General features: G+C 40.3%; 6 protein-coding genes across 10 annotated transcripts in view; 2 read left to right on the top strand and 4 right to left on the bottom strand.

The window, feature by feature from the left end:
* Window positions 1–647, bottom strand: part of mpc2b (mitochondrial pyruvate carrier 2b) — a 5,354-nt gene extending 4,707 nt beyond the window's left edge. Inside the window, exon 1 of the mRNA XM_030786068.1 lies at window positions 326–647. Within this exon, the coding sequence (XP_030641928.1) occupies window positions 326–425 (100 nt within the window). The 5' untranslated portion in view covers window positions 426–647. The remainder of the gene's footprint in view (window positions 1–325) is intronic.
* Window positions 648–10,517: 9,870 nt separating this feature from the next.
* On the top strand, window positions 10,518–25,126 carry dcaf6 (ddb1 and cul4 associated factor 6). The gene is made up of 17 exons (XM_030786606.1): window positions 10,518–10,631; window positions 11,518–11,653; window positions 12,458–12,669; window positions 15,098–15,191; window positions 15,755–15,883; window positions 16,144–16,479; window positions 17,222–17,395; window positions 19,114–19,173; window positions 20,376–20,631; window positions 21,028–21,134; window positions 21,498–21,825; window positions 22,071–22,112; window positions 22,670–22,808; window positions 23,090–23,246; window positions 23,794–23,882; window positions 24,517–24,622; window positions 25,004–25,126. Exons 1-17 carry the CDS (start codon window positions 10,521–10,523, stop codon window positions 25,060–25,062), a joined length of 2,535 nt encoding a protein of 844 aa, XP_030642466.1. The 5' UTR covers window positions 10,518–10,520; the 3' UTR covers window positions 25,063–25,126.
* A 2,089-nt stretch (window positions 25,127–27,215) lies between these two features.
* Window positions 27,216–31,494, bottom strand: gpr161b (G protein-coupled receptor 161b). Its single transcript, XM_030786607.1, has 6 exons — window positions 31,465–31,494; window positions 30,157–30,568; window positions 28,930–29,648; window positions 28,566–28,673; window positions 27,972–28,106; window positions 27,216–27,530 (listed from the first exon to the last, which is right to left on the bottom strand). The coding sequence occupies exons 2-6, from the start codon at window positions 30,519–30,521 to the stop codon at window positions 27,280–27,282; spliced, it is 1,578 nt and encodes a 525-aa protein (XP_030642467.1). The 5' UTR covers window positions 30,522–30,568; window positions 31,465–31,494; the 3' UTR covers window positions 27,216–27,279.
* Window positions 31,495–31,934: 440 nt separating this feature from the next.
* f5 (coagulation factor V) lies at window positions 31,935–43,234 on the bottom strand. 3 transcript variants are annotated; one of them, XM_030785870.1, is made up of 25 exons: window positions 43,019–43,234; window positions 42,303–42,385; window positions 41,998–42,120; window positions 41,211–41,423; window positions 40,850–41,008; window positions 40,471–40,692; window positions 40,152–40,317; window positions 39,874–40,054; window positions 39,493–39,589; window positions 39,072–39,277; window positions 38,817–38,967; window positions 38,361–38,573; window positions 35,884–38,020; window positions 35,504–35,672; window positions 35,153–35,389; window positions 34,848–35,064; window positions 34,330–34,509; window positions 34,108–34,224; window positions 33,941–34,012; window positions 33,738–33,823; window positions 33,497–33,652; window positions 33,274–33,418; window positions 32,980–33,131; window positions 32,682–32,864; window positions 31,935–32,572 (listed from the first exon to the last, which is right to left on the bottom strand). In XM_030785870.1, the coding sequence occupies exons 1-25, from the start codon at window positions 43,159–43,161 to the stop codon at window positions 32,429–32,431; spliced, it is 5,952 nt and encodes a 1,983-aa protein (XP_030641730.1). In that variant the 5' UTR covers window positions 43,162–43,234; the 3' UTR covers window positions 31,935–32,428. The 3 variants fall into 3 exon arrangements, with proteins under 3 accessions (XP_030641730.1, XP_030641729.1, XP_030641731.1); XM_030785869.1 differs by having other exon boundaries at window positions 33,274–33,652; XM_030785871.1 differs by lacking the exons at window positions 41,998–42,120; window positions 42,303–42,385; window positions 43,019–43,234 and having other exon boundaries at window positions 33,274–33,652; window positions 41,326–41,424.
* Window positions 43,235–44,412: 1,178 nt separating this feature from the next.
* Window positions 44,413–50,729, top strand: slc35a5 (solute carrier family 35 member A5). 3 transcript variants are annotated; one of them, XM_030786139.1, is made up of 7 exons: window positions 44,413–44,468; window positions 47,124–47,328; window positions 47,573–47,671; window positions 48,008–48,141; window positions 48,361–48,428; window positions 48,518–49,301; window positions 50,112–50,729. In XM_030786139.1, the coding sequence occupies exons 2-7, from the start codon at window positions 47,178–47,180 to the stop codon at window positions 50,178–50,180; spliced, it is 1,305 nt and encodes a 434-aa protein (XP_030641999.1). In that variant the 5' UTR covers window positions 44,413–44,468; window positions 47,124–47,177; the 3' UTR covers window positions 50,181–50,729. The 3 variants fall into 3 exon arrangements, with proteins under 3 accessions (XP_030641999.1, XP_030641998.1, XP_030641997.1); XM_030786138.1 differs by lacking the exon at window positions 44,413–44,468 and having other exon boundaries at window positions 47,049–47,328; window positions 47,573–47,668; XM_030786137.1 differs by lacking the exon at window positions 44,413–44,468 and having other exon boundaries at window positions 47,049–47,328.
* A 1,051-nt stretch (window positions 50,730–51,780) lies between these two features.
* On the bottom strand, window positions 51,781–61,596 carry ccdc80 (coiled-coil domain containing 80). Its single transcript, XM_030787138.1, has 7 exons — window positions 59,863–61,596; window positions 59,562–59,718; window positions 56,800–56,936; window positions 55,556–55,707; window positions 54,992–55,095; window positions 53,249–53,332; window positions 51,781–52,100 (listed from the first exon to the last, which is right to left on the bottom strand). Exons 1-7 carry the CDS (start codon window positions 61,594–61,596, stop codon window positions 51,781–51,783), a joined length of 2,688 nt encoding a protein of 895 aa, XP_030642998.1.
* Window positions 61,597–69,661: the final 8,065 nt, after the last annotated feature.

Here is a 69,661-nt window from a genome sequence, read left to right as displayed (position 1 = left end):
CTCAGTCAGAATTTCTAATATTCAATAAATATAAACAATACTACACTACCTTACAACAGGGATCCGATTATTTGCGAGACTAAATGTAAATAAATGTTAAATGTTAGAGGGAAAGCTATAGAAATAAACTGCACGAACGAAAGGCAAATGCATTTGTCGTAACTTTAACCATTTCCTAAAGATTTTGCTTAGATACGAAAAACATTACTAACGTTTTATCCAACCAGGCCCGTAAAGAGCTTGGTAGCTCCAGCAATGAGGCCGCGGCTACACAAGCGTCAGGGTCAAGTTAACTGTCACGCTAATATAACAGGTAATAAGTTACCTGCAGGATGGTTGTAGACAGGTCTCAGCTTCGCTGGAAGCATATGTTCGATCCTATCGAGGATCCTGTGGTAAGAAGCTCTCAGTCCCACCAATGCCATAACTCAGGTACAGGCCTAGCTATCTTGCTAAGCTAAAACGCTTATCCAAAAATCTAAGACGATAAAAAGGTTCCGAGGGCTACACCAGGTGGGTTCTCGGATGTGAGTGCCCACAGTCTAAAAGACAGAGACCTCTGAACGATCATAAAATGTTTCTTAATAATATCCACAGCCTTGTCCTACTCTCGACCTTCTCATTCAAGATTGTTGTCAAGTACATTGTACGCGACAGCACAACCTATGGAACAATCAATTCTAAATTCGTCGCAACGTTATTGTCGTCATGGCACCGCCCATCTAGCCGTGTGCGTTATTGGTTAATTTGATCAGTCTGTTTAATTTGATTGGGTGAAATATTCTTAGAGTTTTCTTAGGCGGGACAAACGTCAAAATGTTTTGTTACTGCTGGTGAAACGCTGCAAGCTGCACCGGAAACCTCATGATGGTCAAATAAAGTAAAAACATCAGTTCATGGCTCTCAAGTTCTGATCAATGAAGCTATAACAAGAAGAACGCTGCACCATCCAAAGTTACAGTCCAGGAACTCTGTCTTCAACTTACATCAAACCTCTAAAATTAAAATGTCCAAATTCTCTTTTGCTAATGCAATGTGGCTCTCATATTGACCACTATTCAGAGCTGCATTTTGCTCTAATGAGAATAGGAATACTAGTAGTAGTATGTCGGATCTGATCACGTTGCAGGCCTATAATAATTAAAAGTCTAAAATGAATGAATGAATAAAATAAATAAATAAATAAACAAAACCTCCAAACCCAGTGCTCAGCTGCTGGGGGCACAGAAGTCCTGCAGTTTTCCATTGCTGAATACAAGGGCTTTGTGATAAATGATCTCCTACACATTTGCTTCCTTTTCCAGTTCACTTCAGAGTGCAGGAGAAAATTGCAACGCTTTCTTGAAATTGTATGAGACAAAGATGTCACAAGGTGCCAAAGAACAGACTGATGTAGAACAAATGAGTAGTGATTGATTACACTGCATTCAAAACAAAACAAGCACTTCTATTAGTTTAATACAGTACTGACAAAATTACAGCAAATATCCTCTTCCATACAACACATTACCAGCCCCCTCTTGGAAAGTCAGTTTCAGTATAAATCAACTAAATTGGTATCACATCATAAACAAGAAAAAACAGTGTGGATGTTATATACCTATTCCAACACTTGATGACAGAAGATCACAGAGGCCCTCAGTTTCAACAAAAAAACCAAACAATCAAAAAAACAAAACAAAACAAAACAAAAAAACAAAACAAACAAGAAAGCAGGCAAGAAAACAGGATTAGAACAGTTTGATAAATAAATAAATAAATAATCTCATTTTATTTCAGCATGTTCTCATACTTAGGGCAGAAAAAGCAGACTTTAAAAGATGTTGGAAAAAAATACCGCCGTCTCCTCATCAGGAGAATTTTGCCAAAATATAAATAAAGAGACAAAACAAAAGAAAATTTATGTAGATTTCACTTGGGACAAACGAACATTTTGTCAGCTTTGCAACTGGTTTTGGATTTATCTAACATGATTTAGATTAAAGGTACATTTCAAAGCTTAGTACAAATAATGCAATACTTTTACGCATGGTTCATTGATAACATTAGATTATTATGAACAAATAATTGTAGTCTAATGTTTGTATTATTCATAACTGAGAGTGCTCTAGCCTTGCTTCAGCCAAACGAGATGCTGATTCAGCGTTATTCATCAAAAGCAACCTACTGGAGAACTTGCTTTGTATATACAAGTTCTGTGACGCCAGCGTGCGCTGCGTCCCTTTGCGCCGATTTGATCGTCTCCATGGTCTTGGGTTCCTTCCACTTCATTGGTTAAAGAGCAATGGATTTGACACACAGGAGAGAGGGGAAGCTAAAGAGCTAGCTAGCATAACAACAAAATCTCGATTTATTTAGTAGAAGGATGCGGCAATGACGAAAGTTAGCTGATCAGTTGCGGCAGATTTTTCGTTATAATTTGGTTCTACACTTGCTGTGTATGTAGGCTAACTTAACTGCGATTACACACCGAAAGCAAAATAACATTCAAAGAGGGCAAAATCGTTGCTATTTAGTGTTATTGTTGGCTGTTCCCTCAATGCTAGTTTTAGAAAGGAGGAGGTTCAAGCACAATGTCTTGCTCTGGTAACCTGATTTGGGATGTAAGAAAACGATCCATCGGATACAGTGATCCAAACATTGTACGGATCAACTTCTTAGGTAAGGAGATAATGAAGAAAAGGCGAGGCGCTTACATCGTAAACACTGGTGTTTCTTAGAGCTGTGAGGGCTTTTTTCTTATGACGTAGGAAATGTACATTGTGTGACAGCTGTCAAATTTGTGCCTCCCCACTTAGCGTGAACAAACGAGAGAGAAACCTAAACAGTCTACTCGTTGCCAACTGGTTAGAGTTGCTACTTTGGTCTCATCCTCCGTCTTATTAAAGTAATATGCTGTTTTGTGATTTAATTTTAGCTCACAGATGGAAGACTTAAATGGCTAAACTCGTAACTGAATAGTTCAGTCATGCTAGGAGACATGTCTGTTTTGTTCCATGCAGTTTTTTGAACGCTTGTGAGTTTTCAGTGCTCCTGCGCTCAACTTCACGTTTCGTTTATCTATCATTTATCCCACCCGATAAGTCAGTGGCCACTTTCGCACGATAACAATGAAGTACTTACTAATGACTATTTATTTAGATGTTGATATAACTTCTGTATGTTAGTAACTAATGAGCTTGTTTCGTCCTTTACCATCTGAGGGTTAAGTCATAGATATAGGGTAACAGATATATCATTCACATGGGAGTAATACTGTGTGGAATTTTTTAATATTCCATTGCCTGGTTGACCATTGTGTATGTGTGTGCAAGTTTATTTGTAATATTAGCCTGTTCCTCTGGAGATTAAGGCTACTGTCAGTCCCATTAGAGGACTCACCACACATTTGATATTTGATTTGGTTTACTTCACTGCATGTAATATGTGTTATTTCCTGTCCTATGGAAGTCTTGTGGAAACAGGAGAATTCAGGCAGCGTACATAGCTGTTACCTGTGTGGACATGATAGTTGGAACAATTAACCGTGAGATGCCCTTTCAAGAACTGTATCTTTGTTAGGGTTTGAGATGGGAAAAAAACAATAATGTTATGAATTTCGTAAGACAAATGATGGGTTACTGGGTGTGTTCCTTAGCCCTGAAAGGTGTAACTGCAGATCGGAAAAGGCCGGGGGCTGAAGTGTTTAATAGAAGCACCATGGTGAGAGCTACAGCTTTTTATATAGTTATAATATATATTACAAATAGCACTAAGATCTCGCCGGCATGGCTTTGAATTCCTGTTGCTTTAACTGAACTGAAGCACTGCCAGGTTAAAGAGATAGATATGTTCTTTCTCCATTGATATGGGAAAAATAGTTGGGTATTTTCTTTGTTCTCCTAATCTTGTATTCAAATCCTGTTATGTCCGTCACTGTCATTTTGTCTCACTTTGAGTGATTTATCACCAACTCTGAGGCTCATGATCTCTACTTTAATGAGCTTTGTTTACAACATTGTTGTTAGATTCAGTTGACTCCTCTGTGTACGGTTTCCTCAACATCTTAGATTGGGGAGAGCAGATTTCAGAGAACCACAACTATGTAATAACTTTACCCTTTGACCATGTTATGGTACCTTGTCCTTGACTCTCTGCAGGTCTAACTCATGTTCTCTTTGGGTATTTTAGACAAGATTTCTTGTTGCATAGTTGATGAGGGCTTTTATATGTAGGCTAAATTGTATTTGTGTTAATTTGATAGTCAAGAAGAAGCATGGTAGGATATTGTCCTGGAGCATGCTGAATTTAGCCAGGCTCAACTGTGTGTTGTCAGGTCTGTTATTGCTAATGGACTGGGAATATGTACACGCAAGTGTCTGTAATCAGACCAGGGGAAACAGAGACTATATTTAGCCCAGGCTTAGGTTGGTGCAAAGGGGAAGATGAGACGTCCGTTGTATCTGAATCCCAACAGAGGTTAAAACCAAAAGGAATAGCCTAAAATTTAGCTTTGATCCAAAATGCCTTTAATCAAATTGCTCAGAGTTTCACCTTGACTTCATTTCTGGTGACTTTAGCTTTGTGAAGGAGTCTCTACATGTCCCCCAGATATTTAAGTATGACTCAGGTTTAGTTTTTGTGATAGAGGGAAGCATTTTCCATCACTAATCGGAAAATCAATTGCACTTGTCCTTAATTTCCTTAAATGCTGAATGCTGCTCACATGTTATAGATGTGCTTTAAAATGGAGTTTGAAGCTGGAGGGATTTTGAGCTTTTATACATTTACAGGCTGTGACAGAACAACTTTAAAATCTTAAAGATTGACTGAAACTTAAAAGATCAATAATTTTTTCTTTCACCGGCTAGCTCTGTCTTTAAATGTGTCACCAAACCTAAAAGTGATGCTGTAGCCTTGAGCCCTATAGTGTATAGCCTACCAAACCACTTTTTTTGAAAGGAAAAATACCTGAAGTCTTCTTTCATTTTCTACAGAATCACAGTAGAATGGAAGCTGGGTCCTGTAATTCTGTCTAACTGAATTATCAGACATAACATTGATAATTCATTGAAGCTCACAGTAGATGTTGCTGTGTTGAAGAAATAAACCTATTTGGATCCTTTCAGGATTTTGAGCCTGTAATATGGTTAAGGTAGATTGTATCAGTCTCTATTGTGAAGGGGTGTGAGAGACAGTGCAGTGATGTGATACTATAGTGCTGTCATTGTCAGTGCATAAATCATATTCGCAAGACTTTCTGCATTCGTTTTTACCACACCAAACAACAAGGAGAGGCAGAGGTACAAAAGTGCACAGCGTCCCATCATCTGTTACAGGAGAATGGTCCAGGACCTTTTATTTATGAGTTGTTTTTTTTTTTTTTTTTTACTGCGTTTTCCTGAAACTGTTTTCCTCCCACAATTTTAAAACCAGCAAGGTTTGTCTGTGGCAAGACTTAGGCTAATATTGTAATGGGTCCTGAATGTGACAGAGTCATATCCATGAACAAATGCATGTCTGTGTACAAAATAAGACCCTTAAAAAGCGCACTATTTAAGCTCTAGGGGGATACTGTAAAAGCTGTTGTCTCATTAATATGTTTACAATAGAGCTTTGCAATGAACAAGAGAATGCAATGAACAAGAACTGAACATATTGAGATGAGACACCATGAAGGACCCTTTTAAGCCCACCAGCAGGCGTTTGCATGTCTCATCTCGGCTGTATTTGCCTACCTAATATCGTTTCATGTCATACAAAATGAGATGCCGTTTCAGGAAGAGGGAGAAATGGAAACTTTTGGTCAGTATTGGACTCTCTAGTTCCCTTTTCCAAAGAGTGTGACGCATTGTGAAAGAAGCAAACCATTGTGTAAATGTAGAGACAAGACATGCCCTTTAAGGTGTAAGATATGTCTGAATATTAGTCAAGTCTCTTTGACCTCGAATTTCACGTTTTTCTTTTTTTTTCTCTTTAGGGAGAAGAGAATTTGTCCAGCGTCTGAAGCTTGAAGCCATACTGAATGTGCACGATGGCTGTGTGAGTACTAGGGGAGAGATTTAAAAAAAAAAAAGAAGAGAGAGAGCATTTTTTGTCAATTTTTCCAGAGATGTTCCTCTGGAACTTGGCTGGTAGTGTCAGGCTGCTATTTGCGCCTTTCTGTTTGAAGTATTTATGGCGTCGCGTCCAGAGATGACCCTGTCTCCTGTGTCTTTATCTGTCAGATAGTGAAAACCACAGCTTGACTGAGGACAGATAGCCACTGGGCCTGTGACTCAGGGTACGCTCAGCAACTCTGTTTCATTCCTGAGGAAACCCGATGAGTTCCTATTCTCTGTCATTGTGGCAGTGACTAATACATAGAAATACATTGAAATGTGGCTTAATTGTCAGATGAAATAGCTTTAGTTGAAATGTGTTCTATGAAACATTTCCAAAACTTTCATGTTATTCAAATGTGTGAAATGCTCTTAAAAGATAGCTCATTAAATATTTCTTGTCTCATCGGGGAAAGCTGATCATGACCTGTTTTTTGTTTAAGTGTGACATTTATTTAAGCGGAGTGGTCACACAGAGAGTTGTCTGTGTTTTTTAAATGAGCCTTTGAGAAAGAAAAAAAGCTGTGAGGCACAATAAATAGATAAACAATAAATAAACGCAGGCAAGCTAGACAGTGACATGCAATAGAACAGAAAGCCCCAGGATGATTTATGGAGGTTTACAAAAGAAATTGCCTGTGGAAAAAATGACAAAAAAATAGGCCAGATACTTGGTCAAAGCCTTACAAGATGGAATGTTAAAAACAAATGTATCCTTCTCACAGCCATCAGAACATGTGCATTCATGGTCTAAATATTCACTGATTGAATTTTAACAGTGTGGAGCAGAGATTAATTGTCCTAGTTTTAAGTCCCTCTGTGAACTATTCCAAGAGAATTAAGAATTACACTTGCTTGCCATATTTTGATTTAACATTATGTTCCTCAGTTAAAATAAATCATTGATTGTCGGCCCACCTTTTACTCCTGGTAAGATAAGATAAGACAAGAAATGATAAGATAAGAAATACTTCATTAATCTTGAGGGAAATTTGAGTGTCACAACAGCACCTTCCAGTGCAAATCAAACACAGCAATAGAATAGAATAAATAAAATAAAATAAAATAGAAAGGTTGCATCTGTCTGTCTGCATGTTGCAATAATTATATACATTGTGCAGTTCTACACTGTGCAGAAATGATATAAGTGGCATACAATAAAAATGAGAATAGTAAAATAGATAAAGTTATTGTCCATTATGCAGTAATTATATACATAGTATATAATGAAATATGATACAACAATAAAACAAGAGTAAAATTAGTACTATTTTACAGTGTGCAGTGTGGAAGGAGGTGAAGAAATGCGGATATGAGTTAAGAGGTGGTTTTGCACAGTAAAACAGTGTAACTGCCTTCCTCTAATGGCACATGTTTCTTCCACCTGATACAGTTTGCAGTAGTGCTTGGCATTTTCAAATAGTTGTGTAGTAACTTGGAGAAAAGCCCAATAAAGGCAGTTGTAACCGCTTCCAGTTGCTGGTATTAAATTCAACTACATAGCCTTTCCATCAGTCCATATGGTAAGCTACAAATGCTACTTGAACAACATATACCTTACACAACAGTGAAGATGTTACTCATTAATTGGGTTGAAATATTTACACACAATTCTATGTTGCACCAATGCTGCCTTGTGCAGTCTCCACTGCTGGTGCTGTAGCTGTGTGGCATGGAAAACATAGCCACTAATAAAAATACCATGTGTTATACAAAAACAATAACTACGACAGCAAAAAAAATGGTATTTTGAGTGCACGGTTTAAGTCAGTGATTCTCAACTCCAGCCCTGGGGGCCTACTGTCCTGCACATCTTTGTTTTAACTCAGGACTGACACACCTGATTCCACTCATCAATTAGGCATCAAGCCATTGATTAGCTCAATTAGCTGTCATAATGAAGAGTTAAAATGAAGACATGCAGGACAGTGGGCCCCCAGGACTGGAGTTGAGAATCACTGCTTTAATTCATCGTCTCTACAATGTCCATCTCTACGATGCAGTGATGTGTTAACAAGCCTTTATTGGAAAAAAGAGCAGCCTGACGTGAGACACGGAGACACGGAGAGTGTGTGCAGAATGTGACTGTCATCGAAGAAGAGTGATAACGCAGAAAAATGCAAAAACCAGGTCGAGTTGGATGCCCTGTACTTTCGGGTATTCAGCCAGATTTTACGTAGCAAAATGATATCTGCATTTTCTCCAGAAGCTTCCCTGCAACAGAGGTAGAGCGCTAACAGAAGGCAGCACATTATGTGGTCTGACTGGACCAGGTTACTCACTGCACGCACAATATGCCACCACTATTTGCCTGATATTACAAGAGGGAGGCATGCTTCACCTGACCTGGGTCAGAGAAGAACAACCACAGCCTCCAGTCACACCTCTATTTTTGGTTAGGTCAGTCAATTTTAACAATGGATTTAACGCAAGATTAAGCTTGGATAGGGGCAGATGTGATTCTTAACATAACTACGCTGATCCCCCGATGACTGCAGTTCCATAAATAGTGTATAATCGTCATTTATTTTGGATTTATCAGACCTGACAAACATCACAGTCTCTCTTGTCAGCGCTGCTCTGGTCTGGTGTTGCAGAGTGGTATGAAGGGTGAAAAAGTGCATGCCATTTTCCCACTAGGAAAGATAAAGGGCTCTTTTATCTTTGAGAGGAAGATAGTGTTTCATTTTCCGAACTGTCCTGTGGACTGCCTCCAGTTAAAGACGTTAACATTATCATTTTAGCATTCAGCAGTGTGTTGTGCATTATAACCCTGCTGTAAATATAGGTGTTGGTGAACCAAAATGAAGACGGTTCTCTGAAAAACACAGTACTACGCAGTGATAAAGAGAGCTGCGCATGTCTGCAGTAATGAAGGACAAAAAGACAAAGAGGGAGCAGTTACAACTTAATATAACATATTTTATTTTTGTATTGTTGGAGTCTTAGGAACCTTGAAGAGCTCTATCTTGCATATCCGTGTAGAGTTGGTCCCCAGCCAGCATATCCTGCAGCTCAGCACTGGCCTAAAACAGTAAAGGTCTTAGGATTTTCATGCCTGTTGTGTATTCTTAATGTCTATCTCTGACAGTGTTTGTTTTAAAGAACCGATGTGTGTTTAGGCTGCAGCTTGCGGTACGACAGGGGAGATAAGATATCCTTCCAACGCAAAAAGTGTCCTTTCAATGCAAAACCTACTGTCATATCAGCTGTGTCTTTGTTATGTCTGCTAACAGGTTAACACCATATCCTGGAATGACACTGGGGAATATATCTTATCAGGTTCCGATGATACCAACTTAGTCATCACAAATCCTTACAACAGAAAAGTAAGTGAAATGCCTGAAGTGTGTAAGACTCTACATATCTCACCATATAAACTCTTTTTAATGTATGAAGTTGAATAAGATTTGAATTTGAAACGTGTCAGACTTGTAGAAAGAGTGAAATGCAAAAAGTTGGTAAAAAGGCACTGAAATGACAGCATTAGGACAGAGTTGTTAGTCGTGTTAAGAATTTGGCAGTAGTTCAGATCAAATATCAAGGACACATGTCATTTGAGTTTAATGCCATGTGCTCACTTGGCGTTGAGTATGTCTAAAGGCTCTGTTTCATATGGCTATAAGACTGCAGTGAGCATCCCTCATAATATCCATTCCAGGCCTCTTTCCTGTTTTGGATGATGTTCTTTGGTGCTCAAACGCCAGTTGTTCTCGGAAAGCACATGCATTTGCTTTAGTGCTCCTAATGAAAGACCATTACAATATACCAAATGGTACTAATCAGGTCGTAAAATGAATGATAAGAGTAGAATAGATGATAAAATATAGAAGACAATAAAAAATGTTCTGGGTTGATTGTAGGATCTTCAATATCATAGCTGTCTTTTCTTTACTAGGTGAAGACAACGATTCGGTCAGGACACCGGGCAAACATTTTTAGCGCCAAGTTTATGCCCCACACCAATGATCAGCAGATTGTATCTTGCTCAGGAGATGGTATCATCTACTATACACACACAGATAAAAGCCCAGAAATCAACAGACAATGCCAGTTCACCTGCCACTATGGGACAGCGTATGAGGTAAGGAACCCGATTTAATTGTTATACTTTGATTGAATTTGGTATTGTAATTTCAGTAATGCCAATTTAGTAGGAGAAGAGTTCAGGTGGGAAGATATGTATTTTCAAGTGTGGTTAGTGTTTTCTTGGCGTGGAGAATTAAGAAAAGGCACGAGGAAGCTTTTTGTTTCTGATTACATGGTTCATTAAAGTCATCAAGTCAAGATAGAGTTCCCTCAGGAGGTCAACAATGTTGTGCTACTCAAATGCACTTTGGACTGGAGCCAAAACCCTAAACAAAGGGCTCATTTTTCTCCCTCCCTCTCTCTCTCTCTCTCTCTCTCTCTCTCATTTCTCTTTCTCTGCATGTGCAGATTATGACTGTACCAAATGACCCTTACACGTTCCTGTCCTGTGGAGAGGATGGTACAGTGCGGTGGTTTGATCTGCGTATGAAGACCAGCTGCACAAAAGAGGATTGTAAAGATGTAAGGGGCCAGTCTCAAACTAGCATGCAGGAGATACACTCACAGGAGTGTGTGTGTGTGTTTGTGTGTTTGTGTGTTTGTGTGCATTTCTGTATTTGTGTTTGTTTGAGTGTGATTGTAGGGTGGTGTGGTATCAAGAAAACTTAAGTGAAAAAGCACAACAGCACTGAAATGCACATCTAACATTTGTACTCCAAATTCCATTCAACATCAGATCAAAGTCAGCTTCCTCATTGTTCATTCACTCCTTTTATGTAAGATTTGTTGTTCATTTCCCATATTTTTTTTTCCCAAAAAGCAGAAATAACAACTCCCGGGTATGACTGTCTCATTTACCCTCTCCAAAATGATGTCTGGGGTCAAATTATTCATTATCACTGTGTAATGATGCTCCATGCCTCTGTTTTGTTCTTGCACCTTCTTTTCCTGATTTTCTCATTTACTGGCTAAGATCAGACACAGAAATTCGTGACCTCCTGTCAAAATATGCTATTTGTTCAGGATATGTTTTTATGCTGATCAGGTCTCCCTAAAATCGGTTGAGATTGTAGCCAGTGCTGCCTGGGTTCCGGAATTGTTTGTACAGATTTTATTTTTTTGCTTTTGCTTACGTCAGCCTAGTAGCTGTTATGTTCTGTTTCACAACACTCTGTGCTTATGTAAGATCAATGAGATTTGCTTGAGGGAGTGTTTGCCCTTTTGACAGTGGTCTTGGATGTTGATTCCAAAACTGTCAAGGTTTTACTCATTATTATTTTGTAATCATGTCTTAGTTTTCATGTCTCTCTCTCTTTTGTTCTTGTCATATCTCTCATCTCTCATTATGATCACATTGCCTTGTTATCGTTCTAACAAGCTTATCGTCTCTCCTGTTGTCTGCAATCAGGACATTTTGATTAATTGTCGAAGGGCTGCTACCTCGATATCCATCAGCCCCCTGGTACCATACTACCTTGCTGTTGGATGCTCTGACAGCTCAGTGAGAATCTACGACAGACGAATGCTTGGCACCAGAGCTACGGGTGAGAGAACACGTTATTCTCATGTCGCTAATGAATTCTCCCAGCTCACATAAAAAAGGAAGGGTCACCATGTTCAGCATTGGTTAAGATCCTGTTTAGCACATTTCAGGATCACTCTTGCATGACATGATATGATGACATGTACCAACACACATGTCTCAATGTCGAGTAACATTCTTGTTTAAATGCACAACATGCACAAATGATGATTTCCTTGACTTATGGCTGTTTTGTCACACGATTATAGTCTTTATAGTCCTCAGTGTTGGGTCAGTGTTGGGTCAGAGGCTGAGTGGTGTGTGTGTGGGTGTGTGTGTGTGTGTGTGTGTGTGAGAGGAGAGAAGGTTCTGGCATGGCTGAGCTGAGCGAAGTAATGGAGAGTGAGATATAGGTTTACGCACTCTTTGGATTCTGTGGCATCTGATGCATTACACAGGGCTTGTCCATCGTAAAACACGGCTTGGCCATTGCCCAAGTGCCTTGGTTTTTTGTGCGTAGAAAATTTCTTAACAGCTCTCATTTTATTGCTTATATCTTCCATTTGGAAAGCTAACCAAAGTTCCTCCAACCACTTCCTCCTCCTCAATCATATTCCATCAGTATAATTCCATAGCTCACAAAGTCTTGAACAGAAAAAAGAGGCAACTTCATCCGTGAAAATGTATACATCTCTGTCCTCATGTGGGGTCATTTAAACAGTTATTTTATCTGTTATGTGGTCTCTCTGCTTGTTACTATTAATTAGTGTTGTATTTTGTCTTGATTTATGAATAATGAAGTATACTGATCTCTGTGTTGCTATAGGTAACTATATGGGGAGAGGAACTACAGGGATGTGTGTAAGATTTGTCCCCCCCCACCTGTCCAATAAGTCCTGTCGGGTGACGTCACTGTGCTACAGCGGAGATGGGCAGGAGGTGCTGGTCAGTTACTCCTCTGACTACATCTACCTGTTTGACCCCAAAGATGACCAGGCACGGGAGCTCAAAGGCCCATCAGAGGAGAGGAGAGAGGAGGTGAGGGGAGCGTTTTGAACTGTGGTACCAGTTTTTTTATCAATAGATTTTATTCTTTTTAAAATCGTTTTTTGCATAAATTTTCATTACAGTCATGTAATATAAATTATTATGATAAAATTTTAAGTGAAGAGAGTAAGGAGTTCCATAAAGTGAAGTTTTTTTTTTTTTCCTTTCTTTTACGGGAAAGGAATGTATACGGCCTAATGGCTCTCTGAATGCCAGCCATTTATCTGTACCTGCTACATTGCCATGCTGGGCTGTGGTGCTCATGAGGTCTGATAGTTAGGTCTGATAGTCTCACAATGGCTGTGGGCAGGTCTCAGTATTACCATTACGATAACGCGGTGCTGCAGTGACTTTGCACTGCTCCCGCTTCCAGGGGACTCTTGGACAAAATGACTTTTCTGTTCTCTGGTCTCCTGCTGGCCATAATGCCTGCGGTAATCGTTTGTACTCGTGCCTCGGTGCTGTCTTCACATTTCTGTCAGGACATTTTTTTTTTTTTCCCACAGCCAAATTTTTATGCCCCATACTAGGACAGCTTAATATTTCAATGAAAATATACCCCACCAGGGAGAGATGAATAAGTGTTAGGGTTAGGGTTAAGGAGAGAGGAGGTAAGACAGATAAAGAGCAGGGTCACAAATGGAGAAGAGCTGGACTGATTTTTTTTGTTTTGAGCTATGTTTAATTAAGTCTGCCCACTCTTGATGAGCTCACAGCCATAAACTGCTGAAGGACACTTCATTGCTCATCCATCCCTAAGGTGACCTACATACACTTTAGGGCCACTAATGGAACGATGCCTGTACTACTTGTTTTCATATTTTAGGTCCTATGTCTGATGATCTGAGCTGATCCTTAACTGATACTAAACTTGCGAGACCTTTAAACAGTTGTCTGTGTGAAAAGATTCTTTTAATGTTTACTTATCGTTCCCAGGAAGAGGGACAGGACTAACTCCCTGGACAGGGGGCCTCCTTTGAGCGTGGTCGTATTTTGGAAAGGGTTAGGTTTGACGTGGATGTATGACAGGTGAAGTGAAAGGTGCTGGATCACTGCTCCGGTTCCCCTTGGCTTGTGACACAGTGTGATCATCTGTGTCTGCATCCCCCCATGTTCGCATTCCTTTCCAAATAGAGCTGCAGATACTAGTCATGTTCTGCCAGAGGGGACAGAAATAACCTGGGACACAGGGCAGAGTGACAGCCGAAGCAGAGAGACTCTCTTTCCTCCTTTTTTCCTTGTCTGTCTTTCTTTCTTTCTTTCTTTCTTTCTTTCTTTCTTTCTTTCTTTTTCATTTTTACTGTTGCCCCCATTCTTCTCTTGTGTATTACCAGGATGTTTGAAGTAACAACCTTAACTTTGTTGATTTGTTAAAGCATCTGTCCACATTATGATTCTTCAAACAGGATCTGTCAGTGTTGGGCCAAACCCTTCTGAGAAATGGAGCTATTTGTGAAATGTGTTTGAGATGATGCCATCATATTTTGCTTCCATGTAAACCCCACGTTTCATCTGGTTGTCAGAATTAATTTAGGCTTCAACAGCAGTAATTGCAGTCATCCAAGTCAGTTAACTAAAAAGTGTTTTTGGTCGTGTCTCAGACCTTTTCCAAGGTTTTGTAAACGTTCAGTGGCAGTTTTATCTTGTCGTCAGGAAGACTCCACAATATGGTTGCTGGTGTGAAAATTCACTAATGAGATCCTGGTCTTGATCTGAGATGAAAGCCACAGTCCTCACTTCAGGTCTCTCTTTTGTCCTCCACTGCCTGTTTGAACCTCCCAATCAACCGGTTCTCACAGCAAGACTATGTTGTATCTGCTGCAAAAATATGGTGTCTGAGATTTACAGCTAAAGTCCAAACCAGTGATCTCAGTAATAGATGTTTTATGCTGCGCTTGAGAGCATTGTTCGCCTTACTCATAGAGGTTTGTTTTACGCTGCAGTAGTACCACAGACAGGGAATGTTCTGGAAAAAAAATTCAAGGCCAAGTATGTGTGACAGATATTTATTTCCACACTTTAAGTGTACCATGTTGTGTTTGCCAGAAGAAAGCTAATGGATGCCTGTGTGAGTGACAAAGCTGTAAGGGCTCAGTTTGCCACTCCCCAGATGAGTCCAAAACATCTTCATCCCTTATTGACTCCTACATCAGTGAAGGGAACTTTGCTTCCTGTTTCAGGCACACTGATGAAGGAATGTTTAATGTTTTGGATCCAGACTGATTTGGATTGCGATTTGGAACCTGACTCTTTCAGTGTAATACGGTAGATAAGATAACGATGTGGAGATGTGATAAGGGCGATCAAAATCAAAATTGGGTGGAAGTGAAACCCAATGCAGTCTAAGAGTGGTGTATTTTTAAGAGCCCGGTGTTTGGGTTGACAGTAACTGACAGGCTGTTGATGTGCATTCCCACAGCTCAGGCAACCCCCGGTGAAACGCTTGCGCCTCAGAGGGGACTGGTCAGACACTGGGCCTCGCGCACGTCCCGAGAGCGAGAGAGAACGAGATGGTAAGATGAGAGATGACGCACCGCGCCGACCCGTTCACCCTCGTCCGCACGCCGCGCTACAAACATGAACATTTACAACAGGCTCTGTACATAAACACATGCAAACTCTGATCTGTGTGTTGGAATATGGGCACAATTCTCACACCTTTCTTGTAACTAAACTGTCCCTTATCAGTGTCGACGTCTTGTGTATCGCTCTCTCCTGCTGATAAGTTGCTGTAAGACCTTGTCCCTGAGTTGCTCTTATTTAAACACACACACCATGTCACTAACTGTCACCCCGTAAGAAGCTGGTCTTCCTCGGGGCTAATCTCCTCTGTCTCTTGAATAAGGAGCTCTTTAATGTCTTTACCCCCGTAATCTCTTGTGCCGTGTTCCTCTGACCCTCATTAAGACCTTTTCAGTCTCTCAACTTTTCCATGTAATCTAGTGCTAATGAAGCCATCAGTGGTAGAACAAAGTTATCTTTAGATGCAGAATGTGTCAGTTTCAGATTTGTGTTGCCTCACTGTGTCTGATTTGATTTAGTGGAGTTTTTTTTTCTCTCTCTCTGTCTTTCATAGGAGAGCAGAGTCCTAATGTGTCCTTAATGCAGAGGATGTCAGACATGCTCTCTCGCTGGTTTGAGGAGGCCAGCGAGGCCCAGAGCAGCAGGGGGCGGCCCCAAACACGACCCAGAGGTATACAACTTCGTTTTTTAGTTTATATGAAGTGTACATGTTTGACTGAACTCAGCAAGTCATACATGACCAAAACAATGTGTATTATAATCAGTTTTTTCATGCTATATTGCTCTAGCTTCAAGGCTAAATGTATAACGCGTAAGCTATTCCAGCCCATACAGATATGTATGGTTTTTAAGAATCCTGAACTTTTCATAAATTGGATTTTATTGCAGTTATGTGAGTTCAGGCATACTTTATTATCAGTCTGACTAGTTTTTTATCCACAGGAGCTGCAGGGTCTTCTACTGCTGCCTCGGAGACCCCACCTCAGGAGCCTTCAGGGGCTGAAGGGCCTATGGAAGTGGAGATCCCTGCCCCCGTCTCTGCCTCTACCTCTGCCTCTGCTTCTGATTCTGCAGAACCTCTTCCCAAATCGACCTCCTCCTCTTCTTCAGGCTCTTCTTCCACTTTGACAGCCCCTCCTCCCTCTAGCTCCTCCTCCATGGAGAGCGCTCCCTCCTCTTCGCTTGTCTCCTCCCCCGACTCTGAGCAGAAGACCCAGGCTGAAGCTAGCCCCACCCCTACAAGTACCCCTACTCCATCTTCAGAACCTGCCCTTTCCGGTAGGTCCACTCTACCATCACCGACATGCCATGTTGATACAGACAGAGATAACATTACATGCACAAATACTGCAGACATCTCAGTCTAAACCCCCTCCATATTTCATTTCCCCAGAGGTGTAGATTCATCTCACTTTGGTCATCTGGTCATAAATCATAAAGAAGTCAGCAGTGGGAACAACCCAGAGCTTGCCGTGTTATTGAACCTGCCTCTTGTTGACTCTATGGCTTTGCTTCTTGTCCACTCAGTGGGCCCACACATAGGCTGATGTGGGTGTGTCCACCTCTGTACAGTGTTGATACAAGAATTTGAGGAGAAAAAAAGATTCTTGAGGACCTTTTGACGGTCTGGACAGCATCTGTCAGTGGCAGGTCAGGACAAGAGCAAGATACTGACAGGGGATGCTGAGTTTTAAGAAAATAGTCTCTTAGGATCTTTCAACAGCAATATGCATTAGATCATGGCAAATATTTGCTTGTGTTCGCAGTCTTAAAGAGGCTTTTTGTCTGTTCGCGTGTTTGTGTTTGAGAGGCAATGTCCAGCATAAAGGAGAACTGTGTGTGGGACTATGTGATAGTATGAGAGGACAGGTTCCCATACCTTGTACATGATAGCAAAAACTTGTCTCTTTTCCTTTGTTCTTTGCTTTTTTTGTTAAACTTCCTCCATTCCATGATCTCCCTCTCTCCTCTCTTCTCTCCTTTCCCCTTCTCGCCTCTGATCTCTTTGCCTCCCTGGTAGAGTATGGTCCACGCAGGCTGCCGGTAAGCTTAGTGTGCAGGCGTCTGCAGCGCCTCCTCCTGCTGGCGGACCCACCTGGACAGGGCCAGCGTACAGCCTCTGCAGCCCCCAGAGTTGCCCCTGCCCCCGAGAACCCACCCCAGGGGCTCAGTGCAGAGACCTCCCCCCCTGCAGGTTACCGTCCCCTCTGCCTTATCCGGAAACCTTCCTCCACCCCGTTCACCCGAACTTGACTGCCTGTTCCCTTCTTGTGGCACTTTGGTTTTTGATGTGCTGAACCTCCCAGCTACAAAGTTTGGAAGACCTGCTCATGCAACTCTATTGTACATGAGTAGAGACATGAAGAAACACGTATATTTTTTGATATTCTAACCTGCAAGATTCAATGAGAGCACCATGTCACATACATCGACATCTTTGAACTCCAAATATGATGTTTAAACCACATAATCCCACAGTTATTAGTTTAAGTAATGATAAAAAAAAACCCCACATCCAACCAGTTTTGTCAGATTATCAACTTGTGTACCAGGGAGGAGATAAATCTGGCAAATGCACAACAAGAGTTTCGGTGCTGCCGTTGTAATTAACAATGAGAACATTCTGACATCATTATCTTTTGATTCATTTCATGAACTGCTTCACATATTGGAACAGCTTCAGATAAGATCTTGGTCTTACAGTTTCCCGTCTCTCTCTTTAGTAATGCGCCTTGTGCTACAGCCTAATCTCTACCTAACCTCTAGCTGACCAGTGCGCCCATTAACCCTTTGGAATGACATCATCAGCTTTGATGTGCTTTGCACTCTGTCGACCGATTGAGTTTGTTTGACATTTGCATTCTAAATGACTAGCAGTAATCTCCCACATAGTGCATCTCTGAATCAGCTTACGCCAGTAGACCTATCTACTGTATGTAGTGCATAGATTTTTTTTCAAGCTCAGAGTGAGCAACTAATTATATCACAGAACACATGGGAATCCATGAACCACAGATTCAAAGATCTCAGTCTCAACAGCTATATGAATCCTCCAAGTATCTCGGATGGCCTTTTCGCCTTTCTGTTTCTTTGTCTTTTTTATTTAAATTAGATTGGAAAACAGATTGGAAGGCTGAATGTTCTGTGTTCTGATCTCTTTTTGGCATTTTGGCCATGACCTTGTCTCTCTTTCACTGGAGGAAGCTTCCTCAAGGCTGTGTCTATTTCAAATACTAATTAGTGTTTGATCTTCCCTCAGTGCCTTTTAAGCAGTGGTTAAATCATTCAGGTTTGTTAACTTTGCTCATTTATATATCTTGGAACATGATTAAAGTTTCACAGTGTAAATGTTGTAGGTGGTTTTGGTGTGAGTTTCGACTGTTATCTTGTGCTTTGGAACATACTCTTGGTTGTTTTGTGTGGTAAACACTGATAAGATGAGATAAGAAATACTTTATTAATCCCAAAGGAACTTCGAGTGTCACAACAGCACCGTCCAGCATAAATCAAACACGACAACAGAATAAAATGAAATAAAATAGAATAGTTAATAGAATAGTGAATAGGGTGTGTTGCAAAAGACTCTGGATAGTCAGATCTGATGTCATTGTGCATCTGTTGGCAGTTTTATAGAGGACAAGGAAGTGTGTGTCTGTGCTTTCATGTCTGATAACCTGTGAGACAGACATTGTTCTGTCTCACTGATCTTGCCTGCAGTGTGGTCTGTTTGTCGCGTGCGTGGTTTAATTTCCTCAACCCACTGTTGCCCTCTGCTGCCTGTTCTGTTGTGATGAGGTTTTATTTATTTATTTATTTATTTATTTATTTATTTATGTTTTCCCCTTTTAAAATTTCATTTATGTAATTATTTTTTTGTCCTTTGTTGTTCAGTACGTCTTGTTTGTGTTCCAGATTCCCCCTCGTCTGTGGTCAACAAACAGCTCGGATCCATGACTCTGGATGAGCAGCTGGGTGCGTCACCTTTTTTCTTTTCTGCTCTACCCCTTCTTCATCTTTCTCTCTGTTCTCTCCTTTCCTTCCTCTTTCATCTCCTCCGTTACTGTTGTATCTCTTTGAGGGTCAACCCCTTTTATGCATCTCCTCTTATTCTTTTGATTTGGTTGTATCTGTTGCTCTTTGTCTCTTTCTATCCTCTTTGCAGGAAGAGTGAATTATTTGCTTTTTTTTTTCATTTGCTGTAATGGAAATGAATGTAGTACATGCGTTCTGCCCTGTGTCATTAGCTAAACATTTGACAAGTTTGAGGAAAGAAATAGGTTTTAATACGTCAATTATTCTCTTAGCATTAAGTTACAGAGTCCACATGTTGCTTAATTATTTCTGAAAGTTCATCTGATTCTTTTTCTCTCTGTGAATAAAGAGATTTGAGCTTTTCTCTTAAATCACGTTTTCCTCACTTTTTGGCTCTCACTCTGAATCAGATAGAAAAAAAAAAGTTTTAGGGTGACATTTATTTATTTTTGTAAAGTTGTGTTCCCAGGAGCCTTCTTCAGCCTGTAAGAATGAGGCGTTGTCTTAAAATGTCATGCCACCCTCTTAATAGTTAACTTGTCAGCACATGTTGTGATACATCTTTTGTGTGACTTTAATCCCCTCCCTTTTTTGTTGTTTACCGAATGTTTGTAATGTTAAGAGCTCTGTCATGCACTCATGTGTCCTCACACAAACACAAGCCCACATTCCACTGCTGCTCAAGCATTCCTGCAGCCTCTGAATTACCACTGTCGTGCTTCCTCTAAGAAAGAACTCACTGTGTCATTGGTTTATGTTGAAAAAGACATTTCCCTTCAGACTAATAAATGTTAGATTTTTCATATGGATACAAGCATCCTTTGAGAATTATCAAGTACATTTAGAAGTTATGAAAGAAATGACGGTTTAATTTGGGAAAAAAAGTGCCTAGCGCAGGATATCAAAGCCTTTACAAAATGAGCAAGAATAAAATAATAATATGTAAAAGTGTAATCATGACATAGAACTACATCAAGGGATCATGTCCAGCATATAAAAGTGTAATCATCAGGTGTAACTCAAAATTTTGACTAGTATGCCGTTTACCACCAAAGCGACTAAAATCTGTCTCTGTCTCTGTCTCTGTCTCTGTCTCTGTCTCTGTCTCTGTCTCTGTCTGTCTGTCTCTCTGCCTGTTTCAGGAGGCTCAGAAGGCTCAGGGAATGTAGGCAGTGGTGCGGGTGTGAGCGGTGGTGTAGGAGCCGTCGGGGCTGGAGCTGCAGCTGGCTCTGATCCCAGCGTCACCTCCAGCGCTAGCGGCAGTGGCAGCGGCGTTGGAACGGGCAGCGCGGCATCGGGCATGAGCCGAGCCGGGACAGCAGAACCGGTTCTCAGCCTTCACTACAGCACAGAGGGTACCACCACCAGCACCATCAAACTGGACTTCACTGATGAATGGTGAGAGCTCGGTCTGCTCATAATCCCTCGTATCTCTTTTCAGACACAACTGTACCAGTTAATATACCAGTCGTCATAAAGCCTCAAGACATATGCATTTACTCAGCCACTGACTGTACTGTTGGTAACATGCCAGACCAGTTAAATCATCCATATAATCAATTCAAATATCATCAGTGTTCAGTTTTTCAACCAGCCTTGTTTATATATCATGTGTTTTTGGGCAGTCTCTATGCAGGTCATTTAAAATGGTCAGAGTTTGTGCATTGCCACTATGCACTGTCTGCTTTTCAGTGTGTGCTTTGTAGTTTCTGTGCCTATGACTAATGCATATGTGACTGTTTATCCATGTGCGCGTGTGTGCGTGTGTGTGTGTGTGTGTGTGTGTGTATCCAGGAGCAGCCAATCACCCAACTCCAGGGGGAGCAGTGGGACTCAGAAGACTGAGGAGGTGGAGGAGAACCAAACCAGAGGAGAGCCTGTAGGAGAGAGTAAAGAGCAGGGTGAGATACTGGCCTGGCTCTGGAAACGGGTTGGATGCGGGTCAGAGTGTTGATAGTGTTTTGTCTTACTTTGCATGGCAAATACAAGGTTTAAACAGTGCACACAGCTATGTAGGCAGCATTGGAATTATACTGTAGTTCGATCTTGGCTGAAGATTTAAGCCACGAAGTATCCAGAATGTGATACCAGCAGTTCCAAAACCCAGTAAGAACATCTTATGCATGGTCAGTTTGAAGTATGTCAGATTTATTGATTTTGATTTTCTTGGTTATCTAAAAGAAAAGCCGCTCTTTGACTTCGAACCGTGTTAAGGAAAAACGGTAGACGGTTTAAGTTAAGTTCTTTCTCCGCTATCGCTGCAGGGCACGCTCCAGATACGCGCACACGGCCTGCTCCAATCGGCGAGGAGGGAGAGACCACGGACAGTGGCACGGAGAAGGCCTCCGTCAGTTCTCAGGGGAGCACACCCCTGCAGGCCCCAGAGGAGGAGAGCTGCACGGGGCCTGCAGCAAGCTCGGCCGGTCCCCGTCCCTCAGAAGAGCTCCAGGCCGCTGGACCAGAGGAGATCAGCGAAAGCTGCAGAAAAAGTGAACCAGCAGGAGAAGAGGGCCAGGGTCCATCCCAACCCTCCCGTAGCAACCAGGATTCAGATGACAGTGACGACGATCCGATACTCATTCCTGCATCCAGGTACAGAGGAGGACAAGGGCAGAGGTTCGTGTCTCCTTGTTATCAGAGGCATTTGGTCAATCATCATCATATATTTATGAATCCATTGTATTTGTTCTTTTTTTTTTTTGGTAAAAAAAATGTGTAATATGTCGACATTATGACATCAGTTGGGATTTTAACACGAGTTTATTTTTGTAACGGTGAGAAAACATGACTCTTTTGGGAAGCGTGGAAAGCCGGTGAAATTGTGTTCCTCTCAATAGATTTAATTTCAGAGGATCAGCTGTAGGTGATAGACTCATCAGGTATGGTTATGATTGTGAGGAATGTTCTCTAACCATAAGGGATGAAACTGCCTTTTTATTTTTTTTTCACAGTATATTAACCTTAGAAATGACTCAGTAGATTGGAAGCACAGACTGAAACCTCCAAAAAAATGCTGTTTTGTTTCACAAGCGATGTGTGTGCTTGGAGTGTGTGTGTGTGTGTGCTGACAGTGTATTATCACGTTGAGTAACTAACCTATTGAGCAAATAACTTGCACGTAGAATGAGTGGGTATCTTTAAACTGAAATGTAGAAATACATCTTACACAAATACACGAGAAACAGAACCTGGTAGCCCAAAAATGTGTTCTGAAAGATTCTACTGTAATAGATATCATGTCATCCTAGTAATAAAATACAAACTCTGCAGTTGTATTTAGCCAAAAGTGGGGTTCTTGACTGATGTGTGACTATTGCTCTGTTGCATTTTGAGAACAGCTGCATCGTCCATGTTTATGTCTTTATACTTTTGTTAAAAGTGAAGTGATAGATGAGGTTTTTTTTTTTGTGGTTTGTGGCTGTTTTCCCGAAAACAGACGCTCTGCTGCAGCGCGAATCCAGGAGCTTTTCCGCAGGAGGAAGGAGAGGCGTGAGATGGAGGAGAGCGAGACGCAAAACATCAGGAGACCCTCTGTTAAGATGGTTTACAAGGGCCATCGCAACTCCAGGACCATGGTAGGCACATGACTATAATGTAGCATTATCTGTAACTCAAAGAAATCTATAATTAATGGGCCAATGGGTATTTATGGACAGAGCTATAATCTAAAGCACATCACTATTAAGATGTTTTCATCTCGTATGTCATTCTGAATGAGTCTGTTTGTATTTTTCACATACCCCTAATGACCTTATATAAAAATACATAAAAGCTCTATTATACTTACGGGACTGTGTGAATGAATGGGATATATTATGTTTGTTAACGTGACTGTGTTGATTTTTTTGTGTTGTAGATAAAAGAATCTTGTTTCTGGGGGAATAATTTTGTGATGAGCGGTTCAGACTGCGGACATATCTTTATCTGGGACAGGCATACAGGAGAGCACCTGATGCTGCTGGAGGCAGACAATCACGTGGTCAACTGCCTACAACCTCATCCTTATGACCCCAGTAAGTACAACTTTATAGACAACCTCTGCCATGGATTAATACTGAGTCATTACTGACCTACTGACTTATTTAGTAACCATTAGACATATTGCTATCGATATGTTGTTATCTCTTGTTAAGTAAAAGTCCTCATTGATAAGATGGGACTTTTGTGAACCTATCTGAAAGAGTTTGGCTAGCTGTTAATAGTAGCAGTGACACAGAGGGAGAATTGAATCACTAATTACGAATTCAGGAACTATGTCGTGGCATCTGAAAGATTTTTTTTTTTTTTTTTTTAGCGATTTTAGAAGTTTCAGTCCTGATTTCCATTCTGTCCATGTAATAATATGTATGTATGTAACATAGTAGTACTGACAGATATTGTTTACCTTTAGGCACGCAAGAATCCATAGATTATGTGAATTCAGTACATCTTTTTTGATTTTTTTTTTTTGTCAAAAAAATATAGTTCCTCTTTTAATTTCACTGTGTGGATGCTCTTGTTGTCACTAAAGTTGAGTATTTTGATTCCTGTTTCATTCAAGCCCTTGTTTGTGTCTTACAGTTCTCGCCTCATCTGGCATTGACTATGATATAAAGCTCTGGTCTCCCCTTGAACAGTCACCGTCATTTAATCGCGTGCTTGCAGAAGAGGTACTTAACGGTTCTTTCCATTCAACATTGCTTCAGTTACTTAAATCACTTTTTTTCACTTCGATGTGTTGTCTTGGAGGTTTTTCCAATTACATAAGTTATCTATGTTATTGTAAATACCACGCCCCGTATAAACCATGATGCTATTAGAGGTTCCAGTTCCCTCTCACATGTGATTAGCAACCCTACAAACAAAATAACAAACTTATTTGTAGTTCCATAAGGAACCTGTAGGTGGCAGCAGAGCTCTGAGGTGTCATGTTTGGTGTATTAGGCTGAGGTTAAACGCAGGGCTTGGGTTTGGTTCTGCATGTTTGGCACTGTGACTCAGACAGTCTGTAGCAGCTGACTGCCTCCTGAGTTCACACAGCAGTCCACTTGTGCAGGCTGCACGGCAGCTGGGATTAGCTCTCTCCTCCTGCCTTGTTTCAGCACAAATGTCTCAACAAACTCTTCCTTTTGGTTTTGTTCACTGAGACTTATCTGTATAAGTGGCTTGAGTTTGAATTGCGAATGCTCTTTACCATGAATTTCAATACAATGAGCAGAGACATTTGGAATAAAGTAATCCGGTGGGTATTATGCGGTGAACACTTTGTACAGATGGTGTCTTCTTACTTTCTCTCTCCTGTAGGTAATTGCACGTAATGAACTGATGCTGGAGGAGACAAGAAACACTATTACTGTCCCAGCGTCCTTTATGCTGAGAATGTTGGCTTCACTCAATCACATCAGAACAGGTGAACAGTGTCTTTCTCACTACCTTTCAGTCAACTGTGCCACAGACGCTGTGGTTTATTTGGCCGACGTGTAGTTTGCTAATCTATAAAAAGTACGAACAAGGGTCAGTTACAAGGCTGTTTGTCTACGAAAGCATACGGTACGTACAGTGTTGCAGAGTGTGAAACATATTTTTTGTGTTCATTTTCCTCGAGATGTTTTTAAGACAACTTACGCCAATTTAAAGCCTTCAGATGGTTCTTCATAAAACTCGTAACACTTCATAATAAAAATGTTTTAACCCATTTTCTTTAAACGGGCATATAGATCAAGTGTATGCATTGGCTATATCCTCTCTAATGCTCTCTCTTTCTCTATCTCTCCCACACATAAACAAACAGATCGGCTAGAGGGTGATCGTTCTGAAGGCTCTGGGCAGGAAAATGAGGACGAGCAGTAAGCCTCCCGCGCGAAGGAAGCTAACCATTTTGCTACGAAGCACTTGAACCTTTGAGATTTGTACAAGTTGAAATGTAGAATATTTCCCTACTATTTCAGTTTGATTTTTAACTTTTTTTTTTTTTTTTTTTTTTTTTTTTTTTTAAGATGACTTTCTTACTGATGTCTCTGTGCAGAAACATCTGGGGAAAGTAAGAGAAAACAGGCTGTACGTTTCGAGGGGGGGGGGGGTGGGGGTGGGGGTGGGGGGGGGGGGGTAGTTGACAGGTGCTTGGGAATATTTAAGTGCAATATTATTTTTGTTTGAGGGCAGATGTTTGAGTTTTGGTCCGTTTGTGTGTGAGATTTTCTTATTGTAGCGTCAGACAAAGAGACTCAAATGTTTGTATACTTGGCAATTATGCATGTAAAACATACACTCATACTTCAAGTAAAGATTTTCGTTGCTTAAAACCATTTCAATTTGCAGTCAAGAACATTTTCTTGACCTTTTGGTATGTCTGTTTCTGACAATCATTATTCGTGGACACCTCAGTATCGTCTTGTCTTCCACGTGAAACATCGTCCAACCTTTGCTACAGGAGTTTTTTTTTTGTTAAGTTTCAGATAAACCCATGGAAACATCCAGTTGTACTAACACTAGGCAATATATTTCTGTATGATTCTGAGGTGATTTTTATGTAAAGCAATCCATCCCCAAATGATTCTCCATGCAAAATGTGTTAGGCAGGCTGTCTGTGCTAAGGGGACAGATGGCCTTTGTTTTGGCAGCTGCTGGCCAGAACGATTCGCTAAGTGTGGCTTCTGATTACTAAGAGTCAAGCAGACAAAATGTACCCTCCCCCCTCTCCTCAGCCTTCCGTGGCATTTTTGCTTTACCAATTTTCATGTAGGGCTGTTCAGGAATGTGAACTGTTTTTCATTTGTGAGTTAAGCACTTATGTACAGACCTTTACTGACTTTGATCTGGTTGAGATTTTTGTCCTAACTTGGAGTGTTACCAGAGAATATACGTTTTCACATGGATTTTTATGAATGTGTTATTTAAAAAAAAAAAATTAAAAACAGGACTGTGAGCTTACTTATAAAAATTTATTACCATAATAAGAGTTGAAATAAAAAATATTATAAAACACTTTGTTATGGACAGCAATAAAAATGTAATTGATGCTGGTACCTTTTCTATCAACAGTATGATTTTGTTTTCACAATCCTCTCTGATCCTTACATATACATATGAGCAAAGAGATTTAGACAGAAACCGCATCTTTTCCAAAGCATTCCACAGGAATCTTTTTTGGAAAACTGATTCTCTTAACAGGTGACTTAACCAGTGACTGAACATGTCCTGGGCTCATGTAGGCATACACTTAATAATCGTAAAAGTAGGAATAATCAGCAAAATGTATTTGCATGACACCCTATTCAAACGCAGGTGTGCTGTTCAATGCACATCCATTCTGCATATTTTCACTTGCAATAACTTGCGGTGCAAACTTCTGCTGTTGTCTCCACGATAAAGCTAACACATTCAGCCTACACAACGTCATAGTGGCACAAGTCTAGCACAGCCTTAATGATGTCATAGTGGCACAAGGCTATCACATTCAGCCTTCATGATGTCATGGTGGCACAAAGCTATCACATTCAGCCTACACGACATCATAGTGGCACAATACATAGGTCAAAGACCATTCTGCTGCCAAACAGAAGCACTGTGTTAATGAACAAAAAGTGAATCATCTATTAAAAGCAGAGAACATTCTGTTTATAACCGTGTCTCTCTATACGCATTCTGTTAAAGGCTTAATAAACTCCTTTTCTTCTCTTAATCCAAGGCTCAGGATATAAGTGAACATCAGTACCAATACATATTTGAAAGATTTTCCTGGTTCTCCAACTTTGCAGAGTCTCATCATTACCTTTCTTTGTAGATGTGAAATATAAGTATCACTAATTCCACCCTATTCCAGTTTCTCCTCCCAAAGGAAAAGGCGCCATTCCAAGGCTTTGGAATAAGACTGATCACACAAAACACCGTGAGTAAGTTGTATAATTCAATCTGTGCATTTCATGTGACTGCACAGTATACCAATTACATATCAATTACATTACACTTAGCCCTGCTACATACAGTATAGGCCTTTTGCACAGCAATGTGGTCCTACTTAGGATGTAATGAAAGAACTTTTCAAACAAACAGATGCTATGCAAATCATTACTCTGTCTCCTCTTCCTCCTCATCATCTCTGACTATTCCTTCATCTATGCTCTCCATTCTGAGTCTCTGTCCGTTCAGAGAGCGTGGGGCTCTCTGTGTGTTGACTGTAGACAGAGCTGGTGGTATTGTGGTCCGTTCCCCAAAGAGTTGCAGCTTAGCGTCGGTTTCTATGGCCTTGGCCAGGCATGATGCAAAGCTATCCAGAGGCGTATGGATGTCTGCCCGGATATGGTGCGTGGATGAGTCAGCTGGTTATGGAGAGAAACGTGAGACAACACTGCTTTTCAAATCATAGAATTACAAGATGAAATTCCAATTTACTTGAAATTATAAGACATTTTTTTTCATTGAAATTGAAATTTCTTTTGAAAGGAAAACCTGTCAAAAAGGCTGTAGATGGAGCGAGTGGCTTTTTAAAAAAATGCACTGGGACAGATATCTGAGAAGTACAAAAACTTCACTCAAATACAACAGTCTAACACATCGATCAGACTCAGCCAATGACTTCACTCTGCCATTGGGAGTACCACCCATCTGACAGTGTGTTCTGGTTTTGCTGGAAGCTGTATAATCTAGTCCCTATGTAAATGATGTCATACAAACCAGATGATGTCAGACAAACTAGACAAATGTTGAGGGTTGTTTTTTTCTTCTTCTTCTCTTGATGTCATTTATATACATTAACTCACCAGCTTCAGTTACTCTGGAGCAGTGGTCCAACTGGTCCTCAAATGTGACAGAGCTTCTCCTCCTTTTGTTTCCTCCATAGAGGGTTGTGTGGGTGTTGTCTGAAGAGTGGCTCTCCAACATCATGATGTCAGTGGCTGAGAAAAACAGCACAGAGAGGGTGGTACTCAGACACCCAGCTTTAGTCAGAACACTTCTCATAGGCTTTAATGACCAGCTTACTGTGGGTACAAGCCTGGGCAACACCGCTTGTCTTATATAAGAACGAAAAACACGATGTATGCAATGCATTACACTCCTTCATTGCAACAGTCCAAACTGCTCAAATCATGAGTCAAGAGCTATCAGCTGACAGATGACACAGTCTTTAAGTGTGGGTGCTCAAATCCTGATTGTGCATGCAAACTTAAGTAGGTTAAGATTTGTGATTTAAAAAAAAAAGCAACAGGATTTCTTGTGTCTGTTTTGATGTAGGAAGCCCTCACAACTGAACTGCCAGCATGAAATAAAAGCTCTTTAGACTAGCGCTAGACAGTGGTCGCTATCTGCTTAAAAAGACAGGAGTCTCTGAATAGGTGTCCTGTCTGAATATGTACCAGAATCCTGAGTAAAGCTGAATCCTGTGTCTCCAGTGCTGCTACCAAGTCCCAGGAGTTGCCCTCCCCCGACCAATAAAGCTGTCAGGTGAGGAGACATCCCAAGATCTGCAAGCCAAATGTGTGAAACACAGTAAGATCACAACATCAAAGAACCCATCTGTAAGACGTATGGGGTTTCAGTAAACAACGCAATATGAAAAATACATCAAAAATAGAAAGCCTGCAAAATACAGACAAATGGAATGTGGCAAAACAGGCATGAAGAAAAAGTATATGTATTTTCAAGCGCTGGGAATTAAATATGCGCCTCCATTCAAGTTTATGAATTCTGTCATACCCTTTCAGACACACCGACACCCACCTGTGATTCGATTGGAGATGCTAAAAAGACGGGACGTCCTGTGCCGCGTGACAAATGACTCCCTGTAGTAACGGTCACCGAAACACATGCCCAGGAGCTCCTTGCGTACCGTTTTGTTCCACAGTCCGTAGATGACTGGGTGACAGACAGAGCTGGTGAATGAAAGCCAGGATACGAGAGTCTCCAGTCGTGGAGAGAAACTGTCTTTACCCCACACAGCTTCAGAGGTAATCACCGCCACGTAAGGTCCCCACGTGACCAAGAACGTGCCGAGAACGACGAGGATGGTGACGAAGGCTTTGCACTGGCTGCCTGAGTAGATCAGGCTCTTGCGGCTACTGTTGGAGGAGGTGGAGGTGTTGGAGTTCTTGCGACCGTTCTTCTGCGAGCTTGACTCCTCATGAGTCACCACCACAGAACCACAGTAGACCTTACGGGCTTTGAGTCGAGCAACGCGGAAGATGACCCCGTAGCACACCAGCATGGCAGACAATGGCAACAGGCAGCACCACGTGATCCAAAACGTGGTATAACTAATTTCTCGATGCCACGCCGCCGTACAAGTCCACTTGAATCGATCGAATTCGAACGTGGACCATCCAAAGAGTGGCGGCAGGCAGCCCACCAGAGAGTGGATCCACACATAAACAATGGCCACCACGGAGCGATTGCCTGTGATCTTCATGGGATAGATCATAGGATACAACACAGCATAGTACCTATGGATGGTTAAACAGAAAAGGTTATCGGCATTTAACAGTTGCTTTAAAATGGTAAGTCTCTCTCAAGAGACAAATGGTACTAAAATGAGACGAGAAGAAGGCTTTCCTTCAGTGTTTTCTAACTTTTAAAAATAAAATATAGCTAACATCCAGATAGAAAGTCTACTCTCTGTATTTCACAACTATCCACAGTTTGAGTTGGAGGACTGAAAATCAACTGAATAGGTTCAATTCTTTCTGTGCATCTTAGTCATAAACAAAGAAGCGGAACCACTAAACGTACACGAGACTTACTCACATGTCACGGGAATGAGCCAGTCAGTGCATGCTTAACAAATCACAAAGTTTGCATTGATGGGAACTGCTAGCAGACAAGCTGTGTGTGTTTCATTCATGAGACAACTCCCATTAGGAAATTTTATTCTGTATTTATCCCTACTGACTTATGTAGGCTATGTTTATATTTAAATAACTTAGGCTCAGATTATGTGTACCCAACACTCACCTGTCTATGGCAATGGCCCCCAGTGTGAGCATACTGGCAGAACTGACTAAAAGATGAAGCAAGGCAGTGAAGTTACACCACACCACGCCAAATATCCAGTCTCGCTGCATGGAGCTAGCGGCCACAAAGGGCAGGACCAACACTGACAGCAGCAGATTAGACAATGTCAAACTGAAGACAAACTTGTTGCTGGGAGTCATCAGGTAGGGCTTCTTGTAGAGTGTCACCACAATGAGCAGGTTTCCCAAGCAGATGAGCAAGGCTATGAGGACAATACAGGCAGACTCTAGTGCTACTGTACCACTATCATCCAGGTCGCCCACACCGCTCACCCCTGGCTCTGTCTCATTCCCGTTACTGTTCATTATAGATGCCTGTTGGACATCCAGGGCTGTCGAGACAGAGTGTTCACCTGAAAGAAATCAAGTACAGATCAAGCACATATCAAACCTGCACTGTTTGATAGACACAGAGAGTGGAATACTGAAAATAAAGGGCATGTGCATTCACTGTGAGGTGTGAACTACAGCCCAGAAAGACCTGATGATGTAATGTGTTCCATTACTAAACCTAAGGGGATTACTCCAATTTATACAATGTGGTATTTGTCACAGAACTGAACTGTACTGCACTGATCAGTAAAGTTCTTTAATACTGTGTGGCTGATATCTAAAGCTGATCTCTGTATTAGAAAATTTTTCAGTGTAAAAGATTATTTAACAAGGGACATATTTAACTTTTTTGCCTATTAATCCAGAGAAATTCATAAAAGTAATTAATCTCAGTCCAGAAATACACATTATGTTTAGCACATTTCCATTCCAAGGCACTCAAATTCAAAAACTGAACGTGAAATTATGCTTTGAATGACCGAAGAGTTCTCTGAGGTTACCGATATTGGAAAGGTTTGAAGCTATTTTAAGGTGACATAAATATCACTTGAGGTTCTTCCGTCATACTGGTGTCATATGTTGATTATATATGAGTAGCCACATTTTAAATTTTCAACCTAAACAAAGTTTTCATTAGCTGAAAGACAGGCTATCTGGTCTCAAGGCTAACTACAAGAAACTAAATAATTACGATCGAATGATTGAGATTTTTAAAATTATGATGCTATTTTTAACCGAACCATACTTAAATGCATTTCGTAGAGCAATGCTTTCACCGAGAAAATGCGGTGCAATCGAATCTCAGCAAAAAGCAATAAAAAGTAAAACTGGCTGAGCGTGTTCACAGCGAAACTTTCTCCTTTGTCTGATGCCCCCCAAAAAACTTTCCTTCAGTCAGTTCTTAGTTAACACTTACCTGAAGTAACATATTTGGAATGTCATGTGTGTTGACTATCCACAAAATAATTCCTCGCACAAACTTGCAACACTGCAGGGGATTATTGTAGACAGCCTTGGGAATTGGGAACCCTCTTCATTTCCCTTTTGTCGCGAAAGTCTTTTACTGTGGTCGCTGGCCAAAAAGTAAGAGGGGAAGTCCTTGGTCACAATGGCGTCCACATCGCTTATCTCCAGAACACCCTTCTTTTTCCCTTGAAGTCGTATCCCCCATCGTATCGAAATTCTGTGAGTGGTCTGTTTTGAAGACTTTCGCTGTCGGCACTCTGATGCAATCACAACCCGGTGCGGCTGACATAGCTATCAAAAGGTATATTTTGTGTAAAACCGGGCTTCATTTATGAAAACTGCTCATGTTTCCTCTAACATTTGCTAACAACTTTTTCATCATTTTCAGAAACTTGCATTTTATATTGAGCACACATTTCTAAAAAAATCTTTATTTATGCACAATTAAGTGTTTTCAACTCAATGGACCGTAGTAGACCAAAGCTTCCCGCATTACTGTATACCTGTATCACATGTTTATTTAAGCCAATAAAATATTTGAAGGGGAGGACCTTATGTGTAAGATGTTCATAGCAAAGCCACTTGATGGCGCAGTCGCTCTGTAGCTCTGTTTCTTGGTTAGGGCTATTGCAATCTTTGCAGCTAGGCATCAGAGCAAAAAAAAAAAAAAAAAAATATATATATATATATATATATATCTATACAGATATTCTTTTTATTGACACAGTTATATATATTATTTCTCAATTACTTACATACAGACACACATAATATATCATTAAACTGGCATAATTGAAAAACAAAGCTCAATAATGTGAAAACTTGTCTCATGTTTTGTATATATTTGTACAGTATGTGTATTGTGACTCCTGTCTTGTGTCTCCACAGGTATGAGGTAAAAACTAGTCAAAGAGTCATGAATCACATCCAAGCAGCTCAACTCTCATTGTGATTGAATTTTGCCATCTTTTCGGGATAATCCTTATGAATCTGGAGAATATGGGAGGATAAATATAATTTCTCTTATGTCCATTGTTATCTGAATTCCCTTGGAATATCTGTGAAAAGGACAAGGAAGAAATTCAGTGATCTGAATGATGAAAAGCATGTAATGGCAACATGATGTAAACTAGCATCCAAGAGAATTATTTATATGCTGATGTTTACCTTTAGTTCCTTATCTGGATCATCAGAATACTTTGTCCACTTTCTACCATCATCGCTGTATTCCAGAATGTATTCAGTCACAAACATCTCTGTGCCCAAAGACTTGGCTCCTTGAGTAATAATGCCTGTGATTTTCTTCGCAACGTTCAGTTCAACCTGTAGCCACTGTTGCATATCTCGATCCTGTGAATTCCAGACAGAACAAGATGAAAACTGGGGTTCACAAAAGGGTCTGATAATAAAACTGGCATGATTGCACATATGGTGTATTTGTTGTTATTTGTTATTTGTTGGATACCTTGGCTTGCCAAGCATTGATGGCCCCTTGTTTATCCAGACGGGCTAACCAGGAATGCCAGCTGCCCGAGTACCAGCTGTAGGCGACGGAGCTGGCAGTAATCTGATGGTCCTTTATAAGCCCATTCCCCATTCCCAGTGGCACCGAGCAACCTGCAGACACAGAGTGACATGCCACCATATTAATATACGTAAGGCAATCCAACATAGTGATAGGTGCCTGCAACATCAACTGATATATTAAAAATTGCATTGCCAATTTGGGTCTACCGTATGAAATTCAAATGTTACATACCATCCAGCTCACAACCATAGAACTCCATGCGAACAGTTGGGTAGTTGTGGGATTGTGAAGGGTGAAGCCGCACATATCGACCAATTATAGGGGGGAAGAATGTATTCTCCTTCACCTCATGGGCATCTCTGTTACCCTCAAAAGTCTTTTGGATTAAGAAACAAATTAATATCTCCATTGCACACCTACTATTATTATAATACTGATAACCATAGCTACTTGCCTTTCTGATAGTATCACTATCTCCTTTGTAGTATATCCACCTTTTGCCATCATTACTGTAGGATATGGTAAAATTGACCACATAGTGAGATGTGAAGAGCTGTTTAGCACCTTGTGTGGCTACCTTACTAATCACCACAGGCCTCTGAAAATCCACCTGCAGGAGCAGAATTAAATATTTAACTGTACACATTTAGTCTAAGGGTGGAGATAATCCTTTGACCACCAGTATGATACCATACCTTGATCCATTCCTCTTGATTCATTGTACTCCAAGCATTGTATTTGCCTGAGTTGTGCAATCTTGCCAAATGTGGTAGCCAGTAACCTGTAATACACAAAAGGGTGAGATGTTTTACTTTGTGCTCTTTATAAGTCTGTGTTAGAAAACATGCACGTGTAGTCATCAGACAGTTTTGGTACAAGCAAGTTTAGTATATAGTACCTCTGTAGTCAGATGCTGTGATCTGAGTGTCCAGTATGCTTCCAGAGATGAGTCCTAGTGGGTGGCTACATTCTGAGAAACAACAGAACAAGAATATTAAGAATGCTATCTGCAAATACAATCAGTTGGCGTACGAAATTTCAAATGGCTATATAAATGTACATTACCATTGTCTATCACTAGAAATAACGTCTGCATCCCATTCTCCTGGCAAAGTCCAATCTCAGACTCCAGCAACCAGAGGCCTGGTTTTGAAGGCAACATTTCCAGTGTTGCAAAACCACCTAAGTCCCAAGAAACACTCAATTTCAATTTGATTAACTGCTTCTGTTAACATGATGGTCATGCAAATAACAAAAAAATACCACAACAAACCCCCAACTATAAACCTGGTAGAAGCGGGTAGACGCCTTGACGATGGTCTCCTTTTTGCTTATTTAGGAAGGTCTGGCCATGAAAGTGAATGCTGTGAAAATCTCTTGAAGATCCCAGATTGATAAGATGCCACTTGACCAACTGATTGGTGTACATTCTCAGGCCTTTTAGATTGCAGATGATTCCATTGATAGCTTGAAAGACAAACAGAGCAGAACCAAATGAAAATCCCTTCTTAGGCTTTGAGTGGCCATCAGCTGCAACTACAAACAACTATGTAGCTTCCTGTTAATGTAATTCTGTACATGCATAGGTATAAATCTGGAGCAAAGTTCTCTGCAGTATGCTGTAAATTAATGTTGGAGGAACACCATATAGGGGGTGAAAGTAATCAAGAGAATAAAACCTACATCCCCTTTAACACTAAGAGGATTCTGATAATCGACTTGATCCTTAACTAATTAGTTATCACTCATCCATTTCATGGATAATGAAAGAAACCAATCCACATGTCAAGGACTTTGTTCAATACCATGGAATCTGATGTTCTCATTGAAATCAGGACGCGTGACTGCAAGTTTATTTGTCCTCTCAAATTTCTTTCTGTTTTCTTCATAGTACCAGCTCATGTTCTCATCAAAGGTCATGAAGAGCAGCATGAACCTGCTCGAGTCCATAGCCTTTTTACTCAGAGTCCCTTTCCTGCAGACCAGCAGAGGTCCAATCAATCCAGAATTGATATCTTTTTCCTGCATAAACAACAAAACATGAAATAGTATTTAAACCCCAGTCAATTTTTTTTGCAGTAAAAAGGATCTAGGCAATGAATAAACATACAGGGTTCACTCCAGAGTAGTATGCCCATGTTCTGCAGTCTGACTCATCATCTTGTGGCCCAGCTTTCTGAGTTACTGTCCAAATGTATGTATTTGAACTGTTAGGCTGAACTTTATCGTCCAGTTTGTACCAATATGGAGATTCGTCATTATAATTCAAACCCTCCATTTGCTTTGGGTAAGTCACACCTTTTGCATGGAGGGAGTATGGCCGGCGCGCAAGGTTCCTGAATAAAATCTAAACAAAAAAAAAAAAGAAAAAAGAAAAAAAACTGTAAGAGAGAAATAATCAGCTTCCCATTGTACAACGTATAAGCGTGTTTCATACAACAAAGTCAAAAGTTTACAATACCATTATGGTCTCTCCAACTTCGGCTTTAATAACTGGACCAAGGATTCCCAGATGCTCGTCCACCTCCCCTCGTATGTCTGGAATTCTAAAAGAACTGTCCAGATATCCCCGAAACACTACTTTAGTGAATTTAGTCAGCCCCACTTTTGTTGAGCATTTCTCCATCCTCCTGTTGTAAGAGAAACAATTGAGGCTTAGAGATGAGACTGCAGAAAATATTAACTTCACAGTCAGAATTTCCTTCAGGAGAAATGACTGCATATCAGTATACTAAGATATAGGCATTTACTTCAGAGAGAACACTGTAAACTGTATTTGACTAAATGCATGGGTGTTAATTCATTTGTACAAAGAACTTTGTTAGATTTGTAAGGCAGTACCTTCGTCCATATCCTAAATAATCCCATTCTACTTCTTCTGCACTGATGAAATAGGTCCTCACATTACTGCCAGCCTTTTTAAAGGTGTATTTGACTGCTTCATCGATCTCAATGTCTTGCATATCACTTTGTGTGCTGTAGGGGTCCTTATACTCCACGTACTCATACTCCTCTCCAGCTTCATTTTCGCCACCTACATGATCGATGTCATCACCTTCACTTTGGACATACAGTTCATAGTCATTGAAATCACTCCTGGGCAGTCCTATGACTATGGGTTTACTCATCAGATCTTCCTCGCTAGAGACTGGCCTTGTTCCTCTGGGGCCAAATGTCGGTGGCTTGAAACTACGAGGAGATATGGCACTCCTTGGCTGAGCTTTATACTCTTTCCTTTTTTTTGTCTTCAAAGCATGCCCTTTGTGTGGTCTCACCCTTTTGTACACTATCTTCTTTTTCTTCTCCTCTACCTTTTTTTCATCGCTGGGATTCGTAACTGAATTGTCTTCGGTGTACTTGGTAATGTGATCTGGGATCTCCATGGGGACTAGCTCATGTTTTCCCTCATATCTCCAGTGCTCTCCCTGTAGTTTAATGGGGGTGGTAAGAATAACACCAGTCTTGTTGTCCTTTAAATATATGGCCACCTCCTCATGACTTTCTGAATGAAGTGAAACGTCTTCTTCAGAACTGTCTTCCAGCTCCACACTGTTACTGAGGAGCTTTTTACTTTCGTTGAAAGCTAAATCAGTCTCATTACCCAATGAGGCATTTGAAAAGTTCACTGTAGATAAAAATGCTGATGCATTGTCCATTGTCCTTTCTGAGCTAAGCTCCTCAGAGGAATTACAGCGCTCTAAATATGGTGAACTGATAATTTCATCAGATGAATCTGCTGAAGATGATGATGATGATTCGATGGATGTTTCATTAAATGATGCGTTTTTTAAGCCCTCATTTCCAAGGGATAAGCTTGAGTTGGAGATGAAGTCTGAGGTAAAGTTTGTGTTTTTCTTTCCATGCTGAGTGCAGTTACTCATTTCCCATAATTCACTGAGTGTGTTGTTGGTACTTTCAGTGTCGATATTTTTAAACAATTCATCAAAATGATCCACTTCAACCTCTTCAGTTGAACTGTCCCCAGTTATGTTCCCAATCACTGATGATCTGTTGTCACTGGGGACAGATGTAGTGGGACCAATAATGTACCCTGTCAACTGTCTGTCATCGCTGCCGGTCTCTGCTGGGTTACCATCCTCTAGCAGCACAAATATTTCACTTTCATGGAGCTCTGTATTCAGGTTGGAATCGTTAAAGGGAGGCACATGATGGGACACGCTATAGGGGAAGGTATTGTTTGGTATATCTTCAAAATCTCCAACATAAGCAGTGCCAATGTCTGTACTCCTGTCTCCATAACCTTTAGAGGTTTCATTTGATGGGGAGGATGTCATCATTTGTACTGTCTCATGGTCAGTCCCTGAAGTGAAGTTGTTCTTGATTACTAACTGTTCAAATGAAGCATTGGTGAGAGCAGAGACATTTTCGGTGTCATTCATCAGAGAGTTATTGCGTGTTACAGGAGCTAGTTTCATTGTGTTGTTGAGCAATGTCCTTACAGCGCTTTCATTTTGTGGGACAGTTGTAAAATTACCATCAGCAGTGAACATTTCAGCCATTAAGATGTCACTCAGAGTCTGAGAAGAGTTAGTTTGTTCTAGCTGTGTTTCATTTGATATCAATTCATCAGAGAGAATAAAGCTGCTGTTCTGATCAGTCTTGTTAACTGGTGAAGCATCATAATCATCGAAATCAAGCATTGACAGGTCCAGCAACTCCATATCACTCCCAGTATCTCCTTCTTTCTTTTTGAAACTCCTCAGGTTCAACAGATCTGCATAGTAATCTGTCAATGCATCAAACCCATTGGCATTTTTGACCTGTGGAGGCTCAACAGCTTTCTTCTCTTCTACATTTCCTTGCTGTGGTGTCCAGACAGAAAAGCTTTCCTGAACATAATCTGTGTCACTGTATTCCTCCTCTGTGAAGTAATCTCGATAGCAATCAACATCCCTAAACCTCATCCTCATTCCTTTGGTTGTCTCATGTGAGTTCAGTGACGCCAAGAGCCAAATTCCTGAAAGAATGAACAGTATCTGAGATATCAGTGATGAAAAGTTTGAAATAGCTTCAATGGTAATTGTGATCACAATGGCCAATATGCAATTCTTTTTCAGTCAGCTAAATTGGTTGTAATATCATACCAATGAGTTTATAACATAGATGTACATTCAAACACATAAGCTGACTTCTGTGCTTGTTCATACGATAGAATGGTACATACGTGTTCATGCTTGTTCATACGATAGAACTAATGGTATACTGGTAATTCTTATCAAATGTGAGAATCAAGTGATTTTGTATGATTGTTGTATCCTGTCAGTATGAAATGAAATCCGTTCAGGCGCTTAACTAACCCTTGTTATCCATGGGCATGGTTATGGTCTCTCCTGTCATTGGAAAGAGACTAAGGAAATCTTCATATCTATTGTTCAGCTCAAATATATGACCATAAAACGTGGCTGTCTGGATGCGGTCCTGTTCTCCAACATTAGACACATGCCAGGTCACAATCTCACCATTGCAGAATCCTAGGAGTTCTCCACTTTCATATACATATCCATTGATTGCTGCAGAAATTCATAATACCATATAAGGCAAAGACATTGAGTAAGGACACAAGCCAATGCCCCCAGACATTAAGCACTGAGCAATACGATGACTGTTGATGGCTGAGACATTGTTGAATTCACATTTAATAAGATATACACCATGTAATGGGAAATTCTGAAAAGAGAACAAAGCTAAATATATCAGTCAAAACTAGCACAGAAAGCTCAATTCAACTTCAGAGGGAGTCAGCAAATACTCACTGTGCATAACATTGGCTTTGTAAAACTCTGGGTCATCTTTTTGTACTCTTGCTGGATCACTGCAATATGAGTTGATGTTTTCATCCAGATACCAGCTCTTGTTTTCATCAAAAATGGCAAACATAGCATGCTGCTCTTTGTCTGACTTCAGCTGTGAAAATGGCATTTTTCTTTTAGTACGACATCAATACTAAAATGTTAAAGATAAAATAAAATCAAATTTAGGCTAACTCTGTAGGATTGTAGCTAGGTTACCTGGACATTCCTTTTATTCAATGACTGACTCTTGCAGATAAGCAATGGGCCAATCAGGCCTGAGGCAATGTCACGATGTGTGTCCACTGCACTGTGGTACATCCTCGTCACACATCTCGAGTCGCTGTCTGTTGGCTCATCCTCATCAATCACATTCCAAATATATTCATAGGTTTCTCCTGGTTGAACCGCGTGGGTCTGATTTCCTGTGATATTGACGACAAACCATTGACTCTTAGTGAAATCGGCTATCCCACGCCAATATATTTTTCTTCCCAAAAAGAACTCTTTTTTTTTTTTTTAAGAAGTTCCTTGACCAATAAGAACAGGTAATAGAAACAGCTATAGAGGGCTTTTGATTCTGTCTGATTTTAGACTGTTATCACTTTATTTCTTATTTTGAATATCATGATATTAATACCTCCATCAGGGTACCTGGCTCCTTCTGCGGCTTTGTCTATGGTTAGTCCATGAGGATAGATACTGTAGGGGCGTGTTGCTTTGTTTTTGAAAACAATCTGTGAGAACAAAAATAGCATCAAATACTTCATCTGTCCTGCCTGGAGTAAAATGTTTGAGTGCGCAGTACAGTTTAATTTTTTTTTTCATGTCAACGAATGTTAAAAGTACCAAAGAAAAGTTGGACGAATGAGATATTCAGCACCTGTTTTATTCACGATTGTTATTTGTTTATTATATAACATTTTAGTGAGAGGTTCATACGCTACTTGATCACTTCTTTATCTTCTAAAATGGGAAAGATTTTCTTTTTTGAGGGAAGAAGCACAGTGACTCAGCTTACCTTAATTCTGTCTCTTATCTGAGCTCTGATAACTGGACCAAGAATGCCCAATTCCTTCTTTCTCTGTTTTTTTTCTGCTCTCTCTGTAAAAGTCTCATCTGTGTACTGGGTGTACACTGCCTTTTTATATTTCTTACCTATCCGGTCTGGACCTTGTTTCAGGTACATGGATCTGAAATCTCTAAAAGTTATGAAATGAGACAGTGGGACTTTAAATGATGGAACTATTCAAAGGAAATAATCTTTTGAAGAAAGAATATGTGGTGTTCTGTGATTACTTGTCTATGTTATCTGCTATATTTGGAGCGTAATCCCAGATGACCTCCTCGGCAGCAATGTAAAAGGTCCATTCCCGACTCTCTCTTTTTTGTTGGATGGTGAGGCGCCTTTTGGGTGCACTGAACTCCTTACACGTGTTAATCATTAGGAAACCGTACATCCCAGCTAAAGTTTTGAAAATAAACTTATTTTAACATAATATCTGGCTTTTTTATTATACCTGTTTAATTTAATCTAGGACACTGTGATGACCTTTGAAGAGCAGAAAACACATATCACATTGTTAAAGATATCATATGTAGCACACTGAGGTCTTACCCTCAAAGTGTTTGCTGATGTAGGAAGATAGCAGCCAGCGACCTGGATGGACTGCCGTCATGCTAGCACTGGTGGCAGTTCCACTGATAAGGCCCACCACTGAGGTGCTATGCCCATTCTGCAGAAGAACCTGCCCATTAAAGTGAACTGAAAAGAGCTCTGGCTGAGAACTCATGGCCAGAAAGTGCCAGCTCACGGTGCTATGGGCACACACGCTCAAGTCTGGAGAGAAAGGGGGGCCGAGAGAGAGAGAGAGAGAGTTCAAAAAGGAACAAAAGGTGAGACAGTCAAGATAAAAACATTTCAGAAAACAGTGATGATCATGGTCATATTTTGAAAACAAAAAAACAAACAAACAAAAAAAAAACTTCCAGCTGACCAGGAACTGAGCCGTTGGTAAAGCCATTGATGGTGTACTTCAGATTTTGTCGAGATGGAGTGCCACCTCTGTACCAGCTCTTATCCTCATCAAACACTCCAAACAAGAGCACCATTTCCTGATGGAAGCGGACCTGTTCTCCATCATCACTCAGGCTGCCTGTGGACAAAAAGTACACAAATCGTGTCCACCAACTTCCCTCAAGAAACAATGCCACTTATAGCTCTTCCCCTTTCTCCACACAGTCATAAGTTTCCCTCTGAGACTGATATAGAGATGCACTCTAAGAAGTGAGTATATCACACAGTCTGATGAGCCTTTGATCCTCTTTTTAAACTTTCTGTGGATTTACGGGATTTACCATTTTTACATATCAGCATTGTGCCAATCAGCCCTGTGTTGTAGTCACTGACGATGTCATGATGGGAAAGGTATGTGTAGGTGAGACACGAGGGGTCTCCTGGTTTAGGGCTCACTTCAGAGGTCACTTCCCAATAGTAGGTGTGCTCCCCTCCAGGAACAACGATATCATCTTCTTTCTCAAACCCGAATGTGTTGTCATTGTAAAAAGATCCTGAAATAGTCAACATACATAATAACTGAAAAATCTTAACAACAATCTATAATGTCGATCCAATAACACACAAGGACACTTTAATATTTAGTGGTGGACAAATGCACAAGATGATACCTTTTTTTTTTTTTTCAAAGCAAATTCATGATGAATAGCTACTGTATTCAGTAAATGAATGGAACAGCTACATTTGCAAAAAAATGTTTTTTTTGAAGTAAGCTCAGAAAAATGCAGAAAACAATATCCTAGGGTGCAACTAATAAAAAATAAATCCACGAAAATGCCTTTTCATTATTTATGTGGGTGATCATGCTGAGTTCCCCCCTTCTGGAAGTCTTCTGTTTGGACTTATGAACTGCCTGAGGTTAATCTGTGTGTCTGGTTAATATATCTAACAAAGTTAAACAGCTGTGTTACACAATTTGTTTGTACAATTAAATGAGTAACCTGGGAATACATCATGTCTCTTTCCCCCGATAATTTGGTTTTCTGAGCCACAGACCCATCTCACTGTCTCTGCTTATTGTTCAGATACTGTATGTTACCACATTCTTTACCACATCATTATACACACCCTCTGACTGTTTCCCATAAGCAATGCCATGTGGGTGGATGCTGCAACGGTGATCCGCCATGTTCCTGAACGTGACGACAATAACATCACCTTCTTGCCCTCGTAGCGTGGGGCCGAGCAGTCCTGAGGGGAAATGATTCAAAGTTTGTTTTGTTCTGAGTCTCTGAGGCCAATTCAAAAATTGACGTGAATGTTTCTGAACTGCGTTGTAACGTGTAAACACTGTATCTAATGATGAGGCACTGTGAGTGTTCCGTTTTTATTTATCTTGGTGACCACGTTTTTGGAAGGGTGATATCCCATACCTAACCATGACGGATGGGTCTTGGCTTGTTTAAATTCTGCATCATACTCCCTGTACACCACCTTCTTATAGGTGGGACCAGTCCTAGACAACAAAGGAAAAAATATCAATGATAGCAATAAGAAGGCTGGAATAACATTAAAATAAGGGTGTTGGACTACATAGACCCCCTTTTCTTCTGGAAACAGATTAAAAAGATTTATAACAATTGATAGTGATTCAGATAACTTAACATAGAGAAAAAAAACACCATCTCAATTTCTGCATGATCTAGTGTACCCACTCCTGTGTCAGTTTTATGGAAGTGTCTGGTCATTCATCTGGACCCATCAGCCATTTGATTATTTTACAGAACAGGAAATGGAATATTTTTTAGGTCTGGGAATGATTACAAAAGTTAACAATATTTATTTCCTTTTTTTCTGCTCTTCAAAGTGAGTCACAGACCTTTACAGTATATTAAGTCAATTAAGACACAAGTATATGCTGACACCAGTTTCACTGAATGAAAAACTACTGCATTGTCAAAAATGAATAGTCAAAAGACAGATAGATAGACAGATGAGTACTTAATTGATTCCAGGGGGAAACTGTGTTTTTTTGCAGTCTAGACAAGTAACAGGTAACAGGTGACAACAGTAGAAGATACCAAAAAAGATAATATAAGACAAAAAGAAATTAAAACATTCCACCTTAGTACGTTTAAGGTAGTTTTACCTTGGTTGTCCAGGACTTGTGTAATCCCAGTCAATATTAACAGCAGCAATATAGTAGTGTCTCTCCACAGCAGCAACACAGTGGGTTAGGAATGCCAGACAGAACACAGTGTAGCAGGATCTTGCCCAGGGGTGTCGTCCCATATCTGAGTCTGCAGCTCCAGGTTAGAACTGTTAGTTCTAAAGGACGGGGAACTCTGATCTCTTTCTAAAACCCACACTGTGTTTTCTTTCTTTTTTTCCCTCACTCCCTCTTCTCTCTCTCTCTCTCTCTCTCTCTCTCTCTCTCTCTCTCTCTCACTCACTCACTCACTCACTCACTCATTCACTTTCTGATAACAGTAGGTTGTTTTTTTTCCCCCCCTTTAAAACCTGCATGTCATTTTGGGGAAATCATGTGATTTGCTCCATATCATCCTCCTTTTTTAATAAACCAAAACCAAACTTCTTTTTTCCCACGAGAGTGGGCTTCTGTTAAGGACTGCTTATGAAGCAAATATCAGAAAGATTCGCCATTATAACTAACCAGGCATTTGAGGCTCTTTCTGAACTTTAGGACCTGGGTTCTTACAACAATCTAAATGTTCATATATCAAGTGTTCACAAATATATATACAATAGAAATAATATTTAAAACAATAAAATTGCACCTTTTTTTTGTTTTTGTTTTGTTTATCTTATTTCACCATCACCGTGAGCAGGAATTTCCCCACTCACAATAATGTCATGTTATTCATTCGGTCCCCATGACAATTTGCACACATGATCAGATTGTGTGTGACCTGAAACCACATTCCAAAGCCTGCAGTCACAGTATGGGAAATGATACTTTTCAATTGCATATTAAAAAAAAAAAAGGGCTGCACAGGCTTTATTTTTGCTTCACTTTCTGTAGGTTTCTGTCTGACAATGACATTACCCTGATTTCAATGATACAAGTGTTTACGGAATGACCGCACATTACAACCAAACTCATACTCTGATACTTGTCTTATATTTACACGAAGTGTTACAGGACTGGGATATCAGCTCATCACAATCTGATGATGAAAACAAGAACTTACCAGGGATATAGCTATACTATTTGTTGTCAGTCACTTAGATGTATGTATCTCTATCTGTGTAAAAGAAATTGTAAACAGGAGTCTAAAGCACTCCTAACAGATAAATATTATAATGTTGCCATTTTAGGACAAAAGATAATGTTTACGGTTTGATGACTCAAATGAATTACATTAACTTGTCGCAGGACTACCAACGATTTGATCCACAAATCGATGTTTATAGTAAAGTTGCGCGAAATTGCGTAGATCATCAACTTCAGTACTTTCGAACACATCTCCCGCAATAGTGACGTTAGCATTTAGCTTCTTCGGTGTGCGCATGCGTAACATCAGCAGCAGGAAGCCAGGGGCAGGTTGGTACCGTGTCAAATGACTGAGTAGATACAGGTAAATTGCACTTTCAGTGTAGTTTTTGACAAAATCACAGTAACGCTTACCGATACCAGCTGTACGCAGTGTTCTGATGTAAACCTCGATCTCTGCCTTTTATCGATGGTCGAAACTGTGTAATCTATACAGCATTTACCCAATGTGACGCTGCATTGTTGTCGATGCAGTCTGCTATTGTCAGTGCAGTGTTAATCATTTTCTCTCTCAAGAAGTCTTTGGTGCTTGCATTTTTCTTGACTGTTCCCTCTGATCTAGCCAGCGATTAATTGTATTTTATATAAGGGCTACTGGTTTTGTTATAGTAGAAAAAGTACGTGGTATGTCTACTGCTTAAGGGTGACCAACTTAATAAGTTAACTAAACAATGCAACTGTTCAGTCCCGCAAATATGTGTACCTGGGTGCATAACAGACAGCTGACAAAGTCACAGCTGTAAAAGCCGAGAATGAATTCGCTAATTTTGTTTGTTACTTGTTACTGCCTGACCGTGAGACTATGTCCTAGGCTCAGCAGACTCCATGAACAGGCCAATCAAAGTCCACTTTTTGGACAGCTGTCCGGGAAGTCAAAAACTTCACGTACGCTATCAGTGTCCCGAACTTTGCGAACTATGGTTTGAACAATCCTATTAACCGCAAGATTTCCCCTAGAGCTCTCCTAACAAAAGATCACACAAGGTCAACTTTGCTTTCTGTTACCAAGCAGTAGGTAATTAAGTGGAAGGAAGATGTTGGAATTCTTTTTAATTTAGAATGACTGTTAAGATGAAAAACAAACAAACAATTAAAAAACAAAACAAAACAAACAAAAAACTCCAGGGAGGTATTCCAGAAAGCAGGTTTAGTGAAAAACTGAGTTAGTTAACTCAGAACAAGTAGTAAACCTCCTAATGGAAGAGCCTCATGGCTTTGTTTTGCTAGGAGAATGAAGCCGTAGGACTGCTCTATTAGGAGGTTTATTACTCCCTCTGAGTTGACTAACTCAGAGTTTTCACTAAACCCTCTTTCTGGAATAGCCCCCAGTTGTTTCATTGTTACCATAACATTGTTCGAAGCCTGAATGTATGCACTACTGTTCTTAACTGCTTTTAATCAGGTTACATCCTTAAGTGTGCTTTGTTCATTCACATTTTTAGTTTACGTTTGATTAAAGAGAAACTTTGTAAGATTTAGGTAAAATGTCTGTGCTTGTTGACTCTTATCTGAACCTTTTGTTTATTTGGTAAACATTTCCTACCAGCCATAATTATAGCTAATTCAGTTTGTTAAGAGAAGAGGTCTTTGGTCTGTCTTGTCTGCACTTTCTGCTTGAGACACGTGTTTCTTATTTGACCAGAAACCAAGAGTCCTTAAATAGCCTCAGACAGGCATACCAAGACTCTTAATGAGAGAGATCTTTTGAATGAGAAGAAGGAGTTAGAGTGGTATGCTGATCCAGAGCTCAGGTAATGACCAGAGTCAGAGTCGTGGTCGTGGTCGTTGAGTCGGATTATTGGGTTACTGGAGTCAAGAGTCGGTCAAAATGTACCGACTCCGACTAAATGTACTGTATATGCTGGTGTATAAATCGATCTGGCGTATAGATCGACCCCCAAAAATTAGAGGTCTAATATAGGTTTATGCCTATATTTGCCGATTCCCCAAAATAATATTCAGCCTTTGGGCCTAGGCTAGGCCTGTGGACTCGTAGGCCTACGCTCATGATTTGGACCTAGGTTAGGCAGCAGAAGTCAACAAGTAATCCCGTTTCATATAAAATTGTAAATGTTGTTTGTAAATTCTGGATTTGGACTTCTGTTTCTTTAAACATTTTGTAAGGATAAAATTTTCAATATTTTACAATGTAATTTTAATTTCATTTAATGTAATCTTTCATGTTCCATTCACTTAAATTTTATATTCAAACAGTGCTTTAATCTGGAAAAGGAAGGGTCATGTGCATAACTGAGTTCAATCTTTAAGTGTTCAATTTTTTTTTAGCTTTAACTTTGAAATCCTTGTAGTAGGATCTACTTCAGATTTCTGAACTGGTAAAGAAAGATGTTCCTGATTTTCTTTAGCATTTTTTTTTAGTTTATTTCTTTAATATCCTTTTACCTTATAACCTTTTGATAAAAATATAGCCTCTTTTTTAAATTTTATAAGTTTTATGTTTAATATTGCTCAACGTTTGTAACTTCTCTATTAAATAGTATAAAAAAGCCACAACGTCATAGCTATAGCCTTTCAACCCAAACTTTAACAGGTTAGGGTGCTAAAAAGTAGCCTGATGGCAGTGATTAAATGCCTTGTGTTTTGTGTACTTTGAGTCAATATAGGAGATATAATTAGTCTAATTACAAATAGAGGAGTCGGAGTCAGTGTCGGTGGTACCATAAATTGCAGAGGTGGAGTCAGAGTCGAAAGTTTTGTGGACCGACTCCCCAGCCCTGGTAATGACCGCGAGGGAACGAGGCTAGACAGGAAAAATTCACTGCGCTTTTGGCCGTCTGATTTACTTTGATGTTGCTGAAAAAATGAATCTGCCCAAATATTTGTTTTAAAAAGTTTCACTATTACTCAGGACAAAATCACAGGTCCGCTTTGTTCCTTCAACGACGGTGACTCATCAGTGTTATGTAATTCATGTAATCTTTGATTTATGTCTCCTCAGTGGGCCTGCCTGTCCTCCCTTGGCTTCCAGAAGCAGCCCCACTTCTTCTCCACCATGGCTCCGTCCTCCCTCTCCTCCTGCTTCTGCTGCTGCCCACGTGCTTGGCGCTGCTCCAGGTCCTCAGCCTACACTCTGGTTCTCGGCCTGGGCTTCGTCTCCCTGGGGACTAGCCGCATCCTTCTGCTCAAGTTTTCAGCCAATGAAGGTGCCAGTGTTTCTCTGCCTTGTAAAATCTTACATTACTGTCATATGTTGAATCATAGTGGATCGAAACGGATAAAATATACGCTAGACATTAACGCGTGTATGTTTTAGATCATTCCAAAGGCTAATGGCACTCAGTTAGTTATACCAAGCAATAGACATAGCCGCCGTAAGGCAGTATACAAAGGATTATGATTCTGAAAGATGACGTGTATACTGATGTCTTATTTGATTGCCCCTTTCAGAAAACAAATATGACTTTCTCCCAGCCTCTGTAAACTTAATGGCAGAGGCCATCAAACTGGTCTTTTGTTTGGTGATGGCAGTACGAGTCATCATTCGTGGTAAGCAGTCTGTCGCACTTTTGAAACTTCCCTTCTACATTTGTTTAAACAGTGTCCACCACGGTTTATTCCCTTTGTGATAATTAGTCTTAAAATACTTGCCATGGTCTAAAATCAACTTTTTATTCATTAATCTTTGTGTGAACCTTTTTAAACAGCTCAGAGGTGATCTTTGATGCCTGTTATCTCACAGTGACCTCACTGTGCCATGTTCAAACATTACAAAACTTCACGTCCTGTTTCTTTCTGTTCTGTGAAATCTGTAATGAAAACAGCGTAGCTACTGTGTGCTCTGAAACATAAATAATTTTTTTTTCTACACAATTTTTCTTCCAGAGGGTCGATCATGCAAAGAGTTAGGATGCTCTTCCAGGGCTTCATTCTTCGCCTACATGAAGTGGTCTGTTCCAGCATTCCTTTATTTCCTTGACAACCTCATCATTTTCTATGTGATGGCCTACCTACAACCAGTAAGCACGATCCAAAAGAGTTTTTAGTGTTGATCAGTGCTGCAGTCCTCTGCTGCTGTCAAAATGCACAAAAAAACTAAATTAATCACATGCACAAACACCATTTAAACCCTTTGCCACTGAATCCATAATCAAAGTAGAGAAATATTGTGACAGCTGAAAGTGCCAGATGAATCATATTTTTCCACTTGTTGATTACATGTCTGACATCTCTCACAGGCCATGGCAGTGCTGTTCTCTAATGTCGTCATTCTCACCACAGCCATTCTCTTCAGAGTCGTACTGAAGTAAGTGGTCAAATCACATTCGGGAACTTGAGGGGGAATAAGTCGACATACACCGATGTGTTCTAATTTCAATGTGCCATACTCTGCAGGAGACGTTTGTCCTGGGTGCAATGGGCTTCCCTGGTGATTCTGTTTTTAGCCATCGTGGCTCTGACCCATGGCACTGGAGGCAACCAGCATGCCATAGCTGTGCATGGCCTTCACCCCACCCACCTTTCCACTCCCTCCAATGGCTGCCTTTCCTATAATCGTCTGGAGGCGGAGCACCGTAACCATACCGGCTCTAGCTGGACAGAGGGACTGCAGAATGAGCTGTTAAACAGCCAGCTCATTCGCAAGCTCAACAGCTTTGGGCTGGGCTATGTGCTGCTGCTGCTTCAGTGTTTTACCTCCGCTCTAGCTAACATCTACAATGAGAAGATCCTCAAAGAAGGCGAACAGCTGACGGAGAGCATCTTCGTCCAGAACAGCAAGCTTTACGTTTTTGGCTTGATCTTCAACGGCCTCACGCTGCTCCTGCACGAGGATTACCGTGCGCTCACGCTGCACTGCGGCCTGCTGTATGGTCACAACATCTTCTCCATCATCCTCGTCTTCATCACCGCTGCCCTCGGTCTCTCGGTAGCATTCATCCTCAAATTTCGCGACAACATGTTTCACGTGCTGACCGGCCAGATCACGACAGTCATCGTGACTACGATTTCGCTTTTCCTGTTTGACTTCCGTCCATCACTGGACTTCTTTCTGCAGGCTCCTGTGGTCTTGCTTTCCATCTTTATCTATCACAGCAGCCGTCTGAAGGACCCTGAATATGCCCTGCAGCAGGAGCGACTGAGGGTCATCAATGGGGAGGTGTTTGAGCGGTCAAGAGGGGTAAGGAGCACTCTCACATAGCAGAGAGAAACAACTACTGATAGCTGTTAGCTGCCTGGGAGAGCTTCTGCTAAAACGATAATTATGACTTCAGAATGTCCAAATTGTTCAGTGTGATGAATTTCAGTGAAACATTTCTTAAATGTACAGTGTTTACATCATTCATTTTCAGCTTAATTTTTGAAGTTTGCAGATACAGACTTGTGTACTCACACACACACACACACACACACACACACACAGAGCCAAAGAACAGATATGGTTCTTGTTTCTTGGCAAACCATAATCAGATTTTAAAAGGTTAGAGAGAAACCTTATTTCTTCTAATGAAAACACCATTCAGATCCTACCATGGATAATCATGTTATTTAGATGAAATGTAATATAGGAGAAAGTCAGTTAGCAATTTGGCACAACTTTTCAGTGAGGGCTTTGTGCTGTCACACATGAGGAAGAGTTTTCAACACTTCCTCCAGGTGGTTGTGAAATGCTAAAAATTGAAGGGGAGCAGTGTTTCTTTTTTTTCATTTAAGCAAATGGTGCGTTTTTCACCTACTGAAAGACGGTCAGTCCAGGACGCTTAATTATTGTATCGTACTAAATAGATGTTTGTTTGTATCACCTACACCAGAGATATGCAGATGTCCTTTGATGCGCACTTGTCTACGTGAAACAGAAAACCTTCATATTAGAATTACAGTGGACGAACAGAATGTTTGCTTCTTGTATCTCATAGTATTCTTTTACCGTACGTATAAAATATAGGTAACTGTTGACCTCTTTGGGATTTTTTTTTTTTTTCTGTTTTAGGACGGAGAGGAGCTGGAAAGGCTAACTAAGGCTACCACAGAGAGTGACACAGAAGAGGAGTCTCTTTAGCTGTCATTACAGCATCATGAACTTCTTTCATTCTAATTGTCTGTAACTGCTGTCCAGCTGAGTGCAGCTATCATGTGCATCATGCTGAATGTGCCTGTATATACTATGCTGTAAAGAATCTTAATGATACGGTTTGAGCACTACTATCATGTGGTTTTCAAGATAGGTGAGAGTGCGAGCGCTGAGTTGTTTGGTTTTGAAGACATGCCGTTCTCTTCTCCAAAGAAGTGAGGCCTAAGTAAGAAAATATCATAGTTTAATTTCTTGTATGGGTTGAGGGGATCAAGTTAGAGAAAATGGATTGATGATTAAGTTCTTCACAATATGTTTGGTTTACCTGATAAGGGATACGTGTATTGACCAGGTAAGCAGCTCAAAGAAAGAGTTTTATTACATATCGAACATTACCTTTTTGCCATGGGATCCAGTTGCCTCCATTGAGTACTGTGGTTTACATAATCCTGTTACATAAGTCTAATATATAAAGTGCCATGGTTCTTTGATGTTATGAGTCAAATTCACTTTTGTGGTATTGTTATATGTCTCTCATTGCGTCAAATTAAAACATCTCCACTAAGCTAATAAATTAGTGAGTGTCAGTTTACTCTTTTTGAAATATCTGTCAACACGGATTATTGACAGTGCATTCTAGTTTTCGATGTTGGCATTATACTGCTAGAAGTATTGGGTGGTTGGCCCCTTTCTTATGCGGTTAGTCTTTAGTCTGGAAAATCGAAGTTTGTGTGATGGTTCAGTAGCCCTTGCAAAACTCAGACTCACCAGTGGGAGGAGATAGAACAAAGAAAACATTACTTGAAATGCTAAGTAAGCATTCACTGTACTACTGTAACACAGGGGTCTCGATATAAGAGATCTCACAAGTAGTAGTAAAGAATTTTTAAATAATGTCAGTCTTTTGGCTTTGCCACCTGCTTACTACTATTTACAATGAAAAATACTGGACAGAGTATTTTAACACATGATTTCTGTACAGCAATCAGTATAGAACCAGGGAAAGTAAAACAATATATAGCTGAATGAATGTAAGATTTCCAGTTCCTTGTGACAGGGAACATAATTCTATACAGTTTAAAGCTAACTGAATATGAAAAGACATCTAGGGCTTCTAAATTTTTTTAACCCTCTTTTGCAAGTCAGAAACAATTAGTAATAACTCCAAATTTTTATTGGTGTTTTAACATCGCTATTTATATATCATATATAAAGTTATATGTTGAAACAGAGCTCTTTACAATAGAGTTATAATAAAAAAATAGTCCCACCAAGAGAAAGCTGGCAGTGATCCACAAAAATGATCAAGTAAAACAAACACCCAATAAATACAGAGCTTTCTTTTCAAGACTTATCTACAAAAGACACATCCATACAAATACAACAATATACGTCCTAAGAAAGGAACAGCACACAAGCCTATAGGAAAAGTGAGCTTGTTTAGACTTTTAAATGGTTAATGTGAAAACGGTCGAAATGAAAAGAAAGACGGTACTGAGCCTGTCGCACCAAAGCCCTGACCAAATCAATTAAAAAAAAAAAAAAAAATACCACTCTTTAAAACCATCATAAGTTACCCCCACACGCTTTAATAACCATATCCTTGGTGATAGCCTTCCTGATAACCGTCATGGTAGCCATGGTGGTAACCATAGCCACCATATTCGTCCTCAGGGCATCGCATACCGAGAGACTGCTGGATGGCCATCTCCTGCCGGCGCAGCTGCATTGAGTCAATCAGGTCATAGATGATGGCCATAGACCACATGGGAGAGGGGTACCAGGATTTCACGTTACCATCTTTTCCCACCAGCAACATGGAGAAATACTCTGGACTGATCTGGAAGTAGTTCCTGATGTCCTTCACGAGAGTGGCAGACAGACCCTCCCGTTCCACCGTGGCACTGCCTACAGTGGAGGTAAAGGTGAGGTAAGTCAGTGAGGAAATGAATGAGACAAAAGAGCTTTAAGTCTGTCATCTCTAACACTTAGACAGGTTCAAACCAGGCAAGGAGGAATATGTTCTCTGACAGCTGGCCGTGCCTTGAAGGAGATTTATTTGATGGTTGGCATGCACTTCAGTAAGTACATACAGTATGTTCAAAATGTTCTTTTTTTTTTTATTAATGAAAGGTTTGTCCAGATTTCATATGAAGCAAATTCTGTCACTGGTTCAGAGGGATGCCTGTCAGCATTCTCGGTACCACTTCTAAAGAAATGAATCACTTGTTTCAGTGTGAATGTATGGGAAGGGCCAGGCCTCAGACTTGCTGATGCAGCTTCTGAAAACAGATGAGAGCCTCACTTCTCACGCACTGACAGCTGCACAAGCACACAAGGAACATCCGCCGTTTATACAACGCCGCAAAATGTAAACTTTTTCTCTTTTCATTTCTGTCCATCAAAATATTATTCCTGTGTGATCCACCCCTTCTACCCCCCTCCCCCTCCCCCACCTCTGAGCCAGTGTTTCCAGAGAAGGGGTTGGGGAGGGGTGAGACTGTGTTGTGAGTGCCAGTCTACCTGATGGGGAGGGGTGAGACTGTGTTGTGAGTGCCAGTCTACCTGATGTGGCTGTGAGTAACAGCTGTGCCACACCGTTCATCATCTACAGTGCTGACCATCAGCACCGTGGCATGCAGGTGTGTTCCCTGCCTGCCTGCCTCATTTTTCATAAAAGTATACAACATTCATAATATATATTCGTTTTTATTGTAAAACAGCAAATACGGTTTTGATCTCTTAATAAACCACATACTGGTTGGAGGTTTATCCATGTCAAGTCTTGTTCCATTATTATTTAAATAACACATAGAAGCTTAAGAAAGGTCAGTTGACAGTTGACTAAAAGATATTGAAAAAAATAATCTATGAAGAGCTCATGAGCCCACCTTCAATAACCCTCACACTTAGACTGCAGTCTTAGACCGAATCATATAAATCCTAATCACGTGGATGCCTAGAAACCTCCAGAACTACCACTTCAACCACATTCAAGCATGTTTCTCTGACCAGGCAGGTGTTTACTATGAGCATCTAAACAACACAAGTCTTACCATTAATGGGATAAAGCTCCAGTACTCCACCCATGTCCACTGGCTCCGTCCCCACCAGCTTCAACACGGAGATGTGCCGAAGGCCTTGAAACAGAAACAGTTCATTTTACAAAACAAGAAACTCAGTGCATCAGAGACAGGAAAAAAAACAACACTGCTTTTCAATAACATCCCTATTACCATGCGTGCTGTTTCTTATTAGAAGACCTCTTGTGTTTGGGTGACTGTAATGCATAGGGAATGTGGACTGCATGTTACCCTAAAGGAGAGAACTGCTTCTCATCAAAACACACAGCAGGACTTGATGAAGACATTTTAGTTTTAAGTCAGTGCCAAATACCAAGTTCTTGCTTTGAATAATCAAAGCAATCCCAACGAAGAGGAAAGTAAGCATTTGTGATGCATTGTAGTTTCTAGAAACCATTCAAAACTTGGTACTGATTTGGATGTTGAAACCACTCATGAAACCGCACTCATCGGTATTTGACCACAGTAGTGGTTTTGGTGCATGAAATAAAATAAAAACGAAATTTCCAGAAATGTAACTTTATCTGTTTGTCGATCTTTTTCTTTGGACACACTCCATCGTGACTCTATTCTCAGATTCACTGTGCTCTCACTGATAAATCCAAACTCGCGGAAACCTGCGCCGAAGTTTAAACGGGAACATCCCGTTTGCGTGTGTGTGTGCATTCTTTTGGAACCAGGCCCCTTGACCAAGAACAGCGGAGCCTGAGCATTGGCAGCACCAAGGACGACCACACAAGCTAGGGTAGCACTCATCTGAAAGGGTGTGGAATTTGCAAGCAAAAACAGGATCCAAGCACTCCCATAAAAAATGCTGAAAGGCCCAACACATCATCCAACTTCAGCAGATGTGCACTGTATATCAGTCATAATTACAGAGCCACATTTCATTTATGCGTTTTGGACTGATTGATAATAATGCTTGAGTTATGGATTGTGAGGATTACTGGAACATGAGGCAAATTGGCCCACTGACACCGCTGTTCTCTGTACGTGGTCTGGGACTCTGCTCAGGTCGAGATCCTTAGCAGCACTGTCATCTGGGATGTGTGTAGTGTATGTAATTAAGAAATACGTTAGAATTAATTTTGATAAGTCCAAAAAACTTTAGAAATAACAAAAGCAGAATTCAAGTTGTCACACAGTGTAATGTACAAGCACTGGATACAACTGAATTACTGTAACAATGGTCTGGTTTCAATCATCCATGACTGACAAGTGAATATCAGTGTTAGCTTTTTTTTTTCATCGCATTCCAGGTTTACGAGCTTGGCAGACTTTATTATAACAAAAATACCATATGTACAAGCCCAGAGCAAAGTTAAGGTCAAGCCCTCCTCTTAGTCCAATGCAGTTCAAAGACCTGCAGCTGAAGAGCAGCAGAATTTATGGATGCGGAAAGGATTTTAGAAAGAACTTTTCACATTTTGTGAGTCTACTCTCATGCCTTTAAAACATGTCTCTTTATGGGTTTTATAATAAAACAAACAATATTGTTTAAGGATTTAACATCAAAATAAATTTGTTAGCTTTGTAAAATGAATTATTTGAGTTTATCATCTAGATAAAGCAAAATATTTAGGCTGGTAAATGTGCATTTCTCAGGATTTGACACACCTGTTTATATGCTGCATATGCAGTATTCAGGGTAGACATGTTGCCTTTGCTGGTCTTTGGGTCGGTAATTGATAGGTCTTATTTGTGGAGTACACTCACCCAGGTTACATGCCTGACTGCTGAGGGCATAGAGCTGCTGCTGATAGGCCCACTCTTCATCATTTGGGGCAGATATGACAAACAACCTGCGCCTCCAGCGAAACCTAGAATTAGAGGAACAAAAAGAACTCACAGATAATTACTCCTAGGCTATAAATATACCTAAAGTGTCCTCGCCTGCTCTGTAACGCTTATTAAACAATAAAAACTAATACTCAGCTAAACTTCCAAGACATCAAAACAACTCTGCAGTTCAATGGTATCAGCGACGTTTTTGAAATTTACGAGAATGATGTATATTATTGATTTCAGTGCAGTTACAGATGGGCGTTTTCCTTGGAAGGTGTTTCATGGTAAAATCAAAGGAGGAGCTGTGTATGAGTTTTAAAAAGCATTTTAATCACATCCAAATAATTTGCAGGAATTAGAAATGTATAAATAATGATGATAATAACAACAACAACAACAATAATAATAATAATAAAAATAAAAAAAACTCTACTGGGCATGTCTTTGTACATTCTGCGATAAATATTTCCAAAAGATATTTTTCTTTACAGTTACCTGGACAGGAAGTTCTCCAAAGATCTTGGCTTGTCTTCTTTCCTACACACTACTCCATCTCGTTTCTGCTGCTCCATCTCTCTGATGCGAGAGGCAAATGTGTCGAGGAAGTCAAACACGGCTTTCATAGCAATGGGCACTTCATAGTATTGCTGCACACAGACACGACACACAAAGAGTAAATATCAGCTATGCTGAATGTATTCACTTGTTTTGTTTTGTTTTTTTGTTTTTTTTACTCAGAGCTAATTCCCACATTGCGTTTTGGTGATTTTAAAAAAACGAAGCCAAATCTTACATTATGTAACTTGGCAAACGATATGCTGACAACACTCATGAGAATTCTCCGAATTTTTTCCCGCAGACCACAAGAAACATGGTGTTCAAATACAAATCAAATTCAAAACAACAAACAGTGTTGGTGTTCTACTGATTCAGAACTAATGTCGGTTCAGGCACTCCTAATCCTCTTCTGTATACTTTCAACCAAATACCAAACTGCCCAGAGACCAGCTCTGAGAATAACCTTTCTCTGATATTGTGATGGGCGTGTTGGTTGGATTAGCTGAGACTGTCTGACTGCTTGCTTGTTCCTGTGGATTTTTAATAGACTTTACATCCTATCCCTGGCCAGGCCCAGCGTGCACAGTGGCCTCTTTGTTTACATCAGCTGTCTGCAAACAGTCTCTTGCTCTACCCTTGAACACATAACGTTTTTACGGAGCATGGCTGAAGAGAAAGCCCAGCCACTGTGAAAACCAAGTGTAACACACTGGAAAATGAAGTGACTCACTCCACACTGTTAAGGTCACAGGCATCCAGTTGGAGCTACAGAATAATATTCCTTTTCATTTAAATCTAGGATCCCAAAACTCTGTGAATGTCCACTTCTTTTTGGTCAAAAAACTGTGTGGATATTGAGTATGTGAATTTTTCCCTCATATATAACTTGACATACTTGCGACAGTGTCAAAAGGACACTATATCATGTATGTTACTACATTTCGTGTTTAAACTGGTTTTGACAAAACTCATTATTATAAAAATGACAGACCACTCTCAATAGCCACACTACCATGTCATTTGTATCATAACTCAAACAATGGCATGTGTCATGACTAGGCCTGCTGCTTGACATTAGTGGTTTTGAAGAGACACAATAGTGTTTATTATAAAAGGTATTTGACAAGGTTAATGGTGCTGTCATTAACATGTCATTCAGATTATGTTAAATTACCTCTCACCTTCACTTTCATGTCAAAGTCAGTCAACACCATGAAGAAATCATTGTAGGTCATTCCAAACTCCTTCCTTAGTTCAGTAATGAGGTCCTGATTCACCAGGTCTTCCTGCCTCAAGCCTTTCATTGGCCTGTCGTTCTCTGCAAACAGAGACACATCTGAGTCCTCAAAGCCAACAGAGCTAGGCAAAGAGATAATAAACACTAGCTTACAATGAGACCATGCTCTAACCACTTGGTTTTGTTTGCTTGCTTGTTGTTTTTGGTTTCCTGAGTTCATTTTTGACCTGGATATTTGTCTCATCTGTCTGCTCCCGGGTGTGTTTCTAAAGGCCCTGGGGAGCCGTGTTATCTGGCCACCCCTTTCCTGGTCTGGCTCATGGAAATTCACCAGATACGCTGTGTTTGAGACTGATGTCCTGGCCCCATTGGGATGGCTGCTCTGTCTGTTTATTCTACTTGCCTGGCTTCCTCTCCTCTAAAGACAGATAAAAATGCAACCACTCATGTGAAAGACCCTCTCATCTCACTTGAGACAAGATGAGTGTGCAAGACAGGAGCAGAAGACGCAGCCAAACCAAAGTGTTTGTCTTTCCCTCCACAAAATTCAAAGAATTTCTCACTCCAATTTCCAGCGGCCATTAAAATATACCATCTCAGTATCATTTCTGTTGTCTTACTTTTAACCTGATGTCGCTCTTAGTTAAATGCTAATAATAATACCTATAAATACAAAGTTCAGAACAAGGGCCAGAAATAAAGTGAAACCACAATTAGGTGACAGTACTAATGTTGTCCATTTATACTGATGCTTTGTGATTACAAAAGCCAGCATCAAAAATATAAGTTTTACCAAATTTTAAATCAACTTCTTGATCTTCTTTAATTTGTGTTCTACATGCCCTAAATGTTTTTTCCTTTACTGCAATGTTTTTTTTTTCCTTCGCTGGTTGCTGGGAGAGGCTCTGTTTTTCCTTTGAACAAAGTTTCCTTTGAACAAATCTAAGTACTGCCAGACTGTATCAATTTAAAACAGTTGCTTCAAAATTACATCTCAAGAACTATAAAGCACAACAGAAATGATGTTCATTCTGTTCCAGTCTGGTGACATCATAGCACTTATAGAATACAAAAAATGAAAGAGTGTGCTTTACACTGCTGAGGCCCCCATTATAAAAGCTACTGTCCTGATGTAGCAGTGCACATAGCCAAAGACTGAAGCCTTTAATTGTGGTTACAGATCCAGGGTTCAGTCAGCCAGACATATCCTTTTCCAATTTCTCTGATGCCCCTGACTGTCTGTGGCAAATTGCTCTCGAATGGAAGCCTGGGAAGGTCCAGCACGTGCCAGAGAGAACACTGGAAAGGCCTCCCCCAGCAAGACCAGAGACACCACACTGTTCCCCATGAGGGCTGGTTTGTGTGTGGCGGGTGAGGTCATCCATATGCCTGGACCATGACCCCCTCTTTCCATCTTGTGCAATGAAACCATCTCTCACACACCAAAATGTGACTCGCACTGGGCCCCGTGAGTGTGTGGAAAAAAACAGTAACTGCAGTCTCGTTCAGATGCAGGCTTGGGAAGGGTGACATCATCTTAGAATATTCAAGTACATCCTCATCGCACTTTGCTGAGCACTGTATTACTGCTTGAGGTCTCAAATGTATTGATGTTTCTAACCTGGTACTAAATTATGCATGTAATTTCAACATGCAATTCATACTGTTCAACAGCGTCTCACCAGTCAGGGATTTTATCAGTAAATTACTGGAACATTGTTGCATTTCTATTCTTTTCATATATGTATCATGATAACATCTATGTCTAAAATACATTTGAAAAGCTCTCACTCATACAAACTACTGACCGCCCTCCAAAAATCTGTTTCCTCCTATCCCCTGTCACAGTGACAGCTATGGAAAAAGTTTCACGTGGACATCCCCTCATAAAAGCACATCCTACACATTGGTACATACACGCCCCAAAAACCACAGCATGCAAAGAGCTGAGTGTTGTTTTGGTGCTCTAGTCCTCTTGAGAGCCAGGCTATCAGCCAAGAGAGGAAGCAGATTCTTCACCATGTCTCAAAAAATTAACTTCAGCAATGTAAATGCCAAGGTAAACTCAACAATCCATCTCATCACTCATTGTTTTCCCCTACCTCCCCTCCACTGACAAAGCAGTATTCCCTGACTCTAAAACGTTTCAGTCATTCCATTCTCAAACCAAGCTTCAACGTCCCATGTCATGTGAGGTCATTGTCTGGAAAAGTACTGCTGTCTTCCCTTGCCAGTTGTCAGATAAAAGGGGCTTTCTGCTTAGGGTATCATGATAAATCTCTTAAGCTGTGACACAGTACAGAGGAGAAAGCACTAAAAATGTATTTCTTAAGCCCAGTTATATATTATCAAGAGCATTAGTCTTGAAAAGCTCCTGGAGAATAGGATGTTTTTGTATTTTGTAAATGTCTTTTCTATTTAGTGAATGTTACTGATGGCAAAGGTCCTTCAATAGTGGCCAGGGTTTACTATGGACAGTATGAATAGCTTAGACAGGTCCTCTTATTAAATGTGTTAAAATGTCCAAGCGTTGACACATTACAGGATTCCATCACAGTCTTGCATTGCGAGTGAGATGAAATGAACAAAAACAGATGGGATGGTAATAGGAGAAACATATGAGGAGGAGTTTAGTGATACAATCCATTTCAAGTGGTGTAAAAAGAACCATGGAATGCATAAACTGTAAAACTTTACTGCACTTACCAAGCTGGTAATGGTCGATTTTCATGGTGCTGTTTGTTAAACTGCCAAAGATGGTAATTATAGAGACTTTCCTGATAGCCATCTCACACACATGTTCAAGATACTCATCTCTCTGCTGGACATACATGCTGTTCTCCTCAGTTGGAGAGGTGATCAGCTAAAGTTGTGTATAATTTGAGACAGAAATGATTAGAAAAATTGAAAAAAAAAAAAAGGAAAATACAAATACATCCTGATGTAATGCATAATTAATCATGACATCTTATGAATTTACAACCTAAGCCATTACAACGGTACTTACTATAAGCCGCCTTCTGCCCTCAAAGTAGTCCAAGAAAGTTTCCAGAGTTCCTTTGGGCGGTGCTGGTTTCTTTGTAGGTTTGTGGTATTCCTCTTTCTCGTGGTTCTTTGAGAACTTCTTTCCATTCTTTTTATTGCCTTTCCCTTCCTTTAGCCTTCTATCTGCTTTGTCTTTCTTTATTGATTTTTCTGGCTTGTCCTTTTTCTTCCTTTTCTCTGACTTGTCCTGTTTGCCCTTACTTCTCTTTGTGGGAAAGACCTCTGCCACCTCTACTTCTTTTGCATCAGGGTAACTGTCTGTGGGTTTACCCAAACCGTATTTATCTTCATGGGCATTACTCAGCACTTTGCTACCATTTTTCCTCTTGGGTGGCTTAGCTTTGGTAGGCTTTATTTGAGTTGGCTGGACACTGTCCTGCTTGTGATTGTAGTCCTTTTTGTCTGTGCGATTATCTCTATATCGGCCACTGTGTGCCTTGGTGTAATAGTCTGAGGGGGTGGTAGGACTGGGGGTGGTTCTGACCTGTTGTCTGTTCCGACGGCCGTAATGGTGAGGCTCAGGGGTGATCCTAGGCACTGGGATCCAGTGTGGGGCTGTTGGGGCCTTTGTTGGCCTCAGAGTAGTGACAATAGTTGTGGGACGTGTGGTGGTTGTAGTTGCCCTGGTAGTTGTGGTCGGCTTTGTGGTCGTAGTGGGACGGGTAGTGGTGGTTGTAGTTGTAGGTCTGGTGGTTGTGGTGGTAGTTGTGGTGGTAGTAGTAGTAGACCTTGTTGTGGTGGTTGCAAGAGTGGTGGTGGACTGGGTAGGTCTGCGGATGGGCTTGCGCACCTCCTTTCTTTCTGGCCTCCCCTCAGTGGGAAGGTTCACCTGGGTCTCTGTGTTGTAGCTGCCCTCTACCACCTGACCCTCCACCCCAGCACCTCTGCATTTCTGAACAAAACCCTTCTGTCGAACCTTCTCCATCTTACGCATGGGTGTTTGGTCAATGACCTCATACATTGCCTCCAGTCTGACAGGGTAAGGGTAACGCTCCTCAACTTGAAGTGTTTTTTTTAGGAGCACCATCCCAAATTTACCCTTTTCAAGCTTGAGGAAGTTCATGAGCCTGGGAATGAGTGCCGTATCCAAGGGTTCCTCCATCACTTTGCCCTCATTGGTAATGCGGCGCACTTTCCCACCCTGCTCCCCCTCCTGGTGGAACATAACAATCTGATGTACATGACGATCAGCCAGTTCGCAGTAAACATCTGGCTTCAGTAGACTCATCATAAGTCGGTAGTAACCATCAGACTCATGGGGGGCTGAAATGACCAGCAATCTATTTTTCCCTGCGAAGGTGGCAAGTAAGTTAGGGGAACCTGCACCACTAGGCATGCGAGACACCCTTGCGCGAGCTCCAGGTGTCCCGTCATCCTGCACCATGCTGTGCTGGATCGGGACCCCGCCATGCACTGGTCTCCGCCGTGTCAGCAACCTCCGCGCTTGCTGAGTCCTACTTTCGTCTCCCTGCATGTCTTCACGTCGTCCTTTGATCTCTGCTAACGGAGGAGCGGTACGTATGCGACTGCCCTCCCTAGATAGAAAGCCGGGATGCCGCCTCGCTTTGTTTAGTCTGGCGCGTCGTAACGGCATCCGTCTGAGATTTGCCTGTTTGTCTGCAAGACCGCTCTCGACAGCACATTCTACCCATGTCAAAAAGCAGAGCAGCGCGAAACCAAGAATGTGTATTCTCATCTTTGGAACTTAAACGAGACACACTCCGAAAGCAAGAACAAAAATGCCAAAAAGCGACATAGAGTTGAAATTCTTTAAAGTTTGTTTAAAGGGAAAGAATAGTCTAGTTCGACTTAGACTAGTTTGATATTCCGCAGATGAGTTATATTAAAATATACGTTTCAAAACATATCCAAATAATTTTTGCAACAGAGTGTTAATTCCATTAAAATACTCAATGAGAGATTCCACTCAGGTTACCTGCTGTCACCCCCTTATTCGGAAGACATTTCTTCAACATCAAGTGCTTTTTCTTGCTGATTTACGTGGCATTGATCGAACTGATGGATTTCACCGTCAAGAATTGCTTTACAAATAGATTGTTCACATCACAGCTGCAACAGGCTATAGAAAAAATAAACTCCTCAGTCCATCTTCAGTATAGTCCTCAGTGGTGCTCAAGTCTTTAATGTGAACGAAAGAGCAGTCTAAAGCCCTTTGATCAGTATTCTCCGCTGTTCGGAGCGAGAGTCAAGACTGTCGCTGCATAGACTGTCCCTAAAACTGTAGGATGTAGGAAAAAGTGGAAAAAAGTGGCCGTGTGGAATCGCTTCCCTAGCCCGTAGTCTTATCACTGGCTGCTCTCCCAGTCGTGTCAAAAATAACTTCAGCCTCTCCGTGTTCCCCAACCAGCGCAACACAGAATGCTGGTTGCCAGTTTGGTAAAGCTATGATCCCCACCCAGGCTTCATGTCTCCTCAAACTTCATTTGCACTCTTTAGACCTTTCCTGTTAAACTCCTTTCTCTCAATAAAAGTCTGCCTAAACTGTTTGTACTGGGCTACACTGGTAATTATCTTATTAAAGTTGACAAAACAGATCATGTAAAATTACGATTTTGTCATTTTCTAAATTGCACAGCGGATCAATTTCAAATCCCTTCTTTCTGTATTGAAATAAACTACCACATACTTCGTCTTTTGGAGTTATCTGAAGTTACAGTGGGCTCTAGTCACCAAAATTTCAGTTTTTTTTTTTTTTTTGCACGGAACCGGACGGTAAATGAGTTGGACACGAGCAAGAGATGGTCAGTGCGCTTAAGTGTAGGCTATTTTCACCCATCCTATAAAAAGGAAGCCTGAGCTGTTATAACTGAATCAAAAGCATACAGAAACCTTATACTAGTGTTTAATGTTTTGACGATGGAGAGACAGAATCTTCTGGATAATGGAAATTATTCCAAAATCAAGAGCTCGAAGTGAATTAGGGGGTTACACAACATCTGGCAACCTTGAAAAGGAAGTTGGCCTTGAGTTTTACGAACGGTCATGTCCAGATACCCTCACAAACGCCACAACACCTCTGGATTCAAAATCTTTTCATGGCCAAATTATGCTGTAATTGAATCAAAATTTAAAATAAAAGACCAGCCAATAACGGGCAGGTGAAAAGAACAACTGGTAATTTAGATCTAAAATGATTTTTTATTTCATGCTGGCCTACATAAAGAACTAGAGTTTTGCTAAAGCCCACCATTTACGTAACTTGATATTTCCTTTTTAAGATTTTTACTGTCATTTTAAATGTCAAGGTGAGGCAACTCTAATCCCTACCTCTGACCTATGCTGAGGTACAAACCAATAAAAACGGAAGAAGTTCATAAACCCTGTCGCTGTTTCACCTTGCACCAGTAGTTCAAGTGATATGGGAGCTGAAGCTCCACAGCAAGTTTGTCGCCTGTCAACAGTAAACTAAACTTTGCAACAAGAAAGCATCTGCATGTAGAATTCAGCATGGAAATAAAACATGTATTCTATGGTTTTATCGTCATTGTGTCCGGACTTAATCACCTGACGCTGTTAAAAATCCAGACAATTTTAATCCCCACCGGTTAGTACAATGAAGAGACAATAAATTATTTAATTTTTGTGGGGGTCTCGCAAAGCAACAATAAAGAAACCAGCTGGAAATAATGAAGATTCCTTTTCAGCCCCTGTCACTGATGCTGAACTAATTAAAACTCCCTTAGGGAACCTCTAGTTTTTAGGCCGGCATGCCTGCATTGAGCTGGACTTTTTCAGGATAGGCGTGGAAGCACAGTAATGTTATAGGGGAAATCTAATACCTCTCTCCAGCCTCTGAGAGAAATGGGAAAATGTTCATTGCTTCAAAACAAGCCTCAAAGGCATTGAATGAAAGACAGTGAAGTGGGCTTCAGCTCTGAGACAATGGTTAGTGCTGAGTACATAATCAAAATCATGTGTGGGTGAAACTGACCTGCACGCTCAGACCAAATACTTGACTTTGTTCCTGAGAATGGAAGTGGCCCCCATATATCCAATTTTGTGTCACGTAAGCAGATAACTCTTACTGGGAGGAACCCACTTGCATGAAAAATGATATGTCATACCAGTATGACTTTGATCTACTGATAGCTGTGTGAAACATGACTTTAGTAAAAATTTAGACACAATGCTGTGCTATCTCGGGTCCTGTGTTTTCTAAAGCTGCTTTGTGATTGTGGTTCTTAGATAATGTCTGTCAAAAAACGCTAAACAGGTCAAACTGAACCAAATATTTAGAGAACTTATATCTCCTCTTTCAGTTTAAGATACTGTTGCTCTGAAAGCCTTTGACATAAAACATATTAAGACAATTACTTTTGCTATAAGCCTAAAAAACAATGAAATACTGTACACAGAATTTCTTACAGTATGTGAGAAATTGCCAGTCACTGAACTTAAATAACAGATATGAATCTGTTATTTAAGTATTTCGCGGAAGATATTTAAAACCGCAGTGTGCATCTCTGTGTTTGCCAAAAGTTCAAGAGGGTGCCAGATGTGTCAACATATAAACTAAGCAAGACATGAGAGGCACAGATGACTTTGGGATTTATGACTTTGGGATTTGTGTCAAATTAGCAGACCAGCACAGTTCTGGTAAATTCTGTGGGCAGGCAAGTCCAACATAAATTAACCAAATTCTCCAACATAAATGTTCAGAATTCACATCCAGTATAAAAGTATCAGATCTTCCCTTTAATCAACCTCCTGAGAAGAAACAGAGATGTATGAATATCATCCAAAAAACAAACAAACAAACAAACAAACAAAAAAGCCCAGAAGCAACAGTAACCGAAAATATCTGCAGGGAACTAGTGTGTTATGTTCCAAAATGCCACAGGTGAATTCCTCTCTCCCTAACTCTCCTCTATGTGACCCATGAAATCACTGCAAGATTTTATTGATTGACTCCATACTTTGAGTCTTTTAGTTTTTATGTATGGGCTCGATGTAGACCAGTCACAGAATGGACTTTTCATGTATGTGCATTTTCTACCTGAACTTATCTGCACTTTGAAAAAATGTGCAGCCCATAAAAAAGAGAGTGAAAGGACCGATCCTGCTAGATGTGGTACTGTCTAAACCAACAGACAGCTAAATAAGCGAGGATTTTTCATTTGCACTTCCTTTACCACTCAGACGTCTGCCTTAGCGCTTGTGTTTAACACTGTTTATGCCAAGGGTGGTCAGAGAAGAGAAAGAAATGTGCAGAGCTAGAATCATCATGGCAGTTCTCATTTCACCTCAAAGCTTCCCTCACCCCAGATGACAGAGTACCTGCCTCAGATTCATCTGGCCTTCATCTCCTCGTGTTTTGGTTTCTATCTTTTGTACAGATGTATCTACGCTGGATACATATGCTCAGCGTCTGGACTCTTCCAGAATCCTCCGCTCAAACCCTCTATCCAGCGGCTTCCTTCTACATGTGGCTCTTTATTCATTTGGCTAGCCTGTAATGACAACCTGTTGTGTAAACAACTACAAAAGAATCCACATAATTTAGCCAGGAGACCTGCCAATGATTTGAATCCACAGATGATTTAACCGTTGCGTTATTTTGGTAAGTTTAAAGCCTTAATGATTCACAATTACAGGTTTACAGTAATTACACAGAGTCCAAATCTCCTGATGCTGTCTTCACGTCTCACAGTGTTTGATGAATTCTTCACTGTGGTTCGTTGAGATATGCTCTTGTGGTGTGGTGCTCAGAGGACAGTTTAAAGGATTTAAAAAAAAAAAAAAACATCATTAGTAAAGCATATGCTCTTTTCAAATGGAACATGGATTACCAAATAATTAAAACATAAACCTTGAATGTTTAAACTGATTAAAAACAATACTCAATTTTATCATAGTTACCATAAGTAGCATGGATTACTGCCAGACTAGGGCAACAGATAGGCAGCAGAGTCCTCATAATCTCTTGCATGTGAACACAAAGACTGACTATACAATTTGACCTCCACTGACATTTTATAAATCATTAATGTGGTCTCAGTGATCAGCCTCGAGCTCTTACACAGAACAATATTATTCAGTTAGTAAAAGGTTGACTCACTGTTGTGTAATGTTACTCTAAGTTATGGGGTATGTAACTATTAACCTTTTTTTTTTTTTTTAAACAGATGTATGGTATGACCACTGACCTCTGCCCATCCAGAGACTTATTGACCTCTGGGTTCTAAGTGAATTTCACTTCTAGCGATCTTGGATTATGAAAAGCAAGACATGATTGCTAATGTAATGATATAAAACAACCTAGCACAAACGTAGAAATGTCTGCAGGGTTTGAATTCTGTGCTCTCCTTATGTAAACAAAAAACATAAAATTACAACGGATGACGCAGAGAGGACAGGGATAAAAGGGGAGAGAAAAAAAAACTATGGCAGTGTTAAAATATACAAGCATGCAAACATACACAGGCAAATGCACACACTCTCCCTCTCTGGACCAGATAAAAAGCAAAAAGTGAAGCATAAATACCTCATAATGTTCTTTCAGTCTTACTTATCTATAATTAGAGCACAGTCATGGTGTTGTGTGCCCAAAGCCCACAGTCTCCTGTAATTAGACATGTGGTAGAGGGAGGGCAAAATCGAGGCCAGGTACACAGAGTGCTGACTTATATATGGGTAAATCACAGAAAATTACATAGATAAGGCTATAAAAACAATAGCTTAATTTCAAGCAAATACTTGAGTTTCACTAAAAGGCTAATATACATAATGTCTTAAACATTTTCACATTTACATTACCTCATCCCATAAAAAATGTTTGTTTCGATTGCAAATTAAAGTAAACCTGACCTGACAAACAAGAAGACAAACACAACAATACTATAGAAAAATATAACACACTGCACATACATACACAGCAGAGCTAAACAGTTTTGTTCATACAGGAATGATATGGTGTTTACTCTAGGTGTGGTCAATATAGACCAAATTTTGTCTCACAGAGCGTGGTGCTTTACTCTAACACAAACTATGCCCATGAATTAACAGAACTCTTTCAATCTGACACACAGCTGCTCTTGTTTCCAGATGTGAGGTCACATTCTGGTGGACTGTCTGAAAAACAGCGCCTGCTCAAAGCAGATTAAAATGAAGAGAGGGGGTTTCAGTCTAATAAAGCAAATATTAACCAGGATGGCCAAATTCACATTTCCGATTCCACCACAAACAAATGTCCAGACTGAGATCAAAAGTTCAATTTTTTTCCAAAGCTGCAACTCCTGGATGTGGGTGTATTTTGGGGCTGATTGTTGAAATCTTACCACCTGCCATAATGCTATCATGGGTCATCTTGATTACCATTGATTACCATTTCCCTCCACTGGACAACAGTTTAACAATTAGAGCATTATATCAACATCTACTGTTTGTCGCATAAGGTTAATTCAGGGTTTAGTACTCATTTAAACCCATTTTAGTCCTGCGGGTCTCAAATGTACATGTTAGTTGATAAATATTAGCAGACTAAATAAGCCTGGTAATGGCACATACATACACGAAAAAACCCCCAAACTGTGGCTTTCTAAATCCTTTGAATATAATTATGGTTAACTGCTTGATATTATGGGAACTGCTAACAGTACAGACTTTGATCATTTCATTACATAATGTCCCTCTCTTCAGCCAAGAGCCACAGCTCATGGTAAAAAAAGTATGACACAATCTGGCAGATAACTGGTGTGGTGAATGGCATGTGGGCGTCGACTAATGTTAACAGTGACTTATTCAACACTGTGCTTTAAAGTGAAATGGAATGGGCCATACCATGTACCAAGCGTACCATTTACCCACTAGAATAGTCCTGTATTATTGCCAACAGACTTTCTTTTTTTTTTTTAAAGAGAACAAAAGAAAGAAAACATGGATTTTAAAGAAATATTTGTTCTACCTAACTATGTGGAAACATTTTCACACAGTAATTGAAAGTTCAGCTCTGAATCACAGGACATGTGACTAATCGTCCCAGCATCTCCACTGACAGCCCAGTCTCCCTTTCCGAAAGAGTTGTTATTTCATTCTCTCCAAACTGCCGGACAGGAACAGAACAGTCTCAAAGCTTCTCCACAGAAGCAGTGGCCCTCTGGTTACTAAGAACAGTAACTCCTTTTCACAGAACACTTTGAACCTTTCAGTTCCACTTTTTCAACTGCCTTTGAATATCTAAGCCATAAACGAATTAATTTATTTAACTTAATTAAACATTTAATGAGACGTTTAAGTATCGTCATTCTTTGTTCTGAGCTTGGCCTCTGGATCTTAATGTGCATCGCTCCTAATAAATTTGCGAACTGTTAGTTAACTAATAGTTTATAAAAACTATGTAGAGACAGTTTAAATCAAAGGTTATGGGAAGAACCTACAACGACTCCATCAGGACAGGCAACAGTTGGATTAAAAACAAATGGATGTTGCCTGAATGTTCTCACAATAAGTCAAACCATCCCTCTCTTTCAACGTTTGTTTAGGCCATGAAAGACATCTACACTCAGAGCGTACCATCAAACATGTTCTATGTGAAACAGACTCAAGAATGAATTTGCAGTAGTTTTATTTTGTCTCCACAAACTCAGACATACTTTTCACTGTGAGCATTAAGAGTATAGAGCAAGGGGCTGGTTTTCAGACCAGGTTAAAGGCATTTCCTGTGTCACTGTGATACAGAATGGAACATTAGTCTAACCAGGTGTGTGGTCACTACCTCATGGGGTGATTGTACCATGGAGCTAAAGGAACCCTTCATTAGCGGAGCTGACTTCATATGTCCAGGTGGTGCTTTACCACTTGTACTAGGCCATTTTCACTTTGAAGCTCATTTATTTCTAACATGTCAAACCATATAGTTGAAACTAAGTAATACGTTTTGTCTGCCTATTGTGAACATATTCATTACAACCTAACTGATATGCACTGCATAGATTGGTCTTTGCTTTCACCTGGTTACAGAACCCATTCTCAAGAAGACTAAAAATGACCAGTCAGCTCAAAACATGACAGAGTTGAGTAACACACAGCATTCAAGATGAGTGATCGGTGACATCAGTCATATAGCCTCAGCCAGCTAAAGCCACTATTGTAGCAGCTGTAAAACTTGGATAATGACTTGCAGATTTTATTAGTCCACCAGACCAATTAACTCTGACTTCTTTCCAGAGTTAAATGCCAATGTGGTATGTTCTAACTGCAAAAAAGAAATTTTGTTACTTTAACTCAGTAATATCTATAAGAGTGATTTTCCAAATTGCACACAAATCAATTACACTTTTATAATAAAGGGAAAACATATTATACCTGCCTTTCATGGCTTAATAAAGCGTATATATATATATATATATATATATATATACATACATACATACATACATACATACATACATACACACACACACACACACACACACACATACACACACACACACACACGTATATATACATGTATATACACACACATATATACAAATGTATACATATATGCACACACACACACTCACACACAGAATAATATATATATATATATATATATATATATATGATCTTAACATTACCTTTGAGAAGGTGGTAGCCTATTAGACAATTCCTCCAAAAGAACAATCTTCCTCCTCTGTCTTTCTGTCTTGCTCAGTCACTGATGACGACAGCTGAGGACCAATTTTAACATTCAGTGAAGAGGAGAGACCTACAAAAACTGTACCCCAGCAAAACAGAGCAGACATGAACGAGACAGTGAG

Source organism: Chanos chanos, chromosome 10 (assembly GCF_902362185.1).
Source record: "Chanos chanos chromosome 10, fChaCha1.1, whole genome shotgun sequence".
NCBI lineage: Eukaryota > Metazoa > Chordata > Actinopteri > Gonorynchiformes > Chanidae > Chanos > Chanos chanos.
This window is presented reverse-complemented; position numbering and strand designations above follow the sequence as displayed.

What these genes read in the sequence shown, in the direction of transcription:
- gpr161b (XM_030786607.1), bottom strand. Translation starts at nt 30,521, where the DNA reads ATGAACAGTAACGGGAATGAGACAGAGCCAGGGGTGAGCGGTGTGGGC. An exon ending in GGGGCCATTGCCATAGACAG is followed by an intron (nt 29,649 to 30,156) that starts GTGAGTGTTGGG and finishes AACCATCCATAG; the next exon opens with GTACTATGCTGTGTTGTATC. An exon ending in CAGCTTTACTCAGGATTCTG is followed by an intron (nt 28,107 to 28,565) that starts GTACATATTCAG and finishes TGTTTTTCTCAG; the next exon opens with CCACTGACATCATGATGTTG.
- dcaf6 (XM_030786606.1), top strand. Translation starts at nt 10,521, where the DNA reads ATGACTGTACCAAATGACCCTTACACGTTCCTGTCCTGTGGAGAGGAT. An exon ending in GACTCTGGATGAGCAGCTGG is followed by an intron (nt 19,174 to 20,375) that starts GTGCGTCACCTT and finishes TGCCTGTTTCAG; the next exon opens with GAGGCTCAGAAGGCTCAGGG. An exon ending in GTAGGTGATAGACTCATCAG is followed by an intron (nt 22,113 to 22,669) that starts GTATGGTTATGA and finishes TCCCGAAAACAG; the next exon opens with ACGCTCTGCTGCAGCGCGAA.
- slc35a5 (XM_030786137.1), top strand. Translation starts at nt 47,112, where the DNA reads ATGTCTCCTCAGTGGGCCTGCCTGTCCTCCCTTGGCTTCCAGAAGCAG. An exon ending in TGATGGCCTACCTACAACCA is followed by an intron (nt 48,142 to 48,360) that starts GTAAGCACGATC and finishes CATCTCTCACAG; the next exon opens with GCCATGGCAGTGCTGTTCTC. An exon ending in TGTTTGAGCGGTCAAGAGGG is followed by an intron (nt 49,302 to 50,111) that starts GTAAGGAGCACT and finishes TTTCTGTTTTAG; the next exon opens with GACGGAGAGGAGCTGGAAAG.
- ccdc80 (XM_030787138.1), bottom strand. Translation starts at nt 61,596, where the DNA reads ATGAGAATACACATTCTTGGTTTCGCGCTGCTCTGCTTTTTGACATGG. An exon ending in ACTTTGACATGAAAGTGAAG is followed by an intron (nt 55,708 to 56,799) that starts GTGAGAGGTAAT and finishes GTCTGTGTGCAG; the next exon opens with CAATACTATGAAGTGCCCAT. An exon ending in CAGTCAGGCATGTAACCTGG is followed by an intron (nt 53,333 to 54,991) that starts GTGAGTGTACTC and finishes TTCTGTTTCAAG; the next exon opens with GCCTTCGGCACATCTCCGTG.
- f5 (XM_030785869.1), bottom strand. Translation starts at nt 43,161, where the DNA reads ATGGGACGACACCCCTGGGCAAGATCCTGCTACACTGTGTTCTGTCTG. An exon ending in CGTCTACCCGCTTCTACCAG is followed by an intron (nt 34,225 to 34,329) that starts GTTTATAGTTGG and finishes CTTGGGACTTAG; the next exon opens with GTGGTTTTGCAACACTGGAA. An exon ending in CTATGGTTGTGAGCTGGATG is followed by an intron (nt 33,132 to 33,273) that starts GTATGTAACATT and finishes CTGTGTCTGCAG; the next exon opens with GTTGCTCGGTGCCACTGGGA.